We start from the raw sequence: 72089 nt of genomic DNA, 5'->3' as shown, positions 1-72089 counted from the left end.
CCATAGTTTCCCTTATTTGCAATAACTTGTATATGTATGAGACAAGCAAAAATGGTCAGATAAGTTGATGTTAGGTGAAATGAACCCCAAAATAAGGTCTCAAGTGTTTTTCTTTCTTGCTATTGTTTCTAAAGTATTTGAGGGAATTTTTTTTGTTGCTTTCTATGTCCCTCCCCCATGGTATAACCCTTGTTTTCACTGTATTTAATGTTGGTATAATTTGTGGAGGGGAAGAAAAAACCAATTGTTTAAATAGGGATACAGGTTGACCCATTGCAACAATGAGATGTACAAGATGTTTGTCAAAAATCAAACTTTACAGCTCTGAAGGTGAGGTGGGGGTTGTAGTCGTGGAGATGGGAGGCAGGGATGGTAGGGGAAAACAAAGGAGGAGGCAACAATGCTTGATAAGAAAAGGAGGAGACTACAATGCTTGATAAGATATGTACTCATTATCTTGCCCATGTAATTGTAACCCCTCTGTACAGTATTTTCACAATAAAAAATAAATAAAAATTTAAAAAGTAATGTACTCATTACCTTGCTCATGTAATGTAATCCTCCTCTGTTCAGTGTTCTCACAATAAAAACTTATTTTAAAAAAAAGCCAGTATCAAGCTGTTTTGATTATTATGGATTTGTAGTAGAGTTTGAAATTTGGTATTGATATTCCTCCAGCACTGTTCTTTCTGTTAAGGATCATTTTTGTTTTTGGGGTATTATTTATTATTATTATTATTATTAAAATACCATGCAGAGGGGTTAAATTACATGGGCAAGATAGTGAGTACATTTCTTATGAAGCATTGTTGCCTCCTCCTCTGTTTCCCCATACCATCCCTTCCTCTCTACACCCCCTAACCACCCCACCCCCCCTTCACTAACCCAACAGCACCCAACCCCCCACCCCGCCAAAGTTGTAAAGTTCGTTTTTCGACATAACATCTTGTACATCTCATTGTTTTAATGGGTCCACCTGTAACCCTATTTAAATAGTTTGTTTTTTCCTTTCCCTTCACAAATTATATCAACGTCAAATACAGTGAAAGCAGGGCTTATACTCTGGGGGAGGTACATACAAAGCAACAAAGAAATTATCTTATAAATACGTTGGAAACAATCACAAAAAAAAAAAAAAAAAACATTTGAATCTTTATCTTGAGGTTCATTTTGCCTAACATCAATTTGTCTGACAATTTCTGTTTGTCTCAGATATATATTAGTTACTGCAAATAAGGGAAACCATGGGACCTATATTTCTTTGGGACTGGCTTACTTCACTTAATGTAATTTTTTCCAAGTCTTTCCATTTCCGAAGAAATGGGGCAATGTCTTATTGTTTCATATGAATTTTTCGATTGCCTCTTTTATTTCCTTGCAGAATGAGATTAGAACATTGACAGGTATTGCATTGATTTGTAGATAGCCTTGGGAGTATTGCCATTTTCATAATGTTTATCCTTCCAATCCAGGAGCATGGGAGTTTTTTTCTACTTTCCAAGTTCTGTTTTTCTTTTTCAGGTTTTTAAAGTTTTCATTATAGAGGTCCTCCACTTCTTTGGTTAAGTTAATTTCTAAGTATTTTATTTTTTGTGGTGCTATTATGAACGGAGTTGCTTTCCTAATTTCAACCATGCTTTCCTCATTGTTGGCATACAGAAAAGCAATGATTTTGAGGGTTAATTTTATACCCTGCTACTTTGCCAAACTTTTGAATCAGCTTGAGTAATTTGGGAGTGGAGTCTGTGGGATTCTTTAAATATAAGATCATTTCATCAGCAAAGAGGGAGAGTTTTACTTCTTCGTTCCTTATTTGGATCCCCTTTATGTTTGCAGCTTGTAGCTAAGCATTCTAATACTAAATTGAATATGAGTGTAGAGAATGGGGTAAAGACTTAAAGAGAGACTACTCTGAAGAGGAAATAAGAATGACCAATATACACAGGAAGAAATGCTCAACCTCCCTAGCCATGAGCGAAATGCAAATCAAAAGAAAATTGAGGTACCACCTCTCTCCATTTAGGATGGCCATAATCACGGACTCTAATGAAAACAGATGCTGGAGGGGATGTGGACAGAAGGGAACCCTACTGCATTCTTGGTGGGAGTGTAAACTTGTTCAACCACTTTGGAAAGCAGTATGGAGGTTCCTCAAAAGACTCCACATAGAGCTCCCCTATGATCCAGCAATCCCATTTTTGGGCATTTACCCGTATGATCACAAACAAGACCATACTAAAGATACCAGCACAACTATGTTTATTGCAGCATTATTTATCATAGCTAAGATATGGAACCAACCCAGATGCCCCTCAGAAGATGAATGGATCATGAAAATGTGGTATATATACACAATGGAATTCTATGCCTCCATCAGAAAGAATGACATTACCCCATTTGTTAGGAAATGGAAAGACTTGGAAAAAAATTTATTAAGTAAAGTAAGCCAAGCCCAAAGAAACATAGGTCCCATCCTTTCCCTTATTTGCAATAACCAGTGTATGTCTGAGTCAAGCAGAAAAGGTCAGATAAGTTGATGTTAGGAAAATAAACCCCAAGATAAGTATTCAAATGTTTTTTTTTTCTTTCTCGTGATTGTTTCTATCATATTTATAAGATGATTTCTTTGTTGCTTTGTACGTCGGTTCCCCTATGATAAAACCCACGTTTTCACTGTATTTCATGTTGGTATAATTTATGGAGGGGAAGACAAAAAACAAATTGTTATATAGGGATACAGGTGGACCCATTGTGTAAATGAGATGTACAAGTCGTTATGATAAAATACAAACTTTACAACTTTGATGTGGGGATGGGAAAGGATGGGAAGGGGAATTTAAGGAGGAGGCAACAATACTTAATAAGAAATGTACTCTTTATCTTGCTCATGTAATTGTAACCCCTTTGCATGGTTTTTTCACAATTAAAAAAATGAAAAAAAAGTCATGGACATTAAAAGAAAAGGAGGAAGCAACAATGCTTGTTAGGAAATGTACTCATTACCTTGCTCATGTAACTGTAACCCTTCTGTACAGTATTTTTACAATAAAAAACATGTAAAAATTAATTACAAAAAATTAAAAATTCCTGCATGAAAATGTTAAAAATACAAGATTTTTCAAGATCACTGTTGTCTTGGATCATACTCTGTAGTTGTCTGGTGAAATTTTTAGCAAACTGCTAGAATACCATAGAACATTAAAAAAGTATAATGTCTTCCTCATGTGCTTTGTAATTTATTGATTTTTGAATCTTTTCCTTCCATGTTTCTGTATGTATGTGTGTCTAATGTGTTAGCTTTGATATAATAGTACAGTAATTACTATATTGAAAATAATAGAAATGTGATATTTAGGTTGTTTCATCAGGCTAATAGAAACAGACATTAATAAATGGTAAAATCATTACTTTCCTTGGACAAAACTTATTCTTTTCATTTAAACAAAACTGATAGTCACACATACATATGCAACCATTGCTGTTGTCAGAAACAGTGCCTCATAACCTTCTCTTTATAAACCATATAACATTTCAAATCTGACTCTCTGGTAATCTCTAACTTGTTTATCTCCTAATGATTCTCTTTGTTAGCTTCTTGACAATGACCACATTTTCAGGTTCACCATCTCCTGGATATGTCAATTTTTGTACTAGATCATTAGAGCATGTGAATATGTGTACATTCTAAAGAAGCTAAACAAAAGAATTATTGCTAGTGATGAAAAACATCTGAGATGAAATGACAATTCTTGGCCATAGAATATTACATAACACATCGAAGAATGTCCTACCCTGAATTTAAAGTACTGGAGAAAATTCTTTGTCTAACATGTGAGATTATGACTTATAAAGTTATTTTTGTTTTCACTTTTGTCTAATCACTTTCATATATACATATACATATACATACATATATATATATACATATATATATATATATATATATATATATATATATATAATCTCTTGGACTTGTTTACATTTTTAACCTTGTTTTGCTCCATTTCAATGCTTTTATTATTCCTTTAGCAGACTTAAAGTTAATGTCTCTATTTTATAGTCTTTGTTTTAAACTCTGAGTTTATTTTTATTTTTTTCAATATAAACCTACAATTATGAAATTTCTTTAAATTGTCACATTGTAGTAAAGGTGTTTGTATATGTAGGGCCTTCCTCGGTATTAATCACTAAATATTTCAATTTATCTATTGTATATTTGTGTATAATTTAACCTTTAATAGTTACATTCTGATTATATTGCAACCTTAGATTTTCAGATTGTGTATTTTATGACCAGCTCCCTAGCTGGATTTTTATCAATCCTCCATTTGAAGTATATTGGGAATAAAAAGTTTAAAAATTGTATTTGAGATTCAATTTAATCTTTTAATTGTTTAAATTGTCTTATCCACCAGTTGGTGATTGACATAGTTCAGAATCTGTCATCATATTTCTAATCACATATAGTTTGTGGGCTTCAGTCTTTCTTTTAATGAGTACAGTTTTATAACAGCTGTCTCTATTTTATTATGGTACTTACATATCAATTCTATTTCATTTATGTTTTGGAAATTATGTTTATAAAGTTATCAGGACAAATTTCATTGATCCAGGTTCATTCTTTATAGTTCAGTAAAAGATCCATTTGTAGTAATTTCCCGGATGGTCCATTAGATGAATAACTTTTATCCAAGCTTTCTTATTTCATCTAATAATTAAGTTACAGTTGAATACCTTTCATTTATTCTTTATCATGAGGTATAATGTTCACTTTTTCTTGTTCAGCTGGCCATGGTTATGAAGGCTGAATTCTGCGGATATAGAGAGATGATTACATGTTACGTGAGAAATATCGGATGAAAATGTTGTACATAAAATTTACTTTTTTATATTGTGCAATTAATCTTCACCATAAGCTTGTAAAAGAGGTTAGTTATCTTTACCAGTGACATTTATTTATTCATGCAGCTTCATAATATCATGTAGTTATCTTCTCATTGTGTGTGTGTGTGTGTGTGTGTGTGTGTGTGTGTGTGTGTGTGTGTGTGTGTGGTTTATTGGAGATCAGAGTCTCATAGACTTTCCTGCCTGGGCTGGTAGGAATCCTCAGCTCTTAGATTCCTGAGTAGCTAAAATTATAGTCATGAGCCACCGATATCTGGCTTTCATTGTCTATCTTTAGTTCAGGATATGTTTTAATTTCTTACAGTAAATAATGACAATAAAATCTCTTGGCTTAATTATTTATGACTTAATTTCTCTCTCAAATTAAAGATGCCTTGAAAGCTTTTCTTTCAGCATCATAAATAAATCTGAAAGTATCTATGGTTTCCATGGTTTCTGATGAGAAATTATCTCTTAATCTATTTTAAGATCTTTTTCATATAAGCCAGTACCTTCTCTATTGCTGAAAAGATTCCCTTTAAGTCTTCAGTTTACAGAATTTTCAATATGACATATTATAGGATAGATCTTCATTAATTTACTTCATATTTTGGAAGTATTTATATGTATAATTATATTTATAATTTACTTCGTTTTTACTATTGTCACGACCGCCTCGACCAGCAAGGAAGACACGACACCGAGCTCTTCTCTCTGCAGTTTATTCAGGACCTTTGAGTAATCTTCTGACCCCAACTCCGGGGAGAATTCCCCACAGCCTTAAGTACCCGCTGGGTAGCCAACCCTGATACACCACGTGGGATCCACCAATAGGCTCAGGTGCGCAGAAGCAAGCCAGATTCTTTGCCTTAGCCATATAAGGAGTTGTTTACCACAGAGAGCACTCGCCATCGGGAAGGCTGAGGGCGGAAGCCGGCGCCATCTTCCAGGTGCGGCCTCTTGCAGCTCTCTACAGTTTCCCCTTTTTTGTTTAAAGAACACAGATGAGAACAGAGGTCTGATCCCTCTTGTGCAATGCAAGGACTGCATACAAGCCTTCTCCCAGAGGGCGCCTTCTCTAGGGATGACTCAGCCTGTCCATTGATTCGTTATTCACAAGGATGGGAAAAGGCGAATTGAACCCGTGTGCAATCAAACATGCTCTCCTCGAGGGCAAAACTCATGCCTCTCGACTGCAGTACTTTGGCTTTGCAATCTGTGTTCATTGTTTTAGGGTGGCAAGCCACGCTTGAGGGGACTGACCTGCTCCAATGGCTGTAAAGGCTTGCGACGCTGAGAACCTCTAATTTGGCAAATGCACCACAGACATACCAAGGAGGCTAATACCAGGAGGCCTGTCAGGGCTCCCAAACCCGCCCACTCCTTAAGATGATTCATAGCAGAGGAGATCCATGAAGATAACCCCTCTGCCAATCCGGCATCCACTCGGGTCGAGTTCACCATGACGATGGCAACCCTGAGCTGTTCCATCAGGCTGTCGAACTCCCCAGTTCAATTACCTAAAAGATAACTAGACAACTGTTTAGACAAATTTGCAGCGTTTTTTGAATAGGTTTTTTCCTGGGCCTGAACTCTGGGCCTGGGTGCTGTCCCTCAGCTCTTCAGCTCAAGGCGAGCACTCTACCACTTGAGCCATAGCGCCACTTCTGGCTTTTTTCTGCTTATGTGGTGCTGGGGAATCTAACCCAGGGCCTCATGCATGCAAGGCAAGCACTCTACCACTGAGCCACCTTCCCAGCCCCTTCCAAGCAGCATATTTCTGTCCCATGCTGGGTTTCCCGCAGCCTGATTGGCCGCAGCCTCTTCACTAGCAAATTCAATCAAAAAGGCCTTCCAATCTAAATACTGACCTGGGCTCAAACAAGCTCATGCGAGCCCACTCCAATCATTGGGCGTCATGCAGTGTCTGTTTAGGGCCTCCACCTGGGCCACAGTAAAGGAGGCCGTGATTCCGTATGTCTGCACAGACTCAGCTAAAGATTTTATCACCTTAAAATCTAAGGGTTCATGATACCGCTGTCCTTGTGGATCCTGAAATATTGGACAGGCAGATGTAACTTGGTTCTTACCGCTTTCCACACGCCTGGGCTGAAAGAACAGCTGGGGCTGCCACTTCCGGGGTCCTCCGCATAGAGCGGAGGGGCTGAGGGTGCGGTGGGGCACATGGAAGGCGTGCATTCGTCTTTATCTGGGTCCGCTCTCTCCTTCCCTTTCATCCTCTTTCTTATCTTTGTTTTTTCTATTTGTTCTATGAGTGATTGTAGTTCCTCTGAGTCTGTAGACTCAGAGGTCTCTAGTTCGGCAAGATCAGGGTATAATCCCCTCCTGCTCTTCCCCTTTTCACTGCCTGCCCTTTCTGATCTTTCTTCCTGCAGCATTTCTAGGGCGTCCTGCCCATTCTCTACCGCCTCACTGCAGCGCTGGTCCTCAAGACAGCCTCTTATCAGTTTCCATATTGGTCTCACTCCGCTCTTAAGCGTTCCTTGTTCAGAGGCAAAATCTAGGTCCCTCCCTAGTTTCTCCCAAGAGGCCAACGTGAGGCTTCCGGAGAAAGCACCACAGGGCAAGGATGTCACATTCATCCAAAAATCTCTCTAAAGTACTCTTTTTTACTTTTAACTTCTTAGAGTGCAGTAGCTCATTGAGAGCCAAAAAAATTGGGTGTGAAGAAGAAGCGCCCATGTTTTAAAAATCTTAGCCTGGTAAACAATCTTTTACTTTCACTTTTGGCTACTCTATCGAGTAGCCCCGGGTTCTCGCTCTCTCCTTATCTACAGAGAAGAGCAAAAATCCCCCCTCTCTTGTCGTGGATTCCCCTTTTACCTGGGAACTTACCCCCGCTCTTGTCGTGGATTCCCCTTTTACCTGGGAACTTACCAGTGCACCACCCTGACCGCAGAGAGTTCTGAGTCCTCGTTGGGGTTATGGCTGAGTCCCCGTATGGGCCACCAACCTGTCACGACCGCCTCGACCAGCAAGGAAGACACGACACCGAGCTCTTCTCTCTGCAGTTTATTCAGGACCTTTGAGTAATCTTCTGACCCCAACTCCGGGGAGAATTCCCCACAGCCTTAAGTACCCGCTGGGTAGCCAACCCTGATATACCACGTGGGATCCACCAATAGGCTCAGGTGCGCGGAAGCAAGCCAGATTCTTTGCCTTAGCCATATAAGGAGTTGTTTACCACAGAGAGCACTCGCCATCGGGAAGGCGGAGGGCAGAAGCTGGCACCATCTTCCAGGTGCGGACTCTCGCAGCTCTCTACATACTATAGTTAGTTATACAAAGGGGTTTCAATTAAACATGTAAGAAGATAATTTTTATTCATCATTGTCACCACTTCTATCATTTCCTCCCCTTTCTATCCCCACCCCATTCACCTCCTCTGGTTGTAGCCTTCTTTTTCCACATATGCTCATTAAATATTATAGCTGCTTGTGTCCATCATTCTTTTTTTTTGTCCTCTCTCTTTCCTAAGCCCTGCCCGCTTCTATGTGTAATTTATATAACCAATTTGAAAGCATTCCCTCAATTTTCCTTCAAATATTTACTTGTTCCCTTCCCTCTTTCTCTCTCCCTTCTCCATTCCCTCCCTCCTTCCTTCTCTCTCTTGCTCTTTTCTGTTTCTCTCTGTTCTTCCTCCTACCCCCTCTCCCACTTTCCTCCCTACTTCCCTTCTCTCTCACTTTCCTTTCTTCCTCATTTTATCTTTTTCTTCTTTCTCTTTAGTATCTGATTTCTTTAGATCACCTAATATACATATTGATATCTGACTTCTATTTCTTTATTGATATTCTTTATGTCTTCATTCACAGTTCTCTCAATTTCCTAAACTTATTCACTGGTATCTTTTACCTCATCGAGGACATTAAAGGCCCTTTGTCTTTGTCTATTAAGTTCCTTACCTGGACTTCTTCATGACAAATTCTTTTAATTTCTTATTTTCTTTTTCATATGTTATACATTCTTATGTCTTTGTATTCTTTGTAATATTTTGTTGATAATTTGGCCTCTTAACCTCACTGTGATAATGCTGCATGAAAAATTAGCATTGTTATTTGATGAAAGCTGTAGTGATCCATTTTTCTATGACTTTTCATACTTCAAGACTACATTTCTCATCATCTATTCTCATTGAAGTCTTTATGAAATTATTTCCATGGTTATCCAGTTACCTGAGAGATTTATTTCAGTCCTGCCTTCATTAGGAAGAAAAAAAGCTGGTCTCTTTCTTTAAATACCATTGATGGGACTGTAGTTCAGGCCCCAGGGATTAAACTACTCATGGTCTCTCAGTTTTAAACACATACCTGTTTTCTCCCATAGCAAAGTCAAGTCACAGTGGAGCCTAGACCTTTACCTCTGCCTGCCTGACTCAGGAGTGGTAGCAGCTACACCAAAAGCCATAATTCAGGAAAATAAGCCACGCTGCTCTTCCCCAAGCCTGATTCTGAAGTGTTCTAACTATAATCCCAATCTTAAAATAGTAGCTCAGAATGTTATTTAAAGTTTAATAGTTAATCTTGTGATTGGCTTTGAACTGTTTTTTTGACCCCAAACCCAAATTACAGGAGTCCCATGTTAGCTCTTGCCTTCTTTTCCCAAATAAACATGCTAAATTGTAGAGAATGGAGATTTCCTACATGGCAGCCATGGGAAGACAACACTTAAGTACATCTTCAGGGATCTTCAGGGTTACAGACATTAGCTTCAGGTTAAACAGAAAGAACTCTGTGTGTGTGTGTGTGTGTGTGTGTGTGTGTGTGTGTGTGTGTGTGTGTGTGTGTGTATACAAGAACATCGTGAAACGTTAAAAGAGCACCAAATTGCAAGTGTGTGGCCCGGTCTTTTTCTCTGGAGGAATTGTGGAGAAATTGTTGTCACCTTAGCTTGGAGACAGAGCAGGAGCTAGTTCTCTGGCAGGTGATCTCAGTTTTTGGCAGTTTCTTTTAAGATGTGAGGAAAAAGGCATTACCTGTTTGAGGGGTAGAATTGCTTTGCACACAAGATGCTTACCAGCAAATCTCTTTCCTGAAGCCCAGCGTGATCGCAAAGGGACTGCAGCAGAGAATACTTCAGATCAAAGAACAAAGTGACAAAGTCAGGGGACTTTCACTTAATTCTAAGGCACAGCAAAACCTTCCTTCAGGTTGTTCCTTGCAGGAGTAACCCTTCCCCATATTTTCCCCCCACTTGGCTACTAAAAATTGCATTTTTTACATTTTTATTGTTATATCTTTAAGTAGTTGTACAAAGGAGTTCCCATTCTACAAAACAATATATGAGTACAAGGTGTCTGACGACATTGTCTCTCATCACTCCTAACCCATCCTTACTCTCACTTTTTTAAAAAATGAGATTAAGTGATTACATAAATTTCACATATTTTAGAGTATTGTGGAGTAGTGATACTTAGTTAAAGTCACAAACACATTTTAACCTTCATAAGGCAAATATTCATTATCATGGTCTATAACGTTTGTGAATTCTATGAGCTTTGGCAATACAAATTATTTATTCCACATTAGGTAATGATTAGATTTCTTTTCTTTTGCTTAGTGTAGGCTGTTCTCCCTTTCCCTCTCATTCCTCCCTTCCCATCTCTGTCTTTGGGTTGCTTAGTTCTTTTTCTTCTATGTTCAGTGCGGTTGATGGGTCCCTTTGTTGCATGTTTTTCTGTTTCCCACTTATTCTGTTACTCCTTATGGCTTCCTTCCATTGCGTGCATATGTCTACCCTATATAGGTTAAGAACATGGTCATTTAGCAATGATATGGCAAAAAGAGAGGCTGTCCATTGTTTCCTGAGTCCTGTTTACTTTGTCATATCTTCTTGCATTTTGGCTTTAGCATCCACATATCAGGGAGACCATGTGCCATTTGTCTCTTTGTTCTTGGCTTACTTTGCTCAAAATAATCTGGTCTAGTTGCATCCATTTCCCTGCAAGGGCCATTATTTTGTCCTTTCTAATGGCTGCATAATAACAGCACTGTTCACAATAGCCAAGATTTGGAAACAACCCAGATGCCCCACTACTGATGAGTGGTTCACTGTTGCTTAGGGTTCACTGTTGAATTATCTGAAATGATAGGTGATGCCTTGTTTTTCTGGTGACTATATATTTACCAAATATGCATTACATAAAAGGTAGTTAGTCTGATTCGTGGCTGGCAACTAACAGAAGTCAAGCCAATATAAAAGAGACTCACACACTAGAATATCTAATGTCATTCTAGTGCAGCAGTCTCCCAAATGACAGGACTTAAACTCATTAGAAGTCTAAAACTCTGCCTAGTCTTCTCTGTACCTCCTTTAGGTTTTCTAGCATCCCTACTTCCATTCTTATTCTGGCACAAATGGAAACGTTAGTAAGTAACAGGATTTAATAATAGTCCCATTCATTTTGTCCTCTGTCCCAGCAATTTGTCCAAACTTAATTCCAAGTTTCCAAAAGAAACAATCTCACTGAACTTGCTCAAATGATGTGATTCGGGTTTGTCTGAATAAATAAACCTGCTAAATTTGGTACAAGACCTAATATGAGAATTTAGATGCCATATTTGGCATCTCGTAATTTTCTTTCTTATTATCTTTGCTGGGACCAAAATAGGCAAACCTTTGGCAAGGATAGCCATTATAATTCTAACTTGCATGTTTATTCTAACATGGAAATGCAATCCTACGTGATGTGATGTATAGGTGATTAAAAATCCAAAGAAATACTCTTAATGCTCATTTTATAAATAGCTAAAAGTTACTCTAGATAGATAATTTGTTTATCATTTTGGTGACAGTTAGACCTAGAATAATACGTAATCAATAATATCCATAGTCCATAGTGGGATGACAGGTAGGAATTGAGCTTGTCATTATTCTTTATTTCTGCCTAGATTTTGATTGTGGGGGTCCAATCTTTTGGAAAGACTTATTGGAGTCCTTGCTTTCAACCAAATTAAGATCAGCCTATGGTACATTCAGTATTCAACGTGTTATTACAAATGAAATGAATGTATGCAGCTTGAATCTGGATGTGAGAGGCAAAATGGCTTCATGCAGGCTGCCCGAACAATTATGGAGAATAAACTCGGTGGACTCAGAGCATTTGTAGCCTCAGGCTATTGAAGGAAGCACCAAACATTACCTCCTTTAGAAACCACAAAACAGTTTAAAATACCATTGTGGGAGTAGAGGACAAAACGTGCTTAGAAGTATTTGATTTCTAATATTTCTGAATACACAAAAGATAAAAAGGTATTGAAATGCAACATTACCATACCTGGGGTCTGTTTTTTTTTCAAAATCTCTTTGGGTTTTTATAAGGGAAACAGTAGTGGAAATATCAAGGGATAAGAACATCACTTCTTCCCCCCCGCACCCCAAATTGGAAGGTTCTCAGAATTTACAGCTAAATGTATCTTCATTTAATTCAGAGACCGATAGAGGGACTAAGAGGATCTACTGGCTTGCTTTCAAATTTAATGGCATAGTTAATAAAAATCACAACTAGTAAAACAGGCTATGAAGTCTGTTTATGTTTGTATGTCTCATTAATCTGTAGGGCTTTGTTGTGTGATTTTTTAAGAGTTTGTTTGTGGCTTTAGTTTTTTCAGCTAGTGCTAGAAACATAGGCTCTGTCACCCACAAAGCTTACATCAAATAGTTCCTGTTTAATGGACCTCTGATGGATGTCTCTGACTGACAATGGTTGAAATTAAATGTAGTGCTTCTTAGCAACAAAGATATAACACTTTAAAATTAGAGCCTCAGCTCTTTTCAGTACTCAGGGATCTTGTACATCATATCGACTCACAAGCAATGAGGACAAGGCAATGAACCATTCAAATAATCTTCAAATATCTCTTTTCTGTAAGCTAAGTTACAATTCAACAATAACACCAACCAGAGTAATATCTAAACCTTGTTTTGATATTCAAATTGTTAAGCAAACTTGAACCTACCGAGGCAGAAAAATTTATATTTGCTTATGCTTAACTGAGTAAACTATGTTATCAAGTCCAGTGTAGAGGAAGAAAAATGTTATGAAGATGAGAGTGAGAGATGTTAAAGTCATCTGCATGCTTATTGAAGCATTATTTACCATAGGTAAGATATGGAACCAACCCAGATACCCCTCAGTAGATGAATGGACCAATCAAACGTGGTATATATACACAATGGAATTCTATGCCTCCATCAGAAAGAATGACATTGTCCCATTTGTTAGGAAATGGAAAGACTTGGACAAAATTATATTGAGTGAAGTAAGCCAAGCCCAAAGAAATATAGGTCTCATGGTTTCCCTTATTTGCAATAACTAGTGTATGTCTGAGACAAGCAGAAATTGTCAGATAAGTTGATCTTAGGGGAAATGAACCCCAAAATAAGCACTCAAATGGTTTTTCTTTCTTACTATTGTGTCTAACATATTCATAAGATATTTCTTTGTTGATTTGTATGTGATTTCCCCATATTTGACGTTGGTATAATTTGAGGAGAGGAAGGGCAAAACAAATTGTTTAAATAGGGATTCTGGTGGACCCATTGCAACAATGAGATGTATAAGATATTAAGTTGAAAAATGAACTTTACAACTTTGGCTGGGGGAGAGGGGAGAAGGGACTGGGCTGGGGAAGGGGAGTGTCGAAGCAGGGATGGTAAGGGGAAACAAAGGACAAGGCAACAATGCATGATAAAGAATGTACTCATTACCTTGATCATGTAATTGTAACCCTTCTGTACGGTATTTTCACAAAAAAACTTATCAATTAAAAAAATATCCAGCAACATTGATGTCTACTTCGGTCTATTTTGAATTTCTTAGAGGTAGACATGACAGGTATAGCAAATAAATCTTAACATTATCAAGTTAAGTGACCCTGTTTGACAGGAAAATTGCATTTCGTTTTTACCTATGTTACTTCCTTATTTTTACTGTTATTATAAAGGTGATATACATAAGGGTTACAGTTACGTAAGTCTGGTAAAGAGTATATTTCTTTTTGGACAATTTCATTTCTTCCATGTATGTATTTTTATTTTTGTTAAGTAATTGTAAAAGGGGGTTACCATTCAACAAATAATTAAGTACAATGCATCTTGATTAATAACATTTTTCATTCTTTGTGTGTTTCCATACAACCTTGACATTCCCTAAGTAAATATAGCAGCTTAATTGGTATGTTATTTACAGACAATAGCATTTATTTATCTATCTGAAGTGGTTTTAGAAATTCTGAAATGTCACCACATTTGAAAAAATATCTAATTTTATATTCTTTCAACAACGCTAAAGTGGTAGATAACCTATGGCTGTTTATAGTACTTCTTCATTCTCATTATCTGTAAATTTCCCTTTTCTCATTAATTCATAGAAATAAAATCACACTCTACTCTTCTAAGATTGACTTCCTTCATGAAGCACAACCTCTGAGTTGTTCTCAATGCATTATTTTTTTAGATTCTGTTTACCACAAAGTCTTTAGACATGGACAAAATTTGGACAAATTTTCCCCCTTTATAAGAAGAATTGCCTTCTTTCCAGTTTCCAATATTTTATTCTTAATTTCCACCAGCGGCTCACTACAGCTACCTTTATTTTCCACATTTCTACCACTATTTAGAACATACTACTTCACTAACCTCTCTGAAGTTTTAGACGTTCTATACAGATTTCTCCTTCTTAAACTTTTCCTGCCTTATCATTCTTGATTATATTGGCATTTCCTAGCCTCCTCCAAAGTTCTTATGCTTCTTCTCATCAGCTATCTTAGACATTCTTCTAAATGTTCAATTATTTGTTACAACACTGCTCTACTTTTACATTCCAGTTTCTGTCATAACCATTTGTGCTATTGTAAATGAGTAGTTAGTTTAGAGAAGATAACTTATAATTAGAAAGACATAATGGCTCACAGTTATACACTGCAGGCAGCCAAATATCAAAGTATGGGCAACTGTTAAGGGCATCATCTGTTGGTGAAATACATCATGTGACAGGAGAGTAAGAGAGAGGACAAGAACTTGCGCACTTACTCCAGTAACTATAGCATTAGTCTATGCAGGAGTGTGTGATGCTTATTATTTGTTTATTTGGTTTTTACGACATAAATATACCACAATACCCTAATTTTCTAATTCCAACCTAACAGTAATGCATTTCTGTTGATATTTTGAGAAGCGATACACATTCAAACTCTTGTAACATCCCAAAATAAACAGGATTAGTAGAAAAGAAGATGTATTCATCATTAAAAGAAATTAGAAATTCTGAGAGAGCGTCTCATTGCAAGAAAGCAGGACAGAACTCATATTAACTAAATGAGATTTACAAAGACTTAACTGCTGTCTTCCATATTATAATAAGAGAAAGAGGAGGAAAAAAATCACAGTTGGCAAGGGTTAATAGGAACTGAAATAATAGGAATTGAAGTAACTCCAACATTATAAAAATAATTTTTATATCATGACAAGAGAACAGATTCAACTATAAAACACTTCTATAAGACTGGGAAACTCTAATTATTCTCCAGGAGGGGGCCAGTATTAAATGAGATAAAGTAGATTTTACTGGTATAAGGGATATGTGTAACACCTACACAGTTGTTAGGAATTCACCTTAGCTGGGAAGATCTCAATTGTTACAGATTGAAATTATTTATTAAGAGTGATCTCTGAACCAGATAAAGTCTTAAGTTCTTACACCATTAGTACAGAAAAGAGTGTAAAAAAGGAGAAAATATTAATCTGACTTTTCCAGTTGGACCTTTAGCAATACAAAGGCTTTTTCTGATGAAAAGTCTGTCTTTCCTTCAAAGCTGAAAAATCAAGGCCAGGATGTGTTAGTTATGTGAGAAGATAAAATGATCTGGATTTTGTCTTTAGACCAATAGAGACTCTCAAGTTCATGTAGGACTGTGTTGTTATTGGCAACATGAAGATTAGTGCTTCTCATCTTATATCTTAACAAACTTATATTGCACTTCTCTACCATATTTAAAAATAATTCAGAATGAGTCATTAACTTAGGTCAATTTTCTGCCTTCATTCATTTAGTAGAAACTAAAGAAACACAACTTGTGGGTTCTACCATGCAAAGCTGCTAAAGGCTGGGCTATAATACAGGGGCCTCTGATGCTCTTACCCCTTGCGAACACTAGAAAAGGTATCACAAAAGAGGATGTACTTATAAACCCAAGATAATTTTCCAAACAAAATATTATAGAGTAGTAAAGTCAGGAAAATAGAAAACATTATTCAGTGGTATTGTATATGTAGGACTAGAATATATTTTCCTCATGTGTAAAATAAGGGTCATGAGTGAAAATGAGATACTGACATCAGCTTACTCTGCCCAGACACAATCACACAATCACTATGGATTGTCTGGATTAACACATGAAATACATCTGGAAAGCTATCCATTCTTCCCATTCTTCAATATGATTATTTCCATGGGGTGTGTCTTACTAAAGTGTGAGTTTTATTCAAATGTGAAACTGTGCACGTACATACCTATTTATAGATATTTAATTATGAGTTGCCATAAGGCTTACAATGAGATCCACTCTCAAAATGGGAATCAGAATCTGGTGCCTTAGTTTTCTTATAAGGAAGAAATAAATTTTTGATTGGTGAGTCACAACTCACTGTTATTCTCAGATTGTTGCTATTCAAGAATGATATATTTGGGGGAGGAGGGATTATGGGTTTGGGTGCTCATATTGCCAGCACGCATTATCCCCTTTCCAAGTCGTACATCTCCTCTCTCCCAGATATATTGTCAAAATAATGGGGTTATGGAAATGTGTAGTGGACATCCTAATGTTTAAAACCCAGAGCTGGCACATCAGCTCTACATGTGTCAGAGAGAAGAAATGTGGATAGAATGATGTGGGCATGATAAAAGTCTTCTAGCTTACCCATCCAAATTCAAAAGTCTGTTCTAATGATGTGCTTAAAGTTTTAGGTCAATGAAAATATTTTGGGTTTATTCAGCTGTGGACTAAAGTCCTTAAAATTGTATTTAATGACTAACTCATCTTTACATACTAGTAAGACATGCAAGAAAAATTTCAGCAATTACTCCCCAGGTTGGGAGGTAATAACCATCACAATGGCACTCTACTTTTGATACTTCAGACGCTTCTTCCCAAAAAACACATGTTCACATGGATCAAAACATTTTTTACAGTAAAAGTTACTTTCATATGAAATAACAGGCCATGGATTATATATAACATTTCCTTTTAAACTGTAATTATCTTTGGCTTCTCAATTAACTTCCTTAACCATTTCACCAGTGACTCTTCATTGTTTTCTCTGTTAATTGTTCTATAAAGATGGAAAATTTCTTCATGTTTTTGTGGGGGTCAGGTCGTGGGGTCTGAACTCTGGGCCTGGGCACTATCCCTCAGCTCTTCAGCTCAAGGCGAGTGCTCTACCACTTGAGCCACAGCGCCACTTCCAGCCTTTTTGGTTCTGCTTATGTGGTGCTGAGGAATCGAACCCAGGGCCTCATTCATGCAAGGAAAGTGCTCTACCACTGAGCCACCTTCCCAGCCCTCTTCATTTTTTTAAATCCTGTAACTCTCTACTAATGATTTTTTATTCCTCCTCTGCTCTCCTTTATCTTCTTCCATCACATCATTGCAGCATCTCACATCTTTATTATTTTCCAGAGTAACATAGAAACTTCAAAATCTTCTTAAGTGACCCTTTAGAGCTCCTTAAATTGATCAGTATAGGGAGATATCTACTTACTGTTGATCTGCATTTTGCCCTTATCTCAGAATATTCCCTTTTAAGTCTGGATTTTGTTTCTTGTCCTATAACTTTGCTTTTTCACTTGCTTCGTTGTTAACAGGGATTGAACTCAGGATCTTACACTTGCTAGGCAGGTGCTGTACTGATCAGCAGTGCTATCAGTTCCCATCCCATCTCTGTTAGCAGAAAAGTTTCTCAGAGTCTTAGCTATGGTATGTGGTAACAGTGCAAAGCATTCTGAATGGTATGATTTCCTTCCTTTTCTTTACTATACTTTGCTTTGTTTCTCCTGTCTTTTGGTGATAGTAAATTCCCTCTTATTTTCATTAGTGCAGGATTGTAGGAAACTATCTATCAGAATGCTTCAGCTTATCTATACATTGTGAACAGTAAAATAAGTAAGTAAGTAAGTAAAAAAACATACAATCAGGGCTCATTTCTGCCAATCCTAACCCTTCTCACTTGATCCTTCCATTCACCAGCCTTATAGTCTAGTTTCTACCTATTTGTCTCCTACTCAACCCACTGTCCTGGATCCTCCAGCCACATTCTATCTATGCAGGGTATAGTTTCTGATATTGATCAAATTTTACAAAGTAGTATTTATAATATCCTGAATGGAAAGCATAAAATCTGTAAGCCAGGCACAAAGAAACATAGGTCCCATGGTTTCCATTATTTGCAATTACTAGGATATGTCTGAGACAAGCAGAAATGGTCAGGTAAGTTGATGTTAGGCGAAATGAACCCCAGATAAGGACTCAAATATTTTTCCTTTCTTGCTTTTTTTTCTAACATATTTATAAGATATTTCTTTGTTGCTTTGTATGCCCATCCCCCATGGTAATACCCCTGTTTTCACTGTATTTGATGTTGGTATAATTTGTAGAGGGGGAGGGAAAAAACAAATCATTTACAGATGGACCCATTGCAACAATGAGATGTACAAGACGTTATGTCAAAAAACAAACTTTACAACTTTGGCAGGGGCAGGTTGGGGGGCAGGGTGATGGGAGGGGGAAACAAAGGAGGAGGCAACAATGCTTGATAAGAAATGTACTCATTACCTTGCTGATGTAATTGTAACCGCTCCGTAAGGTATCTTCACAATTTAAAAAAAATCTGTGGCAGTCTTATTCTCTTGAGTTGATGCCTTAGGGAAATTCTTAAAGGAAGTCAGCTGTGAATCTTAGTGTAGTTCACTGCATGATGTAAGCTGATTTTTTCTTACTAGTTTCAGGCATTTTGTCTGTTTTTTGGCTTTCAGTAGTTTGTTATATCTGCTAGTAAAATGTATGGATATTTATATATATTTTATGAGGTCTTTGTAGACCATCTTAGAGATTAACACTATAGTTTTCAATGGTTGTTTCTTCAAATCTTTATCATGTTCTCTCTTCTTTTTTTATCTTCTTATCTTACCCACAGGTTGCTCAAGAATAATCTACTCTCATTTTACCCTCTTTTTCAGATCAGTCTCAGCCATATTTTAAATTTGCTAATTATTTCTTCTGTCAAGAAGCTCATTGAGCCCTGGCATTGATTTTTCATTCTAGTTCTGGTCCAATTCGACTTCTAGATTTTTCACCTGATTCCTTTTTATATAATTGCTATTCATTTTATGACTCATGTCACCAAAATTTCAGTTAAATCATCAGTGTGGTTTTCTTTTACTTTGGAAATATTGAAAACGGCTGCTTTGAAAACTTTTCTTCTAAGTTCTATCTTTTGGGCTCTTCTGGGAAATATCTCAACAATAAAGAAACAAGCAATCATGTAGATTAGAGAGTGGCTTTGGAGATAAGTAAGTAATCATAAAACCATCCATACTAGTGTTAAATGTAAGTGTACTGTGTTTGTGGAGAAACTTTTGTAAAACATATAAGTAATTTCTAAGATTAAAAAATCAACTCAAAACTTTTTCCTGTGACTCCCTTTACACATTTGCTATACTACTTTTCAAGTAGTCCTATAATCAAATATTATACGTTTCAGAGATGTCTTATTTTGGATCAGTCAGACCTACAAAGAGTTGGGGAGGTGGGGAGGAAAAGGATGGCAAGGGAAAAACAAAGGAGGGGGTAATGCTCCATAGGAAATGTACTCATTACCTTACTCATGTCACATGTAACTTACTCATGTAACTGTAACTCCTCCCTAATTGAAACAGCTTTCCAGGTATTGTGCCTTGTGCCTATAATGCAAGCTACTTAGGTGATCAAGATTTGAAGGATCATGATTTTAGATCATGAGAAAAAATTATTTTAACACCCTTCTCAACCAGTAGTTAGGAATAGTAGTGTGCCTGCCTTCTCAGTTACATCAATAAATGTGAAAAAGAATAATTACAATATAGGCACATGCTAGGCAGAAGGCTAACCCTCATCACTAAATAAGCAATGCAACATTTTTTTTTAAAAAGCTGAATATGTGGTTTTGAGTTAGAGCATCTATTTAGCAAGTGCAAAACACAGCCTCATTGCTTCCCCAAAAAGGGGAAAAAAGCCTGAAAAGGTACAAAATGTATGATATAACAGACATCAAGCACAAGCTACCACTAACAATTTTTCTAGGCTGGACTTGAGTATTAATTTTCATATCTCTGCTTTTGAAGTAGCTGGGATTACAGAAATGAGCAAACTTGTCCAGCCAATGTAAACACATTTTGATACATCCTTTACCTCAAATTTGTGATTGAGTAATGGCTACAGAATATAGACCTAGGGCAGGAGAGAGAAGGGGGAAATTTATGGACATTGTAGATTTATTTACTAACTGCTCTGAGAGCTTAATATTCCTATGTTTGTTTCTATTTAAAAATTAACATAAAAACCCTAGATTCTCTACTCAAAGAGAAAGGGAGGAATGGCATGAGCAGGCTGAGAATACTCAAAGAGATCTGCAGGAATCCCGCGAACAGGAGGAAGCTAATCAAAGAGTAATACAGGAATTGAGAGACCAGGTAGAGAACACACAAAGATCACTAAAGGCATTCATGGAATCCATTAACAAAGCGATGAAGGAAGTCAGGGAGACCACAAAGGGAATGCTGAATGGAACCCAACAGAAGGAATGGGAGCCCAAAGAAACCATAACCAATCAACTAAGTGATTTGAGGACAAACACTGAACACCAAATTAAGGAAGTAAAGAAATTCATACAAGACCTAAAGCAGAGCTTCAACAAAGCACTTGAAGCCATCAAAGCTGACCAACTAGAAGGAAAAGAGATAAAAAACAAAGTAGAGAGTCTTGACAGCAGGTTAGAACATGCAGAAGATCGAATCTCAGGGATTGAAGACAGCCTAGATATTATAGAGAAAGAACATACAACCATCCAAGACAAGTCCAAGAAATATGATAGATCTATCCAACACCTGGAAGACACCATCAGAAGGCCTAATCTAAGGATAATGGGTGTAGAGGAGCACCTAGAAACAGAAGTTAATGGTCTAGGAAATCTGTTTAACAGGATCCTAGCAGAGAACTTCCCAAACATGCAAAAAGATAGGCCTGTCCAGATACAAGAAGCCTTTAGAACCCCAAATAGACCAGACCAGAATAGGACATCCCACCGTCACATTATAATCCACACAGGATCAACTCAGAACAAGGAAAAGATCCTTAAAGCTGTCAGAGAGAAAAGGGTAATCACTTATAAAGGGAAACCAATTAGAATCACCTCAGATTTCTCAGCAGAGACAATCAAAGCAAGAAGAGCCTGGAATGATGTATGCCATGCCCTAAAAACAAACAACTATCAACCAAGAATACTGTACCCAGCTAAACTCTCCTTCATAACTGAAGGCCAAATAAAAACCTTCCATAGCAAAGAAAAATTGAAACAATACATCTCCACCAAACCAGCCCTACAAAAGATTCTTAAAGATGTCCTACACATAGAAAACCAACAAGACCTCAATAAAGGCCAAGAAACTGCACCCAAACTGAGAATCCAAGAACCATAGGAAGAACCCAGTTTTCGCAGCCCCCAAGAAGGTAGATAACATGGCAGGAACTCCCAAATACCTCTCAGTCCTATCTCTTAATGTTAACGGACTGAACTCTCCAATTAAGCGACATAGACTGTCTAGTTGGATTAAAAAACAAGACCCTTCTATCTGCTGCCTGCAGGAGTCACATCTTGCCCGTAAAAACAAACACATTTTCAATGTTAAAGGCTGGAACAAAATCTACCAAGCAAACGGACCGCATAAACAGGCGGGAGTTGCAATCCTAATATCAGATAAAATAGACTTCAAATTAAAATTCGTGAAAAGAGATAAAGAAGGTCGCTACATACTAATTAAAGGATCTGTCCTTCAGGAGGATATTACAATTCTAAATATCTATTCGCCAAACAATGGAGCACCCAAATTTATCAAAGAAACACTACTTTCCCTCAAATCCCATATAGATCCAAAGACATTAATCGTTGGGGATTTTAACACACCATTCTCCCCACTAGATAGATCAACTCGGCAAAAACTCAACAGAGAAACCGCAGGTCTAAACAGCTGCATAGATCAACTAGACTTAACAGACATTTACCGAACATTTCACCCAGCAGCATCAGAATACACGTTTTTCTCAGCAGCACATGGAACGTTTTCTAAAATAGACCACATTTTAGGCCACAAAGCAAACTTGTCTAAATTCAGAAACATTGAAGTTATACCTTGCATTCTCTCTGACCACAAGGGAATAAAGTTAGAACTCAACACCAAAAGCCACCAAAGAAAGTCCGGTATCACATGGAGGCTGAACAACACACTGCTGAATCATGAGTGGGTCATGGAAGAGATTAGAAAGGAAATTCAAATGTTCATGCTATTCAACAAAAATGAACACACAAAATACCAGCTCCTCTGGGACACAGCAAAGGCAGTACTCAGAGGCAAGTTTATAGCTCTGAGCTCCTACATCAACAAATTGGAGAGATCTGAAACTAACAATTTAATGAAACATCTAAACCTCCTTGAAAAAGAGCAGCAAGATAAACCCCAATCCAGTAGACGGAAAGAAATAATCAAAATTAAATCAGAATTAAATGAATTAGAATCCAAAAAAACTATAGAAAGAATCAACAAAACAAAGAGTTGGTTCTTCGAAAAACTTAACAAAATTGACAGACCCTTAGCAAATCTTATCAGAAAAAGAAGAGAACACACCCAAATTAATAAACTCAGAGATGAGAATGGAAACATCACCACGGAAACAACCAAGATTCAGAACATTATAAGGGAATACTTCTCAAAACTTTATGCTAATAAGTTCGAGAACTTGACAGAAATGGACCTCTTCCTAGCAAATATTGACATGCCAAAACTAAACCAAGATGAGGCAAACTATCTTAACAGGCCCATATCAAGCATTGAAATAGAAACAGCAATAAGAGACCTCCCAGCTAAGAAAAGTCCAGGACCAGATGGTTTCACAGCGGAATTTTACAAGGCCTTCAAAGCAGAGCTCACACCAATTCTCCTCCAACTCTTCAATGAAATTGGAAGAGAAAGCTCACTACCGAACACATTCTATGAAGTCATCATAACCCTCATCCCAAAACCAGGCAGGGACTCATCAAAGAAAGAGAACGATAGACCCATTTCTTTGATGAACATTGATGCAAAACTTCTCAACAAAATTTTGGCCAACCGATTTCAACAATTCATCCAAAAAATCATACACCACGATCAAACAGGATTCATTTCAGGGATGCAAAGCTGGTTCAATAAACGCAAATCAATTAATATTATTCATCACATCAACAGGAGCAAGAATAAGAACCACATGGTTATCTCAATAGACGCAGAAAAAGCATTCGACAAGATCCAACACCCCTTTATGATGAAGGTTTTGGAAAAATTAGGAATCCATGGAACATTCCACAATACAATAAAGTCTGTATATGACAAACCTACAGCCAGCATTATACTCAATGGTGAAAAACTAAAGCCATTTCCTCTTAACTCAGGAACAAGACAAGGATGCCCACTCTCTCCACTCCTCTTCAATCTAGTATTAGAATGCCTAGCTACAGCAATAAGACAAGATGCAGACATAAAGGGGATCCAAATAAGGAAAGAAGAAATAAAACTCTCCCTCTTTGCAGATGACATGATCTTGTATTTAAAGAATCCCATAGACTCCACTCCCAAATTACTGAAGCTGATTCAAAACTTTGGCAAAGTAGAAGGGTATAAAATTAACCCCCAAAAATCAATGGCTTTTCTGTATGCCAACAATGAGAAAAGTGTGGCTGAAATTAGGAAAGCAACTCCATTTGTAATAGCCCCACAAAAAATAAAATACCTAGGAATTACCCTAACTAAAGAAGTGAAGGACCTCTATGATGAAAACTTTAAAAGCTTGAAAAAGGAAATCAACACAGAACTTAAAAAATGGCAAAACCTCCCATGCTCCTGGATTGGAAAGATTAACATCGTGAAAATGGCAATACTTCCCAAGGCTATCTACAAATTCAACGCAATACCTATCAAAATTCCACCCTCATTCTTCAAGGAAATAGAAGAGGCAATCCAAAAATTCATATGGAACAATAAAAGACCCCGAATAGCAAAAACGCTCCTCAACGGAAAGAACACTGCTGGAGGAATATCAATACCAAATTTCAAACTCTACTATAAAGCCATAGTAATCAAAACAGCTTGGTATTGGCATAAGAACAGACCTCAGGACCAATGGAATAGAATTGAAAACCCAGAAATGAACCTACAGACCTATAGCTATCTAATCTTCGATAAGGGAGCTAAAACAATAGAATGGAAGACAGACAGCCTCTTCAGTAAATGGTGCTGGCAAAACTGGTTAACTACATGTAGAAAACTAAAGCTAGATCCTTATATATCACCCTACACCAGAATCAACTCCAAATGGATCAAAGACCTTGAAGTCAAAGCAGACACTCTGAAAACATTACAGGATGGAATAGGAGAAACCCTGGGTCTCCTTGGCTCAGGCCGAAATTTTCTGAATAGAGACCCGGAAACACAACAAATCAAAGAAAGGCTGGACAAATGGGATTGTATAAGGTTGCAGAGCTTCTGCAGGGCAAATGACATAGCTAGCAAGATCAATAGAAAGCCCACGGACTGGGATAAGGTCTTTACTAGCCATACAACGGACAAGGGTCTCATATCTAAAATATACTTGGAACTCAAAAAATTAAACCCCCCAACATCAAATCCTCAAAGAAACAACTGCCCAATAATTAAGTGGGCGAAAGACTTAAAGAGAAGCTTCTCTGAAGAAGAAAGAAGGATGGCCAATAGACACATGAAGAAATGTTCAACATCCCTAGCCATAAAAGAAATGCAAATCAAAACAACATTGAGATATCACCTCACTCCAGTTAGAACAGCAAAAATCAAGAACTCTAACAACAACAGATGCTGGAGGGGATGTGGACAGAAAGGAACCTTACTTCATTGTTGGTGGGAATGTAAACTTGTTCAACCACTTTGGAAAGCAGTATGGAGGTTCCTCAAAAGACTCCACATAGAGCTCCCCAATGACCCAGCAATCCCACTTTTGGGCATTTACCCAAATGATCACAAACAAGGCCACACTAAAGCTACCAGCACAACTATGTTTATTGCAGCATTATTTACCATAGCTAAGACATGGAACCAACCCAGATGCCCCTCAGTAGATGAATGGATCAAGAAGATGTGGTATATATACACAATGGAATTCTATGCCTCCATCAGAAAGAATGACATTTCCCCATTTGTTAGGAAATGGAAAGGCTTGGAAAAAATTATATTAAGTGAAGTAAGCCAGGCCCAAAGAAACATAGGTCCCATGGTTTCCCTTATTTGCAATATCTAGTATAGGTATGAGTCAAGCGGAAAAAGTCAGATAATGTGATGGTAGGAAAACGAAACCTCAAATATGTATTTTAATGTTTTTGTTTCTTTCATGCATGTGTTTCTAACGCATTTATAATATTATTTCTTTGTTGCTTTGTATGTCCCTCCCCCACAGTGTAACCCCCGCTTTCACTATATGTGATGTCAGTATAACATGTGGAGGAGATGGGGACAAACAAGTCGTTTAAGGATTCAGGTGGACCTGTTGCAACAATGAGAAGTACAAAATGTCATGTCAAAACCAGCTTTACAATGTCGGGGGGGGGAGGGGGGGTATGATTGGTTGGGAGGGAGGGGGAGGCTGGGAAGGGAGGTGAAGGGTAAACAAAGGAGGAGGCTGCAATGCTTGGTAAGAAATGTATGCATTATCCTGCCCATGTAATTGTAACCCCTCTGTACAGTATGTTCTCAAATAAAATAAAATTAATTAAAAAAAAAAAAACCCTAGATTCTCTTATTTTCTTTACTTTTTTGAAGACATTTCTTCTCTCATGATGTTTATATTTATGTGTATGTCTTTTTTAAGATATGTAAACATAAATTGTATACACAATTATGGAAGTAGATTTAACTTTATGGAATTGTAAATTAGTTTATATACACAGAGGTAATTCTTTCTATTTTCATTATTTTACTTAACATTGTTACCCTTAAGCTTCTTTCTTACTTCCTATTTAGTCATACATACATGGAGTACTTCAGCTAAACATTCATTTTTGTTTAATATTAGTGTCTTCTCTCCAGAATTTTCAGCTTTATAAGTTCTGGTAAACAGCCTTGAATGCACAACTCAGCTTCTACTCCTGATCATTTCCAGCAATGGAGTCAGGGAAACAGTACTTGATAATGTGACCAAAATTAATTGTTGAAGGTTGAGTAAAGGTTACCAGCAGCATTTTGTACTTCTAGCCAAAGATTATTTGAAAACGCTCTCCTGCCGGCCTTGTTTTCCTAACATGTTTGGTTTTATATAATGAAAAAAAATAAAGGCAGTAAAACAGATTGACTTACTACACCCTTGAATTAGCTCTGCTCTCTCAAATCCGTGTTTTACTCCCCAAAGAAAGGATGAATTCTAGAGGTAAAAACTAAGAAAACTTAGACTAGTAATATTGCTTTCACCAAAAAGGCATTTAAATTCTCTGCTATTTGTATTTAGATTAGAAAACATCCCTCTAAAATGTCAGTGAGCATGTCTTTTAATTGCATTTACTGAAGCATCCTTAGCAATATTAAACATATCTCATCATAATATTTTATGTTTATTATAAATATTCTAGATGAATTAGAACATACTAAATCATGTACTTGTAATCCGATATTGGAAACTATATGGCCAGATAGCTACTGATTTTTTAGGGCATGTCAGCCACAAAAATATCAAGTAATAATTTATGCAAGTAAATTCTAATCGTATTTCTTAAAAGATTCTGATGGGAAATGAACAACTAATGACAAACTAATCTCTTTAACTAGAAGAGTCTCTGATGTTTTGAAACTAAGGAGATATTATATAAGACCTTCAACAAGGAAATATATAATTTAAATATTGAGGTTCCATGGTCCAAGTAAAATAAAAGAGTAGTTATGTACATAGAGTAAATTTATTTTAATTATCATTTTATTTACTTGTTTCCATTTTAAGAATCATGGCGAGATTTTTCAAAAACACAGTTCAAAAATTTATTGATTTATAATCTAAATATATGTTTGTGATATCACTTTTATTTTGTGATAGAAAGATAAAATTAAAGAAGCAATTTCTTATTGTATATTCATTTGTTTTAATTACGTCATAAAATACATGTTAATATAAATTACTAATATGTTATTATTATATAACCTATCCAATATGTAATATACATTTTCACAGTTGAATATTGCATTAATTTTATTAGAATATATATGTAAATGAATGTAATTTTAAAACTACAAAAAGTGATTTAGAATCCTGTACACATTAACTAAAGACAAACTGTATTACGTCTCATAATAATATCTAATTTTAAATTCTTATTTTATAATTTTTATATTTTAATGAAATTGTTGATAAAATATGCTTAAGTATATAGAGGTTAGCAAATTCCAAATTAATATACTTCTTAGAAAGTGCACATTGGTTACTGGGAAAGCAAAAATGTAAGTATTACAAAATAAAATACAAATCCTTATCTTCTATTTCTTTTTTTTTCTTTCTTTTTTTTTTTTGTCAGTCTTGGGGCTTGAACTCTGGGCTTGGGCGCTGTCCCTGTTCTCTTCAGCTCAAGGCGAGCGCACTACCACTTGAACCACAGCGCTACTTCCAGTTTTCTAGTGATTTATTGAAGAGAAGAGTCTCACGGACATTCCTGCTTTACCGCGATCCTCAGATCTCAGCCTCCTCAGTAGCTAGGATTATAGGCGTGAGCCACAGGCGCCCGGCTACTTATATTTCTTAATTAACAAATGGCAAAATGAAGCAATAAAGGGTAGAGATATAATAACATACTCTACTTTCTTCAGCAAAAGATTTATGTAGTTTAGAACGTGAGCAAAATGAATTCACAATATTTACAAAAAACATATTAAAATGATTTCAAATAAGACTTTGCACTTTTAAATTGAGATAATACACTTCAGATAATGCTCATCTCTGTTTTATAACCATTGTTTCCTATGATATCGAGGTTCATGTAGCATTTATAGGAGAATGTGTACATTATTGTAAGGATTATAAATTTGTCATTCATAAAGCCATCAATTTCTTTTCTCACTCATACCTCACTCTTATGCCATATAATTAATTGTGCAAAAAGAGAAGATTGAGTAGGAATTAACCATAAGCAGAGCAGTTTTGTTACACAGACAAGAAATCAGTCTTTAGTACCAGTTTCCAAAAGAAAACAAAAGCATGGATTCATGAATTTGGCATCAAGCTTACTAAGCATAATTATAATATTTTTAGGACACTTAATTGTATTATGTTCTGTACATCTTAAAACAATTGTTTTATACTAATATTGAGTATAAACAATATAAATATAAATAAATCGTACGATGTTAAAATGGGGTCTTCATTTTAAACTTTAAATCATTTTAAATAAAAATATTAATTAATTTTTAAATCATAGATTTCCTAGGTTCTTAAAATTCTGTGAAGTTAGATCAAAATTTATCACTTGAAAGTATGAAATAGATACATTTATTAAATTAGGTAAGATGAGGCTACTCAATTCTGTAGAAAACCTCTAACATGTAACATTAGACCCTGACATTAGGAATTTACAGGACATTTAGAAGATACTTCTTTATGAAATGTGTTGTTTTCATGACAGATGCCTGGCAATATCACATGAATTTTATATGAGGTTCAAGGGAAAATGTAACTGAGATATATGAACTTTTTAAAATAATAATGATAACCACATTTTGAATTATGAATTATTTTGGTTGACATAGGGTGGTTTCACGTGTGAGCTCTGAGAGTAAGAATGAGGCACTTGATTTGGGCAGAATGAATGGTGATGTGCAAGAGTAATGATAAAGGAAAAGACTGAAGTTCTGCACTTTTGAAACTAAAATCTAGTTTTGCACATGAAAAGGAGGGAGGGGAGTGGTTTGGAACTTAGGGATATAGGGTGTTAGGGAAAAAAACCAATATAGGTTAATAAGCACATACCTGAGCAAAATTGTATTTATTACATACACTACATATACACCTGACAGGTAGTCAGCCAATGAACTACATTCAAAAAGCGTAGATTTTAGCCAAGAGCTGGTGGCTCACTTCTGTAATCCTGACTACACAGGAGGCAGGAATGTGAGGATCATTGTTCCAAACCAGACCTAACAAATCTGTGAGATTCCTATCTCCAGTTAACAAGAAAAAAGCCACAAGTGAAGGTCTGGTTCAAGTGGCAGAATGCTAACTATCCCTGAGCATGGAGGCCAAGTGAGATCATGAGATCTGGAGTTCAAGCCCCAGTAGAAGCACCAGAAAACAAGCAAGCAAGGAAATCTTGAGAAAGAAGAAAAACATGGAAGCATCAGATTTTCAAGTTTTATGAAAGATTCATATACTAAAATAAATCATCAATAGTTCAAGGTGTATGAAGATGAAAAAAACAGAGAAATTTAATTGCAATGAGATCATTATGACAAGTGAAGTTTGTACTGAGAAATGCCAACCCTATGGAAGAAAAAATATTAAATTAAAATTTAGTTTTACATGTTTATGACCTAGAAAATTAGAAAAAATTAATATCAGTGAGAGAGAGAGAAAGAGAGAGAGAAAAGAGAGAGAGAGAGGAGACTTTGGATAAATTCAGAAATGAGACACATTGAAACAAACTTACTGAAAATTGGAAGGATCATAAGACACTAGTGTGAACAATGGTTTGCCAACAATGTGGATAACTCAGAAGAAATGAATATACTCTTAGCACCATACAATCTACAAAAACGAAATCAGAAAATGTAGATTGCCTGAACAAACACATAAAAAAAGTTCAGAAAGAATCATAAATCAAAAACTATGAAACAAAAAGCCCAAACCAGATTGTTTTAACTCTGCCACATATTTTAGGAGCAATCAACACCAATATTATTCCAAATTCCCTGAAACAAACCTTATTTTACATCAAATCAAGCAAATTAACTGAAGAAGAATTAAAAATTAAAATATTAGACTTCAAACTAAAAAAAATCCCAAGAGAAAAAAAATGGAGTTAAAATATTTTGACTTTATTTTTGTTTTGCTATTATTTTATTTATATGATGTCCCCCCTACACACAAATGTAAGAAAACAGAATTTGAAAAGTGAGATTGCATCAAGTGACTAAGGCTGGAAACATTAAAGGAATGACCACAAAATAAAAAGGCAATATACAGAATAAGAAGTTATTTTTCATTTAATTTTCTACACTTTTGAGAAAAGAATAATTTTTCTAAACTTTAAATGGTCATACAAAGAGATTACAGTCAAATATGTCTGCCAATATATCCAAGTGGTTTTATTTATTTTTTTGTTTTATTTTTGTGTGCTGGAGATTGAACCAGGATGTTGCACTTGCTGAGCAAGTGCTTTGCCTCTGAGCTACATCCCAGCCTTCTCCAGTGCTTCCTCATCACTTACCTCTGCTACCATTCTCGACAATCCCACATGTAACCACTCATTTCCCATTTCCCATTTTTTTTACTGCATATGTACATTGAGTATTCTGACTGTAATTGTCCTCTGTTTCCTTTATTATTAATCCATCTCTCCCTCCACAAACCCCTCACCTAAACCCCAAATGTCTCACACACACACACACACACACACACACACACACACACACACACACACACACACACACACTGGAATTTTCTGCAACCATTAGGTAAGAACATAATTATGTCTTTTGCAGGGAAAAGATATCTGGAAAATATACTGAGTGAAATAATTCAGGACCAATGATATTTTCTCTCACATGTGGATTTTTTTTGGGGGGGTCCAGTCGTGGGGCCTGAACTCTGGTCCTGGGCACTGTCCCTCAGCTCTTTAGCTCAAGGCTAGTGCTCTACCAATTGAGCCACAGCACCACTTCTGGCTTTTTTCTTTTTGCTTATGTGGTGCTGAGGAATTGAACCCAGGGCCTCATGCATGCAAGGCAAGCACTCTATCGCTGAGCTATGTTCCCAGTCCATCACATGTGGATTTTTGTGTGTTTGTGAATGCATAATACAAACTCCCATATCAACACATACATGGGGGTATATGCATATGTACAGAATCAAGCTGACTGAAGAATTGTATATGCAGGAGTGTAATTGGTGGAGTAAATTCTTCAAAAGGAGTCATATTTAAGCTAAACTTTTTGTATCAGAATAACGGCCCTATTTCTGATTTAAGATATATTTTACAAGCTACTATAACCAAGCCAATATAATTTCATAAAAGGACATACAAATCTATTATGATAGACCAGAAATAAATCCATGTAACATAAATGAATCTCAAAGCAGTTGTTTAGGAAAAGAAGCTGGATCACATAAAACATACCTTAAAATTTCCATTATGTTATGATCAAATTAGGAAAATCCAAAGTACGTCTAATGATTGTATAAATTCTGTGGCTTGGGACAACAGCTTGCTGGTGCAACCCCAGCTACCTTAGAGGTGTCAGTAGGAGGCTAATCATCAGATGTATGCTCAGGTAAAAAGCACATGACCCTCTAAAAAATGACAAAATTATGACAAAAGGAAACGAAGTATGGTTCAAGTGGCAGAGAACCTACCCATCAAGTGTGTGGTGCTGACTTCCAATTCCAGTATTGCCCCCAAATAAAGAAGTAACAATGCTTGATAGGAAATGTACTAATTACCTTGCTCATGTAACTGGAACCTCTCTGTACATTTTTTTACAATAAAGAATGTATTAAAAGGCCAAAGATTTATATGATCTGAAGAGAAACTGTATGTCCCTCCCTCATGATATAACCCCTGTTTTCACTGTATTTGATGTTGGTATACTTTGTGGAGGGGAAGGAAAAAAAAACAAATTGTTTAAATAGGGATACAGGTAGACCCATTGCAACAAAGAGATGTAAAAGATGTTATGTCGAAAAACAAACTTTACAACTTTGGCCAGGGAGAGGAAGGGGGTAGAAGGGAACAGGGGTGGGGTGGGGGAGGGGAGATGGGAAGGGATGGGAAGGGGAAACAAAGGAAAAAGCAACAATGCTTGATAAGAAATGTACTCATTACCTTGCCCATGTAATTGTAACCCCTCTGTATGGTATTTTTACAATAAAAAATGTATTAAAAAAAGAAGTCTTATTTCAAAGATAAAACAATAAAGAAATGCATTGAAATTCTCTGATAACAATCATAACTGTTATGACTTCTTGGGAGGAAAGAAGTTGGAGTATCTTCATAGATGTTGATGGAAGGAAGAAGAACGCAACCCCTTCCCCCAAATATGCTGCTTTGGTGGGTTTTAGGATTGTTGTCAGAAAAGCTACATGCAATAGCAGATAAAAGTGATCCCCTTACCCAACACCCTTCTTCCAAAGCCAGGAGATTAAAAACTCCCATGAAAAAATGGAATTCTATGCCTCCATCAGAAAGAATGACATTGCCCCATTTGTTAGGAAATGGAAAAACTTGGAAAAAATTATATTAAGTGAAGTAAGCCAGGCCCAAAGAAACATAGGACCCATGGTTTCCCTTATTTGCAATATCTAGTATATGTATGAGTCAAGTGGAAAAGGTCAGATAATGTGATGTCAGGAAAATGAACCCTTTGATATGTATTTTAATGTTTTTTTTCTTTCATGCATGTGTTTCTAACGCATTTATAAGATTATTTCTTTGTTGCTTTGTATGTCCCTCCCCCACAGTATAACCCCTGCTTTCACTATATTTGATGTCAGTATAACTTGTGGAGGAGATGGGGAAAAACCAGTTGTTTAAGGATACAGGTGGACCTGTTGCAACAATGAGAAGTACAAGTTGTCATGTCCAAAACGAGCTTTACAACGTCGGTGCGGGGGGAGGGGGGGGAAGGGGGGGAAGGAGAAGGATTGGGATTGGGGGGGAGGGGGGAGGCTAGGAAGGGATGTGAAGGGTAAACCAAAGGAGGAGGCTGCAATGCTTGGTAAGAAACGTACGCATTATCCTGCCCATGTAATTGTAACCCCTCTGTACAGTATGTTCACAAATAAAATGAAATTAAATTTTAAAAAAAGACAAAAAAATTGCAATCCCAGAATAGAAAAATAAAATAAAATAACTAAAAGCAAACTCTTAGACCTGGAGTGACGGAAATGAGAATTCTGGGGTGGGGGGAATTTGTTAAAACTACTTTGGGGGATGAGAAGGTGGCTTAGTGGTAGAGGCTTGTCTAGCATGTATGAAGCCCTGGGTCCGATTTCTCAGTACCACATCAACAGAAAAAGCCAGAGGTGGTGCTTTGGCTTAAGTGCTAGCCTTAAGCAAAAGGAGCTCCAGTGACAGTGCTCAGGCCCTGACTTCAACCCCAGGACTGGCAAAAACAACAACAACAACAACCAAAACTACTATCTTCTCTTTACTGACCATATCATTCATATATTTTCATTTTATATAACTTCTTCTCTTCACTTCATATGAAAGCATGTGTGCTCTTTTACTTCATTTTTTTATCCAGGTCACATAGCATTTAAATTTGTTTGCATTTGTCCTACTAATCTATCAATTTTGTCAGTTTAATTAAGCCCTACGGAGCATCCTAAGAGAGCACAGGTCCAGTGTTACCATTTCTACACTGTCATCATTCTTCATTGTTTGGCTGGGGATGGTGGAGATGTTGCAAGATCCTTATTTGCTTGGAAATATGGACAGTACTTGCATTACTTTCTTTGTGTGTCTGTCCACATTTTTCTATGACTTTAATTCTTTCTAATTCTGTTTTTTCAATAAAATCTAGTCTAATCAAATTTAGAAATTGAGACAAACGGCTAAGGATAAAAGAAAATGTGAACATCACATGACTACTCATTTTTGTGGATCCAATCAGGAAACTGATAGAGTGACTTAGAGAACATTTTAAGTTGCAGTAAATTTACAGAGTTGCTTACAACCTTCTACCTTTGTGCTGCATGTTACATTTTTTTCCCACTCCTGGGGCTTGAACATACTGCTTGGATGCTGTCCTTGAGCTTCTAGCATTCTACATGAGCCGCAGCTTTATTTATGGCTTTTGCGGTAGTTTATAGGAGACAGTCCCCTGATTTTTCCTGACCAGACTGGCTACCAACTGCAACCTAAGATCTCAGCTTCTTGAGCAGCTAGGTTTTCAGAAATGAGCCACCAGATCTTTTGGCTTGCATGTTGTAATTTTTTATGCTATTCTGGCTTTTTATCCTAACAAGCTGTAACCCCAGTGGTTATACAAATTGCTATTAAATTCTATATTAATACCATGTGGCTCCTGATAGCTTGAAGAGATTTTGACTGATTAGGTCTTTATCAATCTTTGTTTTATCTATTTATATTTCTCATATGCATTGCTGTCTAAAAATGTATAGAATAGTGAGAATGTTTACCTCCAAAACATAGGGTGAAACCAAAACCTCTTTGTGAAAGTAAAAGGAGGCTGAATTTGGGGAAAAGTGATTAAATTGTGAGGATTCCAGCTTCATGAATGGAGTTTGTGCTTTAAATAAAGGAAGGAGGTGGTGCACCTCTTTTTACATGGGAAGGAAGATACAGCATTGACCCATTTCCCACATGAGTATGAATGAAGAGGCATCGTCTAAGAAAGAAACAAGGAGCCTGCCCCCAGAGGCCAGATCAGCATTTGATAGCAACTGAGTTATTTGAAACTCTATAATCATAAAAAATACACCTATATTGCTCATAAATAGCCCACATATGTTTTAATTATGGTAACATACAGGAGCTAAGATAAAGAGGTTTAGTTATGATAGTGAAATGTTGAAATATTTGTAGTATGTTATCTATTTAGAAACCTTGAAAAATTACTGACTAATGTAAAGAAAATATGTTTCATGTTTCCATGATCCTCATGTACAGGCCGTTTTTTTTGCTAATATCTTAATGTTCTTAAGTATATATGAAAGCATATGTGCATATATTTTTATTGAGTTTTAGACTGAATCTGAAATTCATTATACTATTGCATTTGTACTTGTACTATCTTCTCTACTTAATCCAAAGATGAGAGCCCTGCATTGGTGGATCTCATCTATAATCCTCACTACTCAGGAGGCTGAGATTTGAAGAGTGGTAGTTCAAAACCAGCCACACAGGAAAGTCTATGAGACTTCATTTAGAAAAAATTAAAAAAGAGAATAAATTGGTAAAACATCATCCATAAGCAAGGAAGGCCATGTGTGAGCACAGGCCCTGAGTTTAAGCCCAGATACAGATACAGGCAAGGGAAGAAAGAAGAAAAAAAGGAGAGAAAGGAAGGAAGGAAGGAAGGAAGGAAGGAAGGAAGGAAGGAAGGAAGGAAGGAAGGAAGGAAGGAAGGAAGGAAGGAGGGAGGGAGGGGGGGAGGGAGGGAGGGATACAGAGAAAAAAGATACAGAGAGAGAGAGAGAGAGAGAGAGAGAACACTGAAGCTATTCCTATAGCCAAAGAAGCAAGAAGCCCTGAGAAAAGAATGGCACTTGTAACAGGAATCACAGAATTCTTACAGTGTCAGGACCTAGATGTTCTTTCTACGGCATTTGTGTGATGCAATAGCCATCATTATCTTCCTGTTATTTGAAAAGGATCCATTTGAAATTGAGGTACAAATCAGAAACTTGGGGATAGAAGATCACCAATGAGTAGTTGCTTTGTCAGGAAGCCAGTGCAGAAAACAGAGCTGGAGAGGCCTAGTGTACTGATCTCTAATGAAATCATCATGGAGACCAGGATCAGAAACACTGTCATGGGTGTGTTTTGCCCCATGAACCAGCAGAAGAAGCACTAGAAATCTCTAAATCTTTGAATTGTACAGTGGACTTAAAGAAAATAATAAAAAAGAGAAATAACCATGATGACATCTAAAATAATGACATCTGTGTTTGATTTCAGAATAAAAGTATGTGATTTAAACTAAATAATAGAAGATTTGGAAAGAAAATTAACCATTTCAATAATTAAAAAAGTAGAAACAAACTCAACACCAGGTTAATTAAAAGGAGAAAAATCTAACATTAAGCAATATATTTACTTTGTTTACTAGAGTTTAGTTTTTTTTTTACTATCCCAAGGATAAATTAGGATATATGTGAAATATATAATGTATATTTATACCTCAATTGTATCGTTTTAGTGTGCTATGAATTTTCATTGTAGAACTTATAGATAATATATGAATTCATTCATGTATACATATACACAAACCAACATATACATTTCAAAGATTCTTCTACATCGTATAAATAGCTCAGAAAAAGAACTCTTCATTGTATTGTTTTAGATGTTTGAATCACTGGTGAATACTGATACAACTCAGAATACATACCTGGTGTAGTCTCAAAGTTTTAGATGTAACTAAAAGGTCAACATTTTAGCTTCCAAAAATGGAAGTGTATTTCTTAGTCCTTTCCAAAGTATACGATTAGAAGAAGTGCTGAGAGGCTTAGATTACTGAGAAACTCATTCATTTAAGCTTCGCATGAAATTGTTGCTGCCATATTCATTCTGTACACTTAAAATTGAAATATCATAGAAAATCATCTCAAAAGCAAGCTATATTAAATAGAAGAACAAAACTGCAAGACATTAATACATATTAACACATTATTTTTCAGACTCATTTTGCTTATGTCATTATGATGTTGGTTCTGATTAATAAACTATAAAATGGTCTGGATTATTTCTAAATGAGAGCAGAGTTCAGAGAAGCCCTTAGCCACCAAGAAAGAAAGAATGAAGTAAAACTAAACTATCACTGACATTAGTTTTGCCTAGAACTGATTCTACGTAATCAATGCCTTAGGTGTATCATTACCTCAGCATGTATTCATAGACTCATAGATTGGGTATAATAACCTCATAATATTCCAAGATATCTTGATTTGCTGGCAGCCACAGTGATCTGCTTATTTACTTATGAAATCACAAATTATACTGGTTTAAGTGTAGTTTTAGGGAGGTATTGAGTGGGATTGTAGACACATACATACCATCTCTCAGTATTAATATCTTGGTGTGTTCATGTCTTGATTAGGCAAAATAAAGAATCAAGTAAAATTAAATTTAAAAACCAATGGAATGTACAACACTGAGAGTGAATCCTAATTTAAACTATAGATTTTGATTAACAATGATATGTCAATGCAGATTCAACAAGTTCATTGAATACACCACCCAAATGCACAATAGAAAATATTCTTATGAAAAAATTTTCATGAAGAGTATGCTCTGTACCTCTTGTAAACATATTTTTCTTATGTGATTATGTAATTTGAAGACATTCTCTTTAGAGGTCTATGATAATTTGTGTGCTTTTAAGTTAGATATTTTAAAATATAATTTAATTGCCATTATTAATCAGGAAATGAGTACATTACTTTTTTGGAAATGTCACCCCTTCCTTCGATTTTCTGTTTCTCCCTCCTATCCCTGCAGAGAATTTACATAATGCGTTTTCCACATAGTGTATACTGAAGAGTGGCTGCATTTGTTCACGTTTCTTTTCCCGATTTCTGCACCCTCCCATTGCCCCCAATAAAAAGAAAAAAAATCGCAACCAACAACAACAAAAACAATAACACGTGTTTCCACTTCTTGTTTGTATGTGAATACCTGGAGTCTTGCAATTTACTTGATAAAAAAGTTTACCATGGGCTGGGAAGGTGGCTCAGTGGTAGAGCGCTTGCCTTGCATGCCAGAGGCCCTGGGTTCGATTCCTCAGCACCACATAAGTAAAAAGAAAAAAGCCGGAAGTGGCGCTGTGGCTCAAGTGGTAGAGCACTAGCCTTGAGCTGAAGAGCTGAGGGACAGTGCCCAGGCCCAGAGTTCAGGCCCCACAACCGGACCCAAAAAACAAAACAAACAAAAAAATTTTTTACCAGTATATAAATACATAATATACACACAGTTATATATAATATAAATGAATATATTATTAACATACATATTTTTGTGTATTTTATCTATTGTGTATTGATAGAAACACATTTGAACTATATGTTTATAAATAATACTGATACACATTGTATACAATTAAATATACATGTTTCCTGTCTTATGGTGGTGCACATTGTATTGTTGAAGTTTACAAAAGTTTGAAAGGGGCACACCTTGAGGAGTAATTTTACTTCAGTTGTTGAATTTTGATATGTTTCTCACTAGAAACATATGGTAGATGACTCTGTTACAAACTGGGCAGCTGTGCTGATCCTCAAACACATGCAGCCCTGTAATCCCAACATAAACAGCTGACTTCTGGATGATGTGTTGCAGGTATGTTTTTTATATATGTGTGCAATAAGTGACAGGAGGTATTCAATAATTTATTATAAAATTGTCTTTGTGTTGGATGATTTCACCTACTAAAACACTAATTTATGTATTTTGTGAGCACTTGGGGTTATTCAAGCTAAGTTTTTCATTGAATAATTTAATTTGTGTGTGTGAAAATTACAAAAATCTATACTAATTCCTTATTAGGAGGAAAGCAAGATAAAAAAGAGAAAATATCTGTCATTATTTAAAAGTTGTATTTCTATTATCTGATATCTGTAGTGCAACTGTATTGGATGAACTATCCGATTCTGATGCCATTTTCCTTCATGAAGTCATCCGAATTATATTTTGAGTTGCTTTCATGACTTCAATTCCTATATTTCTCTTAACTTTCTCACTTGAGGAAACCACAAAAACAACAGAAACCTCTAGTATATACTTATGGGATGACTGGAGCTTCTCTTTCTTTTGAAATGTATTTTTCATGGGTTTTACAAAGACTTGTGATGTGCCTTTTATTAAACTAAGATTTTTTTCTTTATCTTTTGGTACTGGTGCCTGGAGAAACATCTTTAAAATAGTACTAAAAATACTAAAAGATTCTTCCAAAGTTTCAGTATTTTTAAATATCCCCAAATCTCATAAGGCTACAGATTGTAATGTGAAAAAGAAATCTCTCTCTTCTCCTCAAATTATCCTGAACTATTGGAATATAGAATGCAAATTAATAATTCTGTTTTGTCAAATCGTTTCAATAGGGATACAGGTGGACCCATTGCTACAATGAGATTTGTTGAAAGCGAACTTTATAACTCTGGTGGGAGGGGGCGGGGGGAGCAGGGAGGTTTGGGGGGCAGGGGGAGGATGGGGCGGGATGGGAAGGGGAAACAAAGGAGGAGGCTACAATGCTTGATAAATAATGTACTCATTGTCTTGCCCAGGTAATTGTAACCCCTCTGTACAGTATTTTCACAATAAAAAAAAGAAAAAAGTTATGTTTTTTTTTTTTTTTTTTGTTTTTTGTTTTTTTTTTAAATTTTATTTTATTTTATTTGAGAACATACTGTACAGAGGGGTTACAATTACATGGGCAGGATAATGCATACATTTCTTACCAAGCATTGCAGCCTCCTCCTTTGTTTACCCTTCACCTCCCTTCCCAGCCTCCCCCCTCCCTCCCACCCAATCATACCCCCCCACCGACATTGTAAAGCTGGTTTTGACATGACATTTTGTACTTCTCATTGTTGCAACAGGTCCACCTGAATCCTTAAACGACTTGTTTGTCCCCGTCTCCTCCACATGTTATACTGACATCAAATATAGTGAAAGCAGGGGTTACACTGTGGGGGAGGGACATACAAAGCAACAAAGAAATAATCTTATAAATGCATTAGAAACACATGCATGAAAGAAACAAAAACATTAAAATACATATTTGAGGTTTTGTTTTCCTAACATCACATTATCTGACTTTTTCCGCTTGACTCATACCTATACTAGATATTGCAAATAAGGGAAACCATGGGACCTATGTTTCTTTGGGCCTGGCTTACTTCACTTAATATAATTTTTTCCAAGCCTTTCCATTTCCTAACAAATGGGGCAATGTCATTCTTTCTGATGGAGGCATAGAATTCCATTGTGTATATATACCACATCTTCTTGATCCATTCATCTACTGAGGGGCATCTGGGTTGGTTCCATGTCTTAGCTATGGTAAATAATGCTGCAATAAACATAGTTGTGCTGGTAGCTTTAGTGTGGCCTTGTTTGTGATCATTTGGGTAAATGCCCAAAAGTGGGATTGCAGGGTCGTTGGGGAGCTCTATGTGGAGTCTTTTGAGGAACCTCCATACTGCTTTCCAAAGTGGTTGAACAAGTTTACATTCCCACCAACAATGAAGTAAGGTTCCTTTCTGTCCACATCCCCTCCAGCATCTGTTGTTGTTAGAGTTCTTGATTTTTGCTGTTCTAACTGGAGTGAGGTGATATCTCAATGTTGTTTTGATTTGCATTTCTTTTATGGCTAGGGATGTTGAACATTTCTTCATGTGTCTATTGGCCATCCTTCTTTCTTCTTCAGAGAAGCTTCTCTTTAAGTCTTTCGCCCACTTACTTATTGGGCAGTTGTTTCTTTGAGGATTTGTTGTTGGGTGGTTTAATTTTTTGAGTTCCAAGTATATTTTAGATATGAGACCCTTGTCCGTTGTATGGCTAGTAAAGATCTTCTCCCAGTCCGTGGGCTTTCTATTGATCTTGCTAGCTATGTCATTTGCCCTGCAGAAGCTCTGCAACCTTATACAATCCCATTTGTCCAGCCTTTCTTTGATTTGTTGTGTTTCCGGGTCTCTATTCAGAAAATTTCGGCCTGAGCCAAGGAGACCCAGGGTTTCTCCTATTCCATCCTGTAATGTTTTCAGAGTGTCTGCTTTGAGTTCAAGGTCTTTGATCCATTTGGAGTTGATTCTGGTGCAGGGTGATATATAAGGATCTAGCTTTAGTTTTCTACATGTAGTTAACCAGTTTTGCCAGCACCATTTACTGAAGAGGCTGTCTGTCTTCCATTCTATTGTTTTAGCTCCCTTATCGAAGATTAGATGGCTATAGGTCTGTAGGTTCATTTCTGGGTTTTCAATTCTATTCCATTGGTCCTGAGGTCTGTTCTTATGCCAATACCAAGCTGTTTTGATTACTATGGCTTTATAGTAGAGTTTGAAATTTGGTATTGATATTCCTCCAGCAGTATTCTTTCCGTTGAGGAGCGTTTTTGCTATTCGGGGTCTTTTATTGTTCCATATGAATTTTTGGATTGCCTCTTCTATTTCCTTGAAGAATGAGGGTGGAATTTTGATAGGTATTGCGTTGAATTTGTAGATAGCCTTGGGCAGTATTGCCATTTTCACGATGTTAATCTTTCCAATCCAGGAGCATGGGAGGTTTTGCCATTTTTTAAGTTCTGTGTTGATTTCCTTTTTCAAGATTTTAAAGTTTTCATCATAGCGGTCCTTCACTTCTTTAGTTAAGTTAATTCCTAGGTATTTTATTTTTTGTGAGGCTATTACAAATGGAGTTGCTTTCCTAATTTCAGCCACACTTTTCTCATTGTTGGCATACAGAAAAGCCATTGATTTTTGGGGGTTAATTTTATAACCTGCTACTTTGCCAAAGTTTTGAATCAGCTTGAGTAATTTGGGAGTGGAGTCTATGGGATTCTTTAAATACAAGATCATGTCATCTGCAAAGAGGGAGAGTTTTATTTCTTCTTTCCCTATTTGGATCCCCTTTATGTCTGCATCTTGTCTTATTGCTGTAGCTAGGCATTCTAATACTAGATTGAAAAGAAGTGGAGAGAGTGGGCATCCTTGTCTTGTTCCTGAGTTAAGAGGAAATGGCTTTAGTTTTTCACCATTGAGTATAATGCTGGCTGTAGGTTTGTCATATACAGCCTTTATTGTATTGAGGAATGTTCCATGGATTCCTAATTTTTCCAAAACCTTCATCATAAAGGGGTGTTGGATCTTGTCAAATGCTTTTTCTGCGTCTATTGAGATAACCATGTGGTTCTTATTCTTGCTCCTGTTGATGTGATGAATAATATTAATTGATTTGCGTATATTGAACCAGCTTTGCATCCCTGAAATGAATCCTGTTTGATCGTGGTGTATGATTTTTTGGATGAATTGTTGAAGTCGATTGGCCAAAATTTTGTTGAGAAGTTTCGCATCAATGTTCATCAAAGAAATGGGTCTATAGTTCTCTTTCTTTGATGAGTCCCTACCTGGTTTTGGGATGAGGGTTATGATGGCTTCATAGAATGTGTTCGGTAGTGAGCTTTCTCTTTCAATTTCATTGAAGAGTTGGAGGAGAATTGGTGTGAGCTCTGCTTTGAAGGCCTTGTAAAATTCCGCTGTAAAACCATCTGGTCCTGGACTTTTCTTAGCTGGGAGGTCTCTTATTGCTGTTTCTATTTCAATGCTTGATATGGGCCTGTTAAGATAGTTTACCTCATCTTGGTTTAGTTTTGGCATGTCAATATTTGCTAGGAAGAGGTCCATTTCTGTCAAGTTCTCAAACTTATTAGCATAAAGTTTTGAGAAGTATTCCCTTATAATGTTCTGAATCTTGCTTGTTTCCGTGGTGATGTTTCCATTCTCATCTCTGAGTTTATTAATTTGGGTGTGTTCTCTTCTTTTTCTGATAAGATTTGCTAAGGGTCTGTCAATTTTGTTAATTTTTTCAAAGAACCAACTCTTTGTTTTGTTGATTCTTTCTATAGTTTTTTTGGATTCTAATTCATTTAATTCTGATTTAATTTTGATTATTTCTTTCCGTCTACTGGATTGGGGTTTATCTTGCTGCTCTTTTTCAAGGAGGTTTAGATGTGTCATTAAATTGTTAGTTTCAGATCTCTCCAATTTGTTGATGTAGGAGCTCAGAGCTATAAAGTTGCCTCTGAGTACTGCCTTTGCTGTGTCCCAGAGGAGCTGGTATTTTGTGTGTTCATTTTTGTTGAATAGCATGAACATTTGAATTTCCTTTCTAATCTCTTCCATGACCCACTCATGATTCAGCAGTGTGTTGTTCAGCCTCCATGTGATACCGGACTTTCTTTGGTGGCTTTTGGTGTTGAGTTCTAACTTTATTCCCTTGTGGTCAGAGAGAATGCAAGGTATAACTTCAATGTTTCTGAATTTAGACAAGTTTGCTTTGTGGCCTAAAATGTGGTCTATTTTAGAAAACGTTCCATGTGCTGCTGAGAAAAACGTGTATTCTGATGCTGCTGGGTGAAATGTTCGGTAAATGTCTGTTAAGTCTAATTGATCTATGCAGCTGTTTAGATCTGCGGTTTCTCTGTTGAGTTTTTGCCGAGTTGATCTATCTAGTGGGGAGAGTGGTGTGTTAAAATCCCCAACGATTAATGTCTTTGGATCTATATGGGATTTGAGGGAAAGTAGTGTTTCTTTGATAAATTTGGGTGCTCCATTGTTTGGCGAATAGATATTTAGAATTGTAATATCCTCCTGAAGGAGAGATCCTTTAATTAGTATGTAGCGACCTTCTTTATCTCTTTTCATGAATTTTAATTTGAAGTCTATTTTATCTGATATTAGGATTGCAACTCCCGCCTGTTTATGCGGTCCGTTTGCTTGGTAGATTTTGTTCCAGCCTTTAACATTGAAAATGTGTTTGTTTTTATGGGCTAGATGTGACTCCTGCAGGCAGCAGATAGAAGGGTCTTGTTTTTTAATCCAACTAGACAGTCTATGTCGCTTAATTGGAGAGTTCAGTCCGTTAACATTAAGAGATAGGACTGAGAGGTATTTGGGAGTTCCTGCCATGTTATCTACCTTCTTGGGGGCTGCGAAAACTGGGTTCTTCCTATGGTTCTTGGATTCTCAGTTTGGGTGCAGTTTCTTGGCCTTTATTGAGGTCTTGTTGGTTTTCTATGTGTAGGACATCTTTAAGAATCTTTTGTAGGGCTGGTTTGGTGGAGATGTATTGTTTCAATTTTTCTTTGCTATGGAAGGTTTTTATTTGGCCTTCAGTTATGAAGGAGAGTTTAGCTGGGTACAGTATTCTTGGTTGATAGTTGTTTGTTTTTAGGACATGGCATACATCATTCCAGGCTCTTCTTGCTTTGATTGTCTCTGCTGAGAAATCTGAGGTGATTCTAATTGGTTTCCCTTTATAAGTGATTACCCTTTTCTCCCTGACAGCTTTAAGGATCTTTTCCTTGTTCTGAGTTGATCCTGTGTGGATTATAATGTGACGGTGGGATGTCCTATTCTGGTCTGGTCTATTTGGGGTTCTAAAGGCTTCTTGTATCTGGACAGGCCTATCTTTTTACATGTTTGGGAAGTTCTCTGCTAGGATCCTGTTAAACAGGTTTCCTAGACCATTAACTTCTGTTTCTAGGTGTTCCTCTACACCCATTATCCTTAGATTAGGCCTTCTGATGGTGTCTTCCAGGTGTTGGATAGATCTATCATATTTCTTGGACTTGTCTTGGATGGTTGTATGTTCTTTCTCTATAATATCTAGGCTGTCTTCAATCCCTGAGATTCGATCTTCTGCATGGTCTAACCTGCTGTCAAGACTCTCTACTTTGTTTTTTATCTCTTTTCCTTCTAGTTGGTCAGCTTTGATGGCTTCAAGTTCTTTGTTGAAGCTCTGTTTTAGGTCTTGTATGAATTTCTTTACTTCCTTAATTTGGTGTTCAGTGTTTGTCCTCAAATCACTTAGTTGATTGGTTATGGTTTCTTTGGGCTCCCATTCCTTCTGTTGGGTTCCATTCAGCATTCCCTTTGTGGTCTCCCTGACTTCCTTCAGCTCTTTGTTAATGGATTCCATGAATGCCTTTAGTGATCTTTGTGTGTTCTCTACCTGGTCTCTCAATTCCTGTATTACTCTTTGATTAGCTTCCTCCCGTTCGTGGGATTCCTGCAGATCTCTTTGAGTGTTCTCAGCCTGCTCACGCCATTCCTCCCTTTCTCTTTGAGTATTCTCAAGTTGTTCACGCAAATCCTGTAACAGTTTTTGAGTAGCTTCCTCACCCTTATGATATTCCTGTATAAACTTCTGGGATGCCTCCTCTCTCTCCCTATCACGCTCATACAGAGTCCTTTGTACGTTGTCAAACTTTTCATTTATCATGTTTGCCACCAGTGTTTGTAGAGCTGTTTGGGAACTCTCCTCTGGATTATTCAGTATCTGTTCTAACCCCTGATTATCAGGATTGGGAATTGAGATACTCGAATTTGCCATTTTTCTTGTGTTTTTCCGGCTTACTCTGCCCATTTGAGATGAAGATAGCACCAGTTTTGTGCTAGAACACTATCTTAAGACAACCATCAACCAAAGTTTGCATTTGTACAGTCAATAGTCTACAGATACAATCTAGTTCAACAGATACATCTATTCGACATCAAACAACTATATGTTAAAGAACTTCGAACCGCAGAGAAGAATTTGGAAAGCCAGAAATTATTAGGGTTAGGAAGAGATGTGGGTAAAAAATAGGAATAGATTGGTGTGGGGAGGCACAGGGAGAGTTAACTATGTCCTAATCACAATGCAGGAAATAGGTTGGGTAGGATGTAAGTAGAGAGAGAGAGAAAAAGAAGAAAGGGAAAGAGGAATGAAAAGAGACCAGAAAAAAAATAGAAACGTAAAAATTAATGTTATTTTAGAGATTAAAAGACCATCTATTTATAGAGGAATATGAATATGTTGAGAGAAAGGTAGGGACATAGAGGAGATGAGAAAAACTTTAAAAAAATGCTTAAAATATTGTATAGGTATAAAGTACTGCTATTAGTGAATTTAGGTCTCAGAGGTTTTGAATTGAGTAATAAGTTTGTGGATTAAGTGTGTACACAATGGGGGATAGGGTCTACTGGTTAACTACGGGTTTATCTGAGGATGTGCAGGACAAGAGTTAAGTCACATAAAGATGAACAAAGAGGAAAAGATGGAAAGGATAGGAAAGTGAGAAGAAAAGATCAGAAGTTCAGTAGAGCTAGAAAAAAAAACAAAAAGATAATTAAGAATGAAAGAAAAAGAGAAAGAAGACAAGAAAAGAAAAGAAAACACACATTCACGTATTCCTAAAATAAAAATTATAAGAGGAGAAAAAAAAAAAGTTAATGGAAAACAATTATTTTTTCAGAAGAGGCAAAAATTAAAGATTAATAAAAGTTTTAGAAAAGCAAAAAAAATTTTTTTATATATATATAAGGTAACAAAAAACGAAAAAAAAACAAAACAAGAAAAAGAAAAAAAGAAAAGAAGAAGAAGAAAGAAAAAGTTCTTTGATTTTTTTTTTTTTTTTGGGAGGGGTGGGAAGAGTCCTGTATCTCCCTTTTGTCTGTAACCAGAGTCTGGTTGGAGTCTCTGGTCAGCTTGAGGTCCTGTGGCTTGATTGGTTTCTTAAGTCAGTTTGTTGGAACAGGCAGGAAAATGCTCTGCTTTACCCAAGATTTTGAGATCCCCCTCCCAGGTTAGTTTACTGGGAGGGTGATCTGCTTTGAGAATCACAAAAGAGGGGGATGCAGTGATGAGGCTAGGTTCTGGGTAGAGTTGAGGCCTTTCAACGAACAGTAGCTTTTCCCTGGGGCTATTTTGTGAAAAAAAACTCACAGCACCCAGCCTGGAGCCATTCTCAGGGTTTCTGTTTTTCAATTGATTGTGGTGGCTGCTAGAGGGAGGGGCAGCCTCTGGCTCTGGCCACCCAGCGAGGAGAGCCACTCCAGTGGCTGGTGCCTGAGCTGGGCGACCCCTCCCTGGATGGAACTGAGTCTGTGAGGTCACCTCGCCGCCAAGTTCCTGTGACCTGCCAAATGACTAGCTCTATTCCAAGGCCTGAGCTGGAGCTAGCCGCTCCTCCGAGCTTTGTCAGTATCCAAGATGGAGATCACCGGTGCTGGGGGGGGAGGGGTGGCCTTCCCTCCTCTGCTCCCAGAGGAGTGAGGAAGTGGGGCTTCTACTCACGCGGAGTCTTGGATCTCGGGTCGTCTCTGGTCTGCAAAGTGCAGGATGAAGTTGTCCGCTCCTTGTGGGTTCTTGCTGGTGTTGAGTAGAATCCGCTCGTCCGCTGCGTCTGGCTCCTTCGTCCCGGACTGGGTCTCAGGTATGCCTCCGCGGCGGTGGTCGCCGCTGCGACCCTGCCGCCGCAGCGGCAGCTGCTCAGATGTGTCTGCTTGGCTTCCCCTCTCTTGACTAACTCTCTGTCCTGTGATGGCACACTTGGTGTGATTCTCTGGTTTGGGACTGTTCACTGGAACTCTGAAACTGTTTTCTATGCAAGAGCTTGTTCAGATTCCAGCTTCTCCTCCGCCATCTTCCCGGAACTCCTCAAAAGTTATGTTTTGTTACAGAATAGGTTCATTAATTTGGGTGGTGTATGCCATATTTTTGTGTCGTTATAGAGTAGCAGCCAGTGCTTGATGTAGTTAGGAGAGGGTGTGGTTAAGAATAAATTTTATTTTATTGAAAAATTGTGTACTTGATCACCATTGGTTAATATGAAGAACAAGCTATGCTCAAATGATGAAATAATAGCAATATTTTGCCTTGCTCTGCTGTAACTTTTACCTATAATTGATGCATTTAAAATTTGGCCAGTTGATCAACTGGAAAATTACTGATCAAATATTTTATCAACAATCATTTAAAATATGTGTAACCATGACTTAATTTCTTTAAGATGTAGTTATATACAATTCAGATGCAAAAGTACTCACAATGAGAACTATGTTATGTAAACATGTTCTATGAGCTCTGTTGTTCCCTATCCTTATGGTTTGCCCTCCATCTCAATGTAAAAAATCGCTATTTCTTCTATAGTGCTTGCAATGGAGAATAGATGGACTATTTCTCTTAGAAATGACAATGCTGGTTTAAGTGATGTCACAGAGATGATTGCCTCTTTTTTCATACCTTTCTCAGTGTAGAAAATCTACATTATGATTGATCTGAAGTAAGAGAATGTAAGAACTTAGCTTTTCATTTGGTTGTTATTATTTTTTTCCAATTCTACCAAATTTTCCCTGAAAGGTGTGTTCGTGTAGAAGAAAAAGAGTCCTTAACTTTCATCTACAATTGTCTGGAATTTAGTCTCTGTAGCTCAACCTTTCCCCAATTTCTTGACAATGGAGAGAGAGAAAATGACTGGAAGCCTGACTCTATTAAAGAAGAAAAAATAATTCACAAAACCTGTTAATAATAATGTTAGATAGTTGTGAGCTGCTGCAATACTATTTTGCACCCTAGGACATAGATATCTTGTTTATGTAGAAATGAGTTTTTTGTCTTTTTTTCATGCTGGTCTTTGGGCTTGAACTCAGAGACTAGGTCCTCTCCGAAAGCATTTCTTTTTTGAGTTTGGGACTTGAACTCAGGGCTTGGACACAATCCCTTAGGTTCTTTTTCTTAAGGCTAGCCCTCTACCATTTGAGTCAGAGCATCACCTCCAGCCTTTTCTGTTTATGTTGTACTGAGGAATCGAAACCAGGTCTTCATGCATGGTAGGTGAGCATTCTACCACTAAGCCACATTCTCAGCGCCTACCAAAACATTTTTGCTCAAGGCCAATGCTCTAGCACTTGAACCGCAGCACCAGTTCCGGGTTTATTTGTTTTGTTTTGCTTTGTTTTGTGTGTATTTGATTTATTTCCTGCCTAGGCTTTCTTCTAACTATGATCCACAGACTTCAGCCTAGTGAGTATCTGGTATTCAGTTCATGTAGAGTTTTTAACAGAAGTTAAATGATAAGAAAAATAAAGCATTTGTTAAGGAGAAAACTGTAACACGAAGTGATCTCCAGTTTTGCCATCTACCCACTGGAGCAAATGTAGGGTGTTTCAAATACATTTCTAGACTCTTCCCTCTGTTTGGGAATGTGTGGGGAATTTGCTGATGGCAGATTTCCTTCAGTCATTCCTCTAGGTAAGGCAGTATTCTGGGCTGCATTCTGTTACCCTGGGCTAAATTTGATCCTCAAATTCTTAAAAGGAAATAATAGTTCATATACAATGCAGCCTGGCCAGTTCCCAAACTGCCAAATTAAAAACAAAAGATCATTGAAGATTTGTTGTTGGGGGATTAAATTTTTTGTGTTCCAGTTATATTTTAGATATGAAACCCTTGTCCGTTGTATGGCGAATAAAGATCTTCTCCCATTCCGTGGGCTTTCTATTGATCTTGCTAGCTATGTCCTTTGCCGTGCAAAACCTCTGCAACTTCATGCAATCCCATTTGTCCAACATCCCATTTGTTGTGTTTCTGGGTCTCTATTAAGAAAATTTCAGCCTGTGCCAAGGAGACCTAGGGTTTCTCCTATTCCATCCTGTAATGTTTTCAGTGTCTGCTTTGACTCCGAGGCCTTTGGTCCATTTGGAGTTGATTCTGGTGCAGGGTGATATATAAGGATCTAGTTTTAGTTTTCTGCAAGTAGTTAACCAATTTTGCCAGCACCATTTACTGAAGAGGCTGTCTTTCTTCCATTTTTGTTTTTAGCTCCCTTATCGAAGATTAGATGGCTATAGGTGTGTAGGTTCTTTTCTGGGTTTTCAATTCTATTCCATTGGTCCTGAGGTCTGTTCTATGGCTTTGTAGTAGAGTTTGAAATTTGGTATTAATATTCCTCCAGCAGTGTTCTTTCTGTTGAGGATCGTTTTTGCTATTCGGGGTCTTTTATTGTTCCATATGAATTTTTGAATTGCCTCTTTTATTTCCTTGAAGAATGAGATTGGAATTTTGATAGGTATCGCATTGAATTTGTAGATAGCCTTGGGAAGTATTGCCATTTTCATGATGTTGGTCTTTCCAATCCAGGATCATGGGAGTTTTTGCCACTTTCTAAGTTCAGATTGATTTCATTTTTCAAGTTTTTAAAGTTTTTATCATAGAGGTGCTTCATTTCTTTGGATAAGTTTATTCCTAGGTTTTTTTGTGGGGCTATTATGAATGGAGTTGCTTTCCTAATTTCAGCCACACTTTTCTCATTGTTGCCATACAGAAAAGCCAACAAATAAGTGGGCTAAAGAATTAAAGAGAAACTTCTCTGAAGAGGAAAGAAGGATGGCCAATACACACACGAAGAAATGCTCAACCTCCCTAGCCATAAAAGAAATGCAAATCAAAACGACATTGAGATACCACCTCATTCCAGTTAGAATGGCTAAAATCAAGAACTCTAAAAACAACAGAAGCTGGAGAGGATGTGGACAGAAGGGAATCTTACTGCATTGTTGGTGGGAGTGTAAACTTGTCCAACCACTTTGGAACGTAGTATGGAGGTTCCTCAAAAGACTTCACATAGACCTGCCCTATGAAACAGCAATCCCACTTTTGGGCATTTACCCAAATGTTCACAAACAAGACCACACTAAAGCTACCAGCACGACTATGTTTACTGCAGCACTATTTACTATAGCTAAGATATGGAACCAACCCAGATGCCCCTCAGTAGATGAATGGATCAAGAAAATGTGGTATATATACACAATGGAATTCTATGCCTCCATCGGAAAGAATGGCATTGCCTCATTTGTTAGGAAATGGAAAGACTTGGAAAAAATTATATTAAGTGAAGTAAGCCAGGCCCAAAGAAACATAGGTCCCATAGTTTCCATTATTTCCAATATCTAGTGTATGTCTGAGTCAAGCAGAAAAGTTCAGATAAGGTGATGTTAGGGAAATGAGCCCTAAGATATGTATTCAAATGTTTTTTTTTTTCTTTCATGAGATTGTTTCTAACACATTTACAAGATTATTTCTTTGTTGCTTTGTATGTCCCTTCCCCATAGTATAACTCCTGCTTTCACTGTATTTGATTTCGGTATGATTTGTGAAGGGCAAGGTGAAAAACAAATCATTTAAATAGGGATAGAGCTGTACTCAATGCAACAATGAGATGTACAGGTCGTTATATCGAAAAATGAACTTTACAACTTTGATGCGATGAGGGGGTAGTGGGAAGGATTGGATGGGGGGTCGGGGGGGAGGACGGGAAGGGATGGGAAAGGGAAACAAAGGAGGAGGCTACAATGATTGATAAGAAATATACTCATTATCTTGACCATGTAATTGTAACCCCTCTGTACAGTATTTTCACAATAAAAAGAAAAAATAAAATAAAATAAATAAAAAATAAAAACAAAAGTTCAGGCTTCAAATTGGCACTCTTAACCGTTAAAGCATATTGCAACAGGACCTGATTTGCTGTACCCTTCTAAGTGTCTTGAGTCTCTTTCTGTCTGGGTCTGTATATCTCTCTCAAAATTGTGACCTAAGGAGGATGACAAATATAGGTGGCTTTAATCATGTTGTTTTTAGGTCTTGCGATATTTGGAATGAAAATAAACATAAGGATTAAACTCGTTAACCTTACCTCAAAGCTTTACATGTTTAATCCCAATTCTTTTTCTTTTTATAGCAAATCATTTCTACACACATACAATTTAATATTATTAAACTGAATTAAATATAATCCGGTAATGAATTGGCACCAATCCAGTTATTACTATCAATAAGTCCATCCTGCAAACTGTTACTCAGCAAGTCTATAGAATGCTAATTTTCAGAACCGTATCTATCATTAGAAGATGTGTATATGCAATGGAAGATTTATTAAGTACAGACATCACTAATATGACATTTGGCATGCTGTTGTGTGTTAAAAATAAGAACATTGTCCTTAGAGTCTCTTGTGAAACACTGAATTTGAGTATTTGTAAATGTGGCATCTTTCTAAGTTATTTACATGTCAAGCTTCTGTTCACCATCATCCATGTCTCCTTTTCAAATGAAGTAGATAAACTTTATTATCATTAGAACACCTTTGTTTTTCCAAGAGGAAGGATTAGGTGAAGTCTCCTTGTAAGTGTAATTATGATTCCACGATGGTCATTATCCTTAATAATCTTTTACACATGCATGCATGTTTGTTTTCTCATTCTGACAAACTGATATCCCCGGAGGATTAATTTATGAAAGGTTAGAGCATGTTTAGTCAATACATTTCTCTCAGGGACAATTTGTTCTTAATTAAGAGAAGAATAATAAAGCTAAAAATCTATTTTTGGTTTATTTTTTGGAATGTTTGTAAAAAATGTCTCTATAGTTGACTGATGTTTGTTCTAGCTCTATTTTTTTCTGTCGGATTGGAAAATCTAATTAGTCATTTGAATTTTACATAATTGTCTTCTGGCAACTCAGTACATGTCTGTCCTTGTCTTCAACGTTGATATCAGCATATTATCTTCTGATATCCTTAATTAGTCTACCTATATAGATTTAAATGTTTAGCTTACTATCAACAAAAGCTCTATTCATACAATATTTTTGAAGTAGTAGAAAATTTTTCTATTTTAATGATAATTGTCTTAAATATTTACTGACTGTAGTTCCAAAGGGCTATGCTTCAAAATGATTAATTAGATATTTTTTCATGTAATGCTTCACAGCTCAGCTTGCTTTTTTAAATAATTTCTCTTTGCAGTAGTTACTCAAATAAATTTATTTGTAGTGTCTCATATATGGGAAGCACTTTTAATGTATGCTTTAAATAACATGACTACTATATAAACTGAAATATTTGAAGAAATAGGACTGTCACAACATGAAAATAAGGACATTGACATTACAAGTATAAGAAAGAAAAGAAAATAGAATTCCGTTATGTATATATACAACATTTTCTTGATCCATTCATCTACTGAAGGGCATCTCGGTTGGTTCCATATCTTAGCTATGGTAAATAAAGCTGTAATAAACATAGTTATGCTGGTAACTTTAGTGTGGTCTTGTTTATGATTATTTGGGTAAATGCCCAAAAGTGGGATTGCTGGCTTATAGGGGAGCTCTATGTGGAGTCTATTGAGGACCCCCCATACTGCTTTCCAAAGTGGTTGAACAAGTTTACACTCCCACCAACAATGCAATAAAGTTCCCTTCTGTCCACATCTCCTCCAGCATCTGTTGTTATTAGAGTTCTTGATTATAGCCATCCTACATGAGATGAGGTGGTATCTCAATGTTGTTTTGATTTGCATTTCTTTTATGGCTAGGGAGGTTGAACATTTCTTCATGTGTCTATTGGCCACCTGTCTTTCCTCTTCAGAGAAGTTTCTCTTTAACTCTTTAGCCCGCTTTTTTATTGGGAAGTTGTTTTTTTGAAGATTTGTTTTGGGGGGATTTAATTTTTTAAGTTCCAGGTATATTTTAGATCTGAAACCCTTGTCTGTTATATGGCTAGTGAAGATGTTCTCCCAATTTCTTAGGAAATGGAAAGACTTGGAAAAAATTATATTAAGTGAAGTAAGCCAGGCCCAAAGAAACATAGGTCCCATGGTTTCCCTTATTTGCAATAACTAGTATATGTCCGAGTCTAGCAGAAAAGGTCAGATAAGTTGATGTTAGGGAAATGAACCCCAAGATAAGATTCAAATGAATTTAGTTTTTTTTTCTTTCATGCAATTGTTTCTAACATATTTATAAGATGATTTCTATGTTACTTTGTATATCCCTCCTCCCATTATAATCCATGCTTTCACTGTATTTGATGTTGGTATAATTTGTGGAGGAGAAGGGAAAAAACAAATCGCTTAACTAGGGATGTAGGTAGACCCATTGCAACAATGAGATATACACGTCGTTATGTGTAAAAACGAACTTTACAACTTTGACGGAGGATGAGGGGAGGATCAGGTGGAGGTGGAAGGGGAGTATGGGAAGGGATGGGAAGGGGAAACAAAGAGGAGGCAACAATGCTTGATGTGAAATGTACTCATTATCTTGCCCATGTAATTGTAACTCCTCTGTACGGTATTCTCACAATAAAAAAGAAAAGAAAACAGAATTACAGCTTGTAAGAGAAAGCTTTTGATTTATTGGAAAGTCAATAGTTAAAGAAGTAAGGACAGTGTCATGTTTTAAAAATTCCTAGACATGATTACATGGCTCACTCACTAAGAAAAATAGCATAGAATACACTTAGCTTTGATATAGAATGATACAGCAATTAATATTCTATAAGCAACTAGTATTCTGTAAGCAATTGAATCTGGTCTAAAGGAAGATGCTATTACTTAAAATAATATGCTTAGTTGGGTCAACAACACAAAACGTGGACTAAGTCTTTAGAGTAGAGTTTAAAATTTGGTATTGATATTCCACCAGCAGTGTTCTTTCCGTTGAGGAGCGTTTTTGCTATTCAGGGTCTTTTATTGTTCCATATGAATTTTTGGATTGCCTCTTCCATTTCCTTGAAGAATGAGGTTGGAATTTGCTTGGTACTTGCATAAGAACAGACCTCAGGACCAATGGAATAGAATTGAAAACCCAGAAATGAAATTACAGACCTAATGTCAACTAATCTTCTATAAGGGAGCTAAAATAGTAGAATGGAAGAAAGACAGCCTCTTCAGTAAATGGTGCTGGCAAAATTGGTTAACTACTTGTAGAAAACTAAAGCTAGATCCTTATATATCACCCTGCACCAGAATCAACTCCAAATGAATCAAAGACCTCAGAGTCAAAGCAGACACTCTGAAAACATTACAGGATGGCATAGGAGAAACCCTAGGTCTCCTTGGCTCAGGCCGAAATTTTCTGAATAGAGACACGGAAACACAACAAATCAAAGAAAGGTTGGACAAATGGGATTGCATGAAGTTGCAGAGCTTCTGCATGGCAAAGAACATAGCTAGCAAGATCAATAGAAAGCCCACAGATTGGGAGAAGATCTTCACTAGCCATAAAACGGACAAGGGTCTCATATTTAAAATATACTTGGAACTCAAAAAGTTAAATCCTCCAACAACAAATCCTCAAAAAACAACTGCCCAATAAATAAGTGGGCTAAAGACTTGAAGAGAAACTTCTCTGAAGAGGAATGAAGGATGGCCAATAGACACATGAAGAAATGCTCAACATCCCTAGGTATGAAAGAAATGCAAATCAAAACAACATTGAGATACCACCTCACCACAATTAGAATGGCTGTAATCAAGAATTCTAACAAAAACAGATGCTGGAGGGGATGTGGACGGAAGGGAACCTTACTTCATTGTTGGTGGGAGTGTAAACTTGTTCAACCACTTTGGAAAGTAGTATGGAGGTTCCTGAAAAGACTTCACATAGAGCTCCCCTATGACCCAGCAATCCCACTTTTGGGCATTTACCCAAATGTTTACAAACAAGACCACACTAAAGTTATCAGCACAACTATGTTTATTGCAGCATTATTTACCATAACTAAGATATGGATCCAACCCAGATGCCCCTCAGTAGATGAATAGACCAAGAAAATGTGGTATATATATACACAATGGAATTCTATGCCTCCATCAGAAAGAATGACATTGCCCCATTTGTTAGGAAATGGAAAAACTTGGAAAAAATTATATTAAGTGAAGTAAGCCAAGCCTAAAGAAACATAGGTCCCATGGTTTCCCTTATTTGCAATATTTAGTATATGTATGAGTCAAGCAGAAAAGGTCAGATAATGTGATGTTAGGAAAATGAACCCTTAGATATGTATTTAAATGTTTTTTCCTTTCATGCATTTGTTTCTAACTCATTTATAAGATTATTTCTTTGTTGCTTTGTATGTCCCTCCCCCACAGTATAACCCCTGCTTTCACTATATTTGATGTCGGTATAATTTGTGGAGGAGATGGGGAAAAACAATTCGTCAAGGATATAGGTGGACCCATTGCAACAATTCGAAGTAAAAGTTGTCATATCGAAAACGAACTTTACAACTTTGGTGGGGATGGGAGGTGGGGATTGGGTAGGGGAAGGGGGGGAGCCTGGGAAGAGATGTGAAGGGTAAACAAAGGAGGAGGCTGCAATGCTTGATAAGAAATGTACTCAATATCTTGCCTATGTAATTGTAACCCTTCTGTACAGTATGTTCACAAAAACTAAAAATTAAAATTAAAAAAAAAAAACTTGGACTAACTGAATCAGTGGAAAATAAGTCATCACGTAAGAACTATAGGAGAGATGCAGCATACAGAAGCAGTTCATTTAGAATAACCAGAAGAGGGACACACACACAGAGAGCTGATCTAAGACGGAGTCTCTGAAGAGATCCTTACGATGAACATTTTGTTTTCATAGTGAGATAATGGTTTTAGATCCCAAATTCTACATGTCAGTCTTTTCTACAAATAGCATATAGAGGAAGTTAGAATGAATATAGCAATACTTTGATTCAGGAGAGAGATATTACCCACTGAGCAAAACCATGTGAAGCATGATTGTATCCTGCAGAGACCAGGGGTGGATAAACAGAAGTTAAGAAATTCATATCACATTTCCTTGCCCATTTTAGGCTACAAATCTCAGTTAATGGTTGGATATTATATTTATCTTTTGTTTCTTCAAGTATGTATCAGTTAGGGTTCTCTAGCTAACAACAGCTAGTAGGAGATTATCTATACATAGATGGTCCTTGATATCCAGGGGATATTGGTTCCAGGAAACCCTCTGGATATTAAAATCAATTGCATTATACAACACAGTGATGTATTCCCATATTACTATAACAATTCCAGATATGTATTCATCAAAACTCACAACTAGCCACCTGGCTTTAATTACTATTTAGAATTACTTCTTTATTCTTCTAATCATTTCATATTCACCTTGTCCTCACAAGAACCTCTGATGGTGTACTAGATTTTTTTCTACTAATGTAATAAAATCCTAACTAATATGATTAAATTAAGATGAAAATGTTTTTTAGCACAGAGTTTTGGCTAACTTGTAACATTTCTTGTACATTTTGAAAGCAGTACATGACAGAGCAAGCACACGTCTCTGAATATTAAGAAGCAAAAGAGAGCAAGGAATGGACAAGACAAAATTCCAATGATTGAGAACTTCCCAGTAGGTCCCATTTCTCTAAGATCCCTACAACTGGCAATAGCATCAAAACCTGGAGACCATGTTTAATACTATTCACTTTTAAAATCTGAAATGTGAAAGCTAGTCATGTTTTCTTTGTTTTGGGGATGATCTTCAATACTGACACATCTGGGTTTATAGTAGTGCCCATAATTATCTTGTCATGTCTTTGATTAAGTAGTCATAATTTTTCCACTGCCTCTAATTACAAGACACTGTGGTATTAAGCAATACCATACTCGATATTCATTGTCACTTTTATGTAGCAATGGTCCAATTTTCTTTTAGTATCCAGGATAACCAAAACCAGTATCATAACTTTGTTCTTCACCAGCTGTAGAGGTAGGAGGTGTTCACATTACACAGAGAAAGGTTTGATTTCTGGTTGAATAGTATTTGTGTCCCCCTGTGAAGCACTCTTAACTTTGGAAATAGAATAAGAGCAGAGCTTAAGGAGGCAACACAGGAAATAAAAATATTATTACTGGAATTAGCTATGATTAACCATGAACAATGCTACTTCCTTTGATCATTGGACCATGGAATCTTGGCTATGAGATAAAGGGCCATACATATGGAATCATTGCAACTTTGAATGGTTTAACATGAGGAAGTCCAAGTTCTCAACTGGGCAGTGCCAGGTAGTTGGTTAAGAGGAATCTTAAGTCACCAACTCAATCTAGGACATTCTGAAGGACAACATTGATACAATCTAGATCATACAAGTAAGACACTTGGATAAAATCGAGTAATTCTCTAAAACTGCATTCTGAAACCAGTTATCTGCTGTGATAACTTCAGTAATTTTTTAAATTTAGTCATTTATATTTTTCTTAGTTTTTACTGAATGTAATCACAGAATCTTTGTATCAGGGTTGTTACTAAGATTGTCCATTGATAGATGGAACATAATTTAGAACAATGCCAGGGAAATAGAAAGTACTCTTAAGTATCACCATCATGGATGTTAGATCATAAGTTAAGCTCTTTAAATGGCAGAGATGGAAAAATGTTTGTGGTATGGTAGAATCAGAATGCTCTAAAGAGTGAGATGTTTCTTCCTGCCTCTGTTTGTGTGTGTGTGTGTGTGTGTGTGTGTGTGTGTGCATATATATGTATATATGTGCCAGTTCTGGGCTTAAATTGAGGGTCTAGGCACTATCCCAGAGCATTTCGCCTAAGACTTGAAAAAAAAGACATTTTTGTTCAAGACGTTAACTCTATGAGCTTCAGCTCAACTTTTGGCTTTCTAGTGCTTGCTTAGAGGTAAGTATCTCGTGGGTTTTGCTACTTGTAATGGCTTAGTCCTTAATCCACATATCTGAATTTCACAAGTAGTTAGGATTATAGATATCAACAACCAGAGCACCACCCATTTTTTCCTCTTTTGTATAGACCTTAATACTTCTCTTTAAGGATCTTAGACAAATAATCATATAAAAGCAAAAAAAAACATTTAAATACATATCTTAGGGTTCATTTCCCTAACATCAACTTATCTGACCTTTTCTGCTTGACTCAGACATATACTAGATATTGCAAATAAGGGAAACCATAGGACGTATGTTTCTTTGGGCCTGGCTTACTTCACTTAATATAATTTTTTCCAAGCCTTTCCATTTACTAACAAATGGGGCAATGTCACCTCCCCCACCATATAATCCCTGCTTTTACTCTATTTGATGTCGGTATAATTTGTGGAAGGGAAGGGAGAAACAAATCATTTAAATAGGGATACAGGTGGACCCATTGCTACAATGAGATGTACAAGTCGTTATGTCGAAAATGAACTTTACAACGTTGATGGGGGGGAGGATTGTGTGGGAGGGTGGGGAGGGAGGATGGGAAGGGATGGGTAGGGGAAAAAAAGGAGGAGGCTACAATGTTTGATAAGAAATGCACTCATTATCTTGCCCATGTAAATGTAACCCCTCTGTAATGTATTTTCACAATAAAAAATAGAAAAAGAAAAAAAAAGGAATCTTAGACAAGTGTTTAAAGTCTTCCAAAGTTATTTTTATCATCTGCAAAACAATGTTAGAAATACTCATATACATTATAAACATAGATATACATGTATACACATACATTTATAAATGCAAGAACCAGTGTATCTGAATCTTAAAATTTGTCATAATAGCATTCTAGTATAAAATTATTACACAAAGCCTATTTACTCCATTAACTACCAACAGCATCTATAGCCTGTTGCATTATTCTTTAGAAAAGTAATTACTTTAAGTATACATTGCAACCATGAGTAGTGTAACTTAATTGTCTGATAGTTTCATTAATTCAAAATTTAGCTCATTCATGAATAAAATATTCTCAGGGAAAAATGTCAGTATACACATGTATATGAAAGTAATACAATGAACTCTAGAATTGCCATTCTACTATAATAAGCCAACCTTGTTAAACTGATACGCTTCTTCTCATGAATAACAACTAGATATTTTCACTTAGGCTGGAGGGTCATATTCAACTTGACAAATTGCTTTGAGAAAATTCCCCTATCAAAGTTATCATGTAAAAATCTTCTTTTTGGAAAGTGGATTAACATGGTATAAATGGCTTTCTTCTCAAGTGTGTGTGATGAGGCTATCAATTTACATTCAGTTTTGAAAGAGAGATTGTAGAGGATCTATTTTCTATGTAGTGAATGGTATAGAAATATACATATTAATTTATGATTCCATCTAGAATACTATATGAATGTGCCTAAAATAGTAATGAGATTTTTGTTACCTCTGTCTATTCTAATGGTATGAAGAATATTGTTACTAGATATTCAGAAATACCACTACACATTGTATTCTAATTTCAACTACTCAATGAATATTGAAAATTGTATCATTTATCTTGTTGTTGAAAGCATAGTGGACTAAGGCCGTGATTTTTGGATCATTGGTCTGGCTTTAAAAAATCATGTTCTGGTGAGAAATTGAGATAACTATCCATTTATGTACATGGGTTATTTCCTGTTATTGACTTATTGTTATGGTAACAATAGAGTATAGAAACAGTTGATTCTATCAAACAGTTGTCAAGTCAGTAATTTTCATATGTCACTACTCCTAAGAAAACTATATTTTTTCTCCTCTCTGTCTTTCTGTATCTATTTAAGTCTCTGTCTCTCTCTTGGGTCTCAATACTGGGGGTTGGACTCAGGAAGTGACATTGTCCTTGAGCTAATTTTGGTAGTAAACTGCAGAAAAAAGTCTCATAAATTTTCTTGCCTCGGCTGTTTTCAAACAGTGATCCTAAATCTTAGACTCCTGAATAGCTACAATTGCATATGCGGGTCACCAGCACTCAGCTTCTTCAGTATAATAATAATTATTATAATACAGTTATAATAATTGTAACACATATATACTATGATATAATATACCATATGATGTATAATAATAGAATTATAATATAGTATAACTATATTATAATATATAATATTATGTATATTATATATTGCACATTATATAACATTACATATTGTGTATGATATATAACACATTATATATAACTATACATCATATAATATAATGTATAACATATATATCTATTATATATCATACATTATATACAATAGCTAATATTAACATATACTGTTATAGTATATATTATAATATATGCAATATACAATATTATATACAAACATAATATCTTACATACATCATATTATCATTACATAATATATACATTATATAATGTATATAATATACATCATATAAAATGATAATATAATATTTTTTATATATCATTATTATTATGCATGAATTCTTACTAAAAATTGTTAGTGCTGCTACTTGGGCTTGACGTCAGGGCCTTGTACTTTTGCTGGGCTTTTTAGCTTAATATTGGTACTTCATAATTACCATTTGATCCACTGGGGCTGGCTGCAAACTGAGAACTCCGGGATTCTCAGATCTCAGCCTCCTAGTATCTAAACCTACAGTGATTTGTCAGTAGCATCTAGTTTTTTAATTTTTTTTCCTTTCTCATTTCATATTCAGACAATAAAAAGGTTTTCTATAAACTTCTGTCTTTCGTCTCTTGGACCTTTAGTCATGCCTTCAATGCATTCCTTGTGCAACATTTAACTCTGCAGTAATGATTAGATTTTCTTTTATTGTATCATAGAAAATTATGAAGTAGTCCTATAAATGCTCCCAGTCACACATATGTACATGTTTTATGAAATTAAATCATACCAATTACTCATCATTGTAAATTATTTTAGGAAAATGTTTGGCGAAACTAACCACATAATGTTATCATTAGCCAACAAAAATGTCCCCTCCTAATTCAAATAGAAAGGAAAAAAAACCTGGTCATATTAATTTTCTGATTAAATCCACTACTTTTTCTATATATCCTTTTGGAAGAGTTATACATTTGATATTTACCTAGATACCTTGTACAGTCCTAAGGACAGAAAAATAATGGGTTATGTTGAATGTTTCTCATAGTAACTACCACTCATGAAGAGATTATGGGTAAACAGAAGGATAGGGGTTACCATTTGTTGCTAAACTACAGCAACATAACACTTTTGAGATTTGGGTTAGAGAAAATAAAAAATGAAGCCACTGGAACTTAAAGAAATTGTTAGGATTATGGCAGCCACTAGCAAAGACTGAAAATCAGAGGAAACATTGATAGTATTTATGACGAGCAGTTTCTAGCAATAATTTAGAAGGTCTAGGCTTGCACATAAATTCTTGGGTGCTTCTTAAAGTATGATGAGCCACGTAGCATATTGTTTCTCTTTTATCCAAGAGTTAGATTTAAAGTCATAGAGTGCTGATACCAGTGAGGGATTTCAATGTACACTTCCACTCAAACAATAAGTATATAGAATAATCACTGTGCATTGGATGATACATATATATATATATATATATATATATATATATATATATATATATATCAGTTTTTCCCAAAGGGAAGACAAAATAGAATGCATACAAATTTATATATTGGAATGTAGGACATATTATATTTTTTATGAATTTTTTTTATATGGATACAACTAGGACCTAACCAGTTTTATGAAAGTCATATCTTTTATAAGTTATTTAATTATTTTCAAATATTATTTGTTTATAGAATACATCAACCATATCGATGAGTGAGGAAAATATATTTGTTATAAAAGTATGTTACCTTATTTGTTATAACATTATTCATAATATTTTTGTAATAAAACATATTATGGAAAAACTATATTAAACAAATATAAATAGATTTATAATATTGATATTGAATCCTAGAAACTATAGAAAGATGAATTAATAATGGGCATGTATACATAAACTATGATGATAGACAATTGCTCATTTCATAGGCTTTATTATATTCTAAAATTCTTAATTTTTTAGTAAATGAAGACGTATACTTTTAACACATCCATTTGAAATAACTTCAAAACCACTAAGAGCAGGATGTTTTTTTTGTCAACTCTATGAGATTAGTTATAGATGCTTCAGATGCTTTATTAAATAAGTTATGGTAATTATTTTATTGCATGGTTTTTGTAGTATTGCAGTTTTTCTACTAAAACTATGTATTATGATGAATTACATATAAAAATACCAGTTAATTTTAATAGATATGTGCAGTAAACTGTGACTTCTCATAATCAAGGATGGAGAACACTTACAAACTTGTTCGGTGCCCTTTTAAATCCCATAGAAATTAGTACCTCTTTCAAAAGACCCCTAGAAAACAATTCATTAAATAATAGTAAACACTTTTTGACTTATAATCTGTGCTATATTGTATCCATAGTTTTTCAAGACAGAGTTATGACTCATATTTATAAATGTTCCTCTTCACTGAATCACAACGATTCTAGCAGATGGTTTTGAATTTCGTGTGTGTGTGTGTGTGTGTGTGTGTGTGTGTGTGTGTGTGTGTGTGTGTATGTATGCATGTGTGTTTGTACATGTGTGGAATGTGTGTGTTAGTGCTGGGTATGTACTTAGGTCCTCATTCTCTCCTTTCACTATTTTTGCTGGAAGATGGACCTCTACCACTTGAGCCACAGCTACATTTAGAGAATTTTCCTTATTAATTGGAGATAAGGCTTTCCTGGTATTTGTCTGACTAGACTGGCTTCAAATCTCAGGCCCTTGAGTAGCTAGGATAAGAGGAGTGAGCCACTGCTGCCTGGCTAGGAGATTGTGTTTGTTTGGGTTATTTGTTGGATTCTAGGATTTTTTGAATTTCCCTCTTTATTTAATATTGAACAAATCATCTTTTATCAGATTGTGTTTAGTTCTTTTATGTCGTCTCCTTGCAATTCTCTCAGCTGACAGAATGAGGAGGTATATTGCTGGATCCTAAGGAGTATCTATGAACTTATATATCCATTCTGTATTTGCATTAAGCTAAGCAGGAGATTATAACATCTCTGATACCAATCCTCTAGTCTTATATTTCTAGCCATCGCACCTTGTCTGAAAGTTTATATCCAAAAAATGAGAAACAGTTCCCTCTATTCCATTGTTCATTTCTACTTATTCCACATACTGCTATCAGAATGGCTGACCAGGAACTTACTGTATTGATCACCATCCGCTTTATAGTGTCTCTTCAGTTTCCATGTTAATTAACTCTGTGCCTATTTGTTTTTGTTTTCTTTGTTTGTTTGTTTGGTCTGTCATGGAGTCTGAACTCTGGGCTTGGGCGTTGTCCCTCAGTTCTTCAGCTCAAGGATAGTGCCCTACTACTTGAGCTGCAGCGCCACTTCCAGTTTTTTTCTGCTTATGCGTTGCTGAGGAATCGAACCCTGGGCCTCATGCATGAGAGGCAAGCACTTTACCACTTAGCCAACTTCCCAGTACCCCTATTTTCAATGTTTTTATAAATATGCTAATTCCATACACTTACCACGTAAATGTTTTACAAGTACTTACTCCCAGTATTTGCCTTAGTGTTTCAAATTCTTTTAATTTTATTTTATTGTAAAGATGCTGTACAGAGGGGTTACAGTTACATGAGTAAGTCAATGAGTATATTTCTTGTCGAGCCTTGTTATCCCTTCCCTTGTTGTTCTCCCACTATCCATTCCCTCCCCAACCCCTCTCACTCCTCCTCCCACTGCAGTTGTAAAGTTCATTTCCAATATACTGTCTTGTGGGTATCATTGTTGCAATGGGTCATCCTGTTTCCTTGTTTGGGAAGCAATTTTTACACTTATTATTATTTTCAGCTTCAAATATTATATTATGACCTTTTTTGTTATATGTATTATTTTGACTAAAATGTAAAAATAAATATGTAAGAATATTTTCTTAAATATTTTAGTATATATTATTTTCTTATTTTTTTTCTATACCTTTCATGGGAATTATTTCAATAACGTGCAAACTATAAGGTTTTTTGGTGGCAGAATTATAAGAAAATTTATAAAGAAAAAAAGCATCTGAGACAATTCATTTCTTTTGTAAATCAGAAGGTAAGACTGCATCTTGAATTTTTATATTCTTACTATAGGCACATTCAAAATATATACTAATATTAATTTTAAAATGCTTAAAATGTAAGTGTGTATTAATTTTTCTAATTGGGTCAATAAAGTAAACTACTAACTTTAACTGGTATTCAACTAGTTTGAAATACTAATTTTTAACTAGTTTTATATGTTAATACTAATTCACTTTATTGAATCAATTGCATTTGTCAGTGACAATTTCATTTAGAGCTACTTATGATGTCAATTGAGTAATCATACTATTAATTTTGGCATGAATGGTCTCAGAAAATAAATAAATACTTTAAAATTACACACCAAAAGATTTCTTTAACACTGAATAACTGTGTTGCACCTTAACATGTTCATTCTGTCGTTTTTATTCCAGAGTTGTAATCATTTATAGAAAACCTCATTATCTTAGTACCTTTAAAATCAGTTCCTAGAACAATCTGCAAGGATTACTGTACCTCACTTTGACTATGTCAGACACCTCTGCGTGTTCCTTCTGCTAGCACAGTGACACACCTTTTATTCTAGAACTGTTCATGTTATAATTTTCCACTGTGTGTATGATTAAGTTTCATGAGCAAGAGAGGAGAGAAACTTCGAGTAAGTCAAGACTTCGACTCGAGACTTCGAGTACAGTGCTTGACAAGCCTGGAAGAGCTCTGAAGTGTAACAGTCCTGTAACCTTGAGCAGTACTTCTGACATCACAAATGCTCCCCAGGAGGCCTTAAGACAGGGGGTGAGTGGCTATCCCATCCACGAATTGCAGGAAGCAATTGAAGGCTATCCTCAATCTAACACTGGAGTGGTAACTGGCTTCCAGAGTGATTTTTCGTTATGCTTCAATGTTATACATTTCAATTATTCTTGCTCCCTAATACCAACTTCTTCACCCTGTTAAACACACATTTAATAACTGTCCTTTCCTTCTTAACAAGCAATAGAGAGAAAAGAGGTAAAATATTTTCTCAGACGCCACAGAAGCTAAGAGGAATGCAAGAGGACTTAGAAAGTATATTTAGGGAAGTAATTTAAATCAATCGCAAGCTCATAGTCATATTCAATAGGTAACATTGCTTATGTGAAAATTAGAAGGTGATTTTATCTGGTGGGAATTGACAAATATATATCCAATATTAATCATCCTTTACAAACATTCTTAGAGAAATCCACAATGACGGGCTAAAATATACTTTTAAGTCTTTACTAAAATTGTCATTTATTTCCAGGTTTCTTGCCTTTATTATTTTAATTGTAAGGTAATATCTAATGTATGGGACCTGTGCAATGTTGTTGTTCATATCATATCCAAAAAGTGTTCTCTAACAATTATTTCTTAACAGTGTTTATGCAATCACATGAATTCACTTGGGGAGTTTTAAGTAAGGCTAGCTGATTTCTAAACTTCACATTGCCTAAATCAGTAATGGGACTAATGTTATTGGAGTAGGGCTCATTATTATTGTAAATTAATATATTATCATTAAAATTATTACACTACTATTAGAAGTTAATGTAAAATACTACTTGAAAACTAGTCCCCTAAAAATTGTGCATTGACAGCCTATTGCTATTTTACCTAGTTAGAAAATAGCAATGTTACATATTGGATAATTCATCTTGTTTTATTTCAAAAAATAAACTCTGACTTAAAAGTAAAATGATTTCTTTAGTTAATATTTCTTAGTGTGAGAGATACTCTGTATGTGCTGAATTTACAACTTTGATATTTGTTCATAAGCTTTCTTATAATACTTTAATCTATATCAGCATAGTGAAACAAAATTGATATTTACATATAACATTTCTAGCCATGAAAGGTAATTAAGCATAACTTGTACCAGTATTGCCTGTTTCTGCAATGTTTTTATGTTATAATATCCAATTTAAACTCTTAATCCCAAAAGAATAAACTATTTATTGGTAGTTAGAAAAAACAACACTTTAATTTATGATAATTACAATGTCTAGAATCCGAGAGGTAGCAGCAGGAAAGTAACTCATATTTGTAGGAAAGTATCCATTCTAGAATGAAGAATGATAGTACAACTGAACAAATTGGCCCAGAGGATCAAGTTAAGCCATAATTGGAAATGCTAAAAGTAAAATTACAGAGCTGTAAATAAAACATCATAAACTGTACTAAGTTAATACCCCAAAATGACAGATACAAAAATGACAAGAGAAGAAGAAAACAATTAATCAATATTTTTAAGTCCTTAATAATACCTAAATTTAAGAATAATCATGTTGGAAAAAGAATTATATTCCAGTAGATTTCAATTTTTTTTAAATTATATCTAGGGTCAGAAGGATAAACAGATATAGCTATTAATAAGGCCTAAAAGATGGGGTCCTGACTATGTGTATCACTTTTCTCATTTCATGACCTACTCAGGTCCTAACCCTCTCTGCTCCACCAAACGTGGCCTCCCTACTACATATGCTTTTGACATATTACACATGAATTTACCTAGTTTGTGGCAAGCTTTTGTTTGTTCTTGCCTCTCAGATTTCTAGCTTCCAAAACAGGTATTTGATTTACTTCTTTCACTTTTTAGTTTTTTTTTTTTAAGTAAACACTCACTTGCTGATGTTATTGATTGATTGCTTGATGGATGGATGGATAGATGAATGGGTAGATGGATGGATGCCTATACATGGGCTTGAACTCAGGACCTCACTCTCTCCCTTGTGCCCCTTCCCCCCACACACACATTCAAGACTGGTTCCCTACCACTTGAGCCCTGGATCCACTTCTGACTTCTTGGTGGTTAATTGGAAATGTGGCTTCAAACCTTGATCCTCAGAGCTCAGTCTCCTGAGTAGCTAGGATTATAAACATGAACCACCACCACCCAGGTCATATTGACATTATTTGTGTGTTTGTTTTCCCCAAGCACACAAAAGGAATAAAGTAAAATATTACACAACCGTTTAATTTGTTACTCACTAGGGCAAAATTAGAACTATTTCCTCCAAAAGACTTATAACAAACTGCTACATATTTATATCTAGGATTGGAAGAACTTAGCATTTTCTTGTCCTGGTGAGATTTCACTGAAAACTGCATTACTATTTTCTCATTCACATAATTACTGCGGCCATCTTGGTAAGCTTGCCGAATGTGCACATGTGCACATGAATGTGGATTCTTATCATTTGTTTGAACTATATTCTATACATTTACCATGCACTCCAAATTGCTTAATACTAATGATTACTTCACAGAACAGAACTTGAGTTTGTGAATGTACTTATCAATTAGATTAATTAATTAATCAATTATTGATTCCCAATTAATTAATAATTCTCAATAGTTCAACCTGACAGTTTCTTTAGTCTGTTTTCACAAACGCAAGATCAAGGGTCAGAAGTGTTAGGAAACCTGCCGATGGCCATACATCTAACATGATTTGGGATTACAATGCAGTTTTTCTGGACAGGTAAGGTAGCATGGAATAGAGCTTGAACCTCCATTTGAGGCCCAGGAAAAATGTTATTTAAAACTTCTCATTAATGTACTTTAATTAATCATAATGCAAGAACATAAATTCGTTAATTATAAGACATTCACAGCATTTATATAATATACAAATGGAAGAACTAGGTGAAGAGAGTGGAACTATTTGTGTTAGCTTTCCAAGCTTTCTACAAATATGAAGAATGTTCTATAAGGGAGAAATATAGAAAAGGTGACATTGATTCAGATCCATCGTATTCATAAGCTGGCTTGTGGAATTAAATTCCTTTGTAAAATTCATTAACAAAAAAAAAACCACTTTAAAAATGCTCTAGTAAAAGAAGTATATTAAAACTGTATATAAATTGGTCACCGGTGGCCCAAGGCTATAATCAGGATACTCTGGTACCTTAGATCTAAGGATATCTGTAGCCAGTCTAGGCTTATATATGGGAGAGAATCTTACCTTCAATTAGACAGCCAAATGCCAGGAATGGAGTTGTGGCTCAAGTGGTAGAATGACAGCCTTGAACAGATGAACTAAGCATGAGTATGAGATCATATTTTCAAGCTTCAGTAAGCAGTGCTTAAAATGAACAAGCAAACAACAATATTATGATTTGGTTGGCTTCAAACCATGATAATTTGGTATCTACCTCCTGTGCATGTTGACTACCATGTGTGAGTAACTGAGTCTTGGCTCATATTTGCTATGTCTTCTAGCCGTCTTAGTTCAATTTGTCAGAAGTAAATACATTTTGATAAATTTACAAATAAGAAAAATGGTAAAAATGAGAGATTAAAGAATTATATGGGACTGCTGAGTTTTGTATTTTACAATGAGGAAGAAAGTTTCAAAATAATAGAGAATAAAGGCTCCAAAATTTTAACAGTTTTCAAATTGTAAATATTCATAGATGAACTAGTTTAACTATGCTTGTTTTTTTTGTTTTTTGTTTTGGTTAGGGAGCAAAAGGAGAAAAGTTGTTGCTCTTTAGTTTGCTTTTGTTTTTTAAGATAGGGAGTGGCACTATTCTCTAGCTGTCCACAAACCATGCTACCTCAGCTTTCCAAGTAGCTGGAATTGCAAAATGAGTTTATATCTGTGTACCCCTATGAATGATTTACATTTTGCATTCCTACCAGTCATTGGTAGCTCATACCTGTAATCATACCTACTCAGGAGACTGAGAATCATGGTTCAAAGTCTGTCCAGGCAGTAAAGTGCATGAGACTCATCTTCAATTAACTACCAGAAAACCAGAAATAGCACGGTGGCTCAAAGCAGTAAGGTCTAGCCTTGAGTAAAAAAAGCAAATTAAATTCATAATGCAAAGAAAAAGTATTGGTTTAGGGTATTTTACTTTCAGATAAAATACTTTTGCTTGAATGTGTCTTGATGCACACATATAACTATGGACATATATAAAAAGAAAGTCTGTGGAGAAAGTGGTATCGTTTAAATAGGGATACAGGTGGACCCATTGCAACAATGAGATGTACACATCGTTATGTCAAAAAATGAACATTACAACTTTGGTGCGGGGGGTTAGCGGGGAGGATTGGTTGGGGGGCGGGGGGCGGATGGGAATGGATGGGAAGGAGAAACAAAGGAGGAGACTACAATGCTTGATAAAAAATGTACTCATTATCTTGCCCATGTAATTGTAACCCCTCTGTACAGTATTTTCACAATAAAAAAATAAAATAAAATAAAGAAATCAAAAGAAAATAATATGTGTAGCAAAAAAAGGTGTGATCCACTCTATAAAATCTGTTGCTCATCTTTTTTGAGCATTGAGAATTTGCCAAAGGGGAAACACAGTCATTTCTGGAAATCTCAACAAAGTGTCACTTTGTGGAAATGGAAGTGTGTTGAAAAGGAAATAGGAGGTGAGAAAGTAGAAAGTAAATATAGCCAACTCTTTCTGAAATTAGAATTGAAAAGTGAGCTTTGAATATTCCAAAAAGTAGGATTTGACATGAGGGTGATTTTTTCTAAGTAGTTAAAAATAGTATTGAATGTTTGATGGTAGAACAGTCCCCAGGAGAAAAGCTGCAAGAGAGAAGTGAAAAGCCGCAAGAAACCATGAAAAATAATTATATGACAAAAAAATGAGGATGAATGAATGAAAGGACAAATAATTTGTGATTACAGTCAATTTATTGAAGGATGTATGGATTTTGTGATGTATTTATTACCAAAAGCCTTGGAATAAGTATTTGTGAACAACTGGGAAAATATATAACAATACATTTGTTTATTACACTTCTAGGTATAATAACAAAATTAGTGTAATATTAAACTCTTGAATTGTTCTAAGGTTTCCATTTTGACCTAATAATGGTGATTGAATTTAAACTCTGACATACAACAAATTATGTCATATGTGCCACTAGCATGAAAGTAGACATTCCTTGCATTCTTTCCAAAATCCTGAGTGGAATCTTAATGAAAAAAGATTATTCTATGAAATTAGTCAAATACAATCAATCTAAATGTTTGGTTTTGGAGATATCAAATTTGAAAGGTGAATAACAGCATGCTTATATGTGGTGAATAGAGAAGAACATAGATTTTGAAAGATAAAGTTCCTTTTCATATCAAATAGGCAAAAAGGTAGAAAATGTTACGAGTCTTACAGGGAACAATGTTGAATTTTATTCTATTTTTTTATGTTTATTTTTTGTGAACATACTGTACAGAGGGGTTAGAATTACATGGGCAAGATAATGAGTACATTACTTATCAAGCATTGCAGCCTCCTCCCTTGTTTACCCTTCACATCCTTTCCCAGCCGCCCCCGCCTCCCCACCCAATCCTCGCACCCCCCGCCCCGACCCCACCCCCGCACCAAAGTAATAAAGTTCGTTTTCGACAGGACACCTTGTACTTATTGTTGCAATGGGTCCACCTGTATCCTTAAATGACTGGTTTTTCCCCATCTCCTCCACAAATTATACCGACATCAAATATAGTGAAAGCAGGGGTTATACTGTGGGGGAGGGACATACAAAGCAACAAAGAAGTAATGTTATAAAAGCTTTAGAAAGAAATTCGTGAAAGAAAAAAACACTTAAATACATATCTAAGGGTTCATTTTCCTAACATCATATTATCGGACTTTTTCTTTTTGACTCATACATATACTAGACATTGCAAATAAGGGAAACCATGGGACCTATATTTCTTTCAGCTTGGCTTACTTCATATAATATAATTTTTTCCAAGTCTTTCCATTTCCTAACAAATGGGGCAATGTCATTCTTTCTGATGGAGGCATAGAATTCCATTGTGTATATATACCACATTTTCTTGATCCATTCATCTACTGAGGGGCATCTGGGTTGGTTACATATCTTAGCTATAGTAAATAATGCTGCAATAAACATAGTTGTGCTGGTAGCTTTAGTGTGGTATTGTTTGTAAACATTTGGGTAAATGCCCAAAAGTGGGATTGCTGGGTCATAGGGGAGCTCTATGTGGAGTCTTCTGAGGAACCTCCATACTGCTTTCCAAAGTGGTAAAACAAGTATACACTCCCACCAACAATGAAGTAAGGTTCCCTTCTGTCCACATCCCCTCCAGCATCTGTTGTTATCAGAGTTCTTGATTTTTGCCATTCTAACTGGGGTGAGGTGGTATCTCAATGTTATTTTGATTTGCATTTTTTTTATGGCTAGGGAGGTTGAGCATTTCTTCATGTGTCTATTGGCCATCCTTCTTTCTTCTTCAGAGAAGTTTCTCTTCAAGTCTTTAGCCCACTTATTTATTGGGCAGTTGTTTCTTTGAGGATTTGTTGTTGGGGGATTTAATTTTTTGAATTCCAAGTATATTTTAGATATGAGACCCTTGTCCGTTGTATGGCTAGTGAAGGTATTCTCCCAATCCCTGGGCTTTCTATTGATCTTGCTAGCTATGTCCTTTGCCATGCAGAAGCTCTGCAACTTCATGCAATCCCATTTGTCCAACCTTTCTTTGATTTGTTGTGTTTTCGGGTCTCTATTAAAAAAATTTCGGCCTGAGCCAAGGAGACCTAGGGTTTCTCCTACTTCATCCTGTAATGTTTTCAGAGTGTCTGCTTTGACTCCGAGGTCTTTGATCCATTCGGAGTTTACTCTGGTGCAGGGTGAAATATAAGGATCTAGCTTTAGTTTTCTACAAGTAGTTAACCAATTTTGCCAGCACTATTTACTGAAGATGCTGTCTTTCTTCCATTCTATATTTT

Source organism: Dipodomys spectabilis, unplaced genomic scaffold (assembly GCF_019054845.1).
Source record: "Dipodomys spectabilis isolate Male_0828 unplaced genomic scaffold, ASM1905484v1 ptg000040l, whole genome shotgun sequence".
In the NCBI taxonomy this organism is placed as follows: domain Eukaryota; kingdom Metazoa; phylum Chordata; class Mammalia; order Rodentia; family Heteromyidae; genus Dipodomys; species Dipodomys spectabilis.
The sequence above is the reverse complement of the archived record's forward strand: the minus strand, read 5'-3'. Positions refer to the sequence as shown.